The sequence below is a fragment of the Falco rusticolus genome, chromosome W (genome assembly GCF_015220075.1).
Source record: "Falco rusticolus isolate bFalRus1 chromosome W, bFalRus1.pri, whole genome shotgun sequence".
In the NCBI taxonomy this organism is placed as follows: domain Eukaryota; kingdom Metazoa; phylum Chordata; class Aves; order Falconiformes; family Falconidae; genus Falco; species Falco rusticolus.
In genome coordinates, this window is record NC_051209.1 from 21270337 (window position 1) to 21342425 (window position 72089).

At 41.2% G+C, this 72089-nt stretch overlaps 1 protein-coding gene and 2 long non-coding RNA genes across 4 annotated transcripts; 1 reads left to right on the forward strand and 2 right to left on the reverse strand.

The window, feature by feature from the left end:
- Positions 1 to 33736: 33736 nt before the first annotated feature.
- On the forward strand, positions 33737 to 57497 carry LOC119140663 (protein fem-1 homolog C-like). 2 transcript variants are annotated; one of them, XM_037372189.1, is made up of 3 exons: positions 33737 to 34196; positions 35145 to 35868; positions 50775 to 57497. In XM_037372189.1, exons 2-3 carry the CDS (start codon positions 35325 to 35327, stop codon positions 52082 to 52084), a joined length of 1854 nt encoding a protein of 617 aa, XP_037228086.1. In that variant the 5' UTR covers positions 33737 to 34196; positions 35145 to 35324; the 3' UTR covers positions 52085 to 57497. The 2 variants fall into 2 exon arrangements, with proteins under 2 accessions (XP_037228086.1, XP_037228087.1); XM_037372190.1 differs by having other exon boundaries at positions 33737 to 34099.
- Positions 57498 to 60259: 2762 nt separating this feature from the next.
- On the reverse strand, positions 60260 to 63795 carry LOC119140690. The gene is made up of 2 exons (XR_005101689.1): positions 63210 to 63795; positions 60260 to 63178 (listed from the first exon to the last, which is right to left on the reverse strand). It is a non-coding gene; the product is annotated as an uncharacterized LOC119140690 (long non-coding RNA).
- Positions 63796 to 64433: 638 nt separating this feature from the next.
- LOC119140688 lies at positions 64434 to 70078 on the reverse strand. Its single transcript, XR_005101687.1, has 2 exons — positions 67589 to 70078; positions 64434 to 64955 (listed from the first exon to the last, which is right to left on the reverse strand). It is a non-coding gene; the product is annotated as an uncharacterized LOC119140688 (long non-coding RNA).
- Positions 70079 to 72089: the final 2011 nt, after the last annotated feature.

Consider the following 72089-nt stretch of genomic DNA (forward strand, 5'->3'; position numbering starts at 1 on the left):
AGTTGCCTAAATACCAAGCCTGCCCCTAGTTTCTCTTCTGTAGTTATCTGTTCCCACCTGCAACATTCTTTTCCCACCAAAATCTTCCTGTTATTGTGTAACTTTTGCTTTACTTCAGATAAGCTGAGAGCGATGTGCATTTTTGTCCAGCCAGCTGGACTATGTCTATGAGACCTTTTTCAGCTAGCCAGTTATCCACAATTCCCCCGTTTTTATTTTGGGCGACATAGGCCTGGTTGACCATTTTCAATAACAGCGTTTTAACACAGGAAAATACACAGCCAACTTATAAAATCTCAGTTCAGAAGTATAATTCCTGAAATACTTGAAAAATAAAGTTAGCTTGAGGCTTTAATTTAGATGCTCTTTCTGTTCCAGTGATATACAAAGTTTAAAAAATTCAAAGGTAATTTTAAAGTCCTGAACATGGAATAATGCAAGCTCAAAACCCAAAAAGAAACCAAACTGATGTTTGACTAGGACTATTTGCAAATATTTTAGTGGAAAATCCCTGACCATTAACAATTTTCTGTCCAAATAACAACTGCCCTTATGCAACCAACCAGTCCATACATTTTCTGAAGAATACCTCATTGATATCAAAGAATTAACAAAGGGGAAAAATTAGTTCTAAGCTATATACATTCATAAGGGGATTTTTCAATAGTTACATACAGATTTACACACTAAGCCATAATGGCTTGTAGGTGATACACACAAGAAGAGTACGTTGCTTATCTGTCTGAATGTCTATGCTAAATTTGACAACTGTGCCACAAGCCAAGCCTACATGGGTGCTGTATGTTATGCACGTTCCTTAACAAACAGAAGTATATTAGACAAATTCCCAAGATCTAGTCCCCAACCTAATTATATTATTTTGTAGCCAATTAAGGAAAATAACACAAATGTGCATATCTACATGTGCACACACCTTTTAGTTCAGAACCAATCTGTGATAAAAGGCTTATGGCATCATCGAATCTTAACGAGTACAGTAATTAAAAATGCAGTCTTACTGTAAGTGCGATTTATGCGGACATTCCCTCAAATGCTACACGTGAGTATTTCTCACTCAACTGCCTCAAGTTAAAATAGTAGTATTTGTTAATATGTATTAAAAATCATTAATTCTCTACAATAGCAGTTGACTTCCATAACACTATGTAAGCAAAAGAGGCCTAAGATGGGTTTTCTGAATACTAACAATTTATTTTAGACTGTCTAAACTCAGGTCTTGAAAGATTTCACTCTGCCAGACATAGAAACACTGTTGCACTCCAGTTGTGATATCCCTTTTCCCAAGTTGTCACATGCACATCTCGCTCAAGCAACATTATTGTCAAAGTTTCTCTCTGCTACGTAAAAGCATATTGCACTTGTAGATATAAAAGACAGCACCCTTACTTAGATTATTACCTTATTACCTCATAACTCTTAGTATACCTTGTATCTCTGATTTCATCACTTCAAAAATTCACCAGAAGCAGATAAAACCACAGCATCAGACTAAACTACTCCTTAACTGCTGATTCAAATAAAGGCATTCTCTTCAGATATGCCTAATGCTTACAAATAATTTTGGCTGGGTTTGATCAAAAAACTATTATTACAATAACGATCAAAAATAATAATCCCGTTTGCAAAATGCCTTTAAGGCAGCCTCCTGGGCCCAACCAATTTCCACATTCAGAATACAGTATAAATACAGAATACAGAATAACTTATCTCCATCAAGGCAAAAAGGCTTCTCGTTAAACACAGAGATGGTTGCTAGTTCAAGGCAGAAACCCATTTCTTGTAGGGGACATCTGAAGCACTTTTTTTGGTGGGTTTGTAATCAATTCCGTATTTTTCCTTGAGAAGCTTAAGCTGTTCCTCTTGTTTCAGGAGTGTTTCCAACTCTGATTTGTCGACTAGGTCCATATTTCCCAAAAATATCATACATTTCCTCCGCTGTGGTTTAATACGGCAGGTTCCGAATATAAAGGATCCGATTGATCTCTGGGGGCAGCCGGATGTTAGCTCGCTTGGCCGCTTGCATCGCCATGGCGCCGATCGGAAGGGGGGGTGGTGGTGGTGTATGTGCCGCCTTGGAGAGAAACCGCGGCCGGGAAGGGGCCTGCCGGGCCGCGCGCCACTGCTCGCCACTGCCGTGGGGGTCCCGGATGCTATACGCTAATAACCTGGCTAATTCCTTTTTACAATCTATGTCCTGAACGCTCCGCTTTTCTAAAAAGCATATGAGCGAATCGTACGTCGCTTGTCTCTCCATACCTTCGTCAGCGCTGTTGCAGCCTTTGCGAGACTTCGGCGACACGTGGCCGGCGGGACCCTCTGTAGGTGCTCCCGGGCGCGGGGACTGTGCCCTTCCGCCTCCTGCGCTGCTTTCAGGACCGGTACCCGAATCTCCGTCGAACCGTGGCTCGCAGGTTCAGCCCTCTCTAGGGTCCCTGTTCGGGCGCCATTTGTCGCGACGGAGGGAAGACACAGCCACTCAGTATGAGTGATCAGCAGACTTCGTTTATTGTCTCTTACAGTCACCTTTTATGCCTTGTTATAATTAGCTCATACATATTACAAAAGTTAAGCTCATTATTGTTAGTTGCCTAAATACCAAGCCTGCCCCTAGTTTCTCTTCTGTAGTTATCTGTTCCCACCTGCAACATTCTTTTCCCACCGCAATCTTCCTGTTATTGTGTAACTTTTGCTTTACTTCAGATAAGCTGAGAGCGATGTGCATTTTTGTCCAGCCAGCTGGACTATGTCTATGAGACCTTTTTCAGCTAGCCAGTTATCCACAGGTCAGCTTGACCTAAACTTGGTGCACATTCTTGTTTAACTAAATCAGAGTTTGGTAATTGGGGAGTTTAGGCAACACGAATAGGATGAATCCTATTGGATAATTTCTCCCATCATGTTTTATTTGGGCCAAAACCAACACATTATCTACAGCACACACTTGTAGGAGGGAGGACTGTAGGCAGAAAGGAGACACCTGCTAATCGAAACAATGCATGTAATTTATAACTGACAAATCAGTTTCAGCTGTTTTTGAGATAGGGTCAGGAACCTGGAAAGACACACTTTAGCTATTAGTGTGCTGGGTTATTTACAGTAGTTCCTACATACAGGTATGCTAGATGTCAAAGTTTTAAAATGCTTTAGTATAAAGGCAGACAGCATGCCCATACTGAGCCAGTAAATGTGGCATAAGAAGGCACGAACTCTGGTTGGGGTGTAACCAGAGACACTTTATTGCACAGAGAAGCTCATTTTTATATCTCTGAGCCTGGATACAAATTCCAGCTGTATTTACCACCAGGCTCAGGGCAAAACCCATTCATGCAGTTACATAGCTATATATTGAATAATGGGCCATATGTGATTTCTTTAAAGAACGGTGTGCTCATGTTTATCTGAGGAGACCCTTATTGTTGACTTGAAGATGCACTAAATCCTTGAATGGGTGAAACGGGGAGTGTGCTAGCTGTCCAGGCATGAGATATGTTAATGTTGTTAACTTGAAGATATACTAGGTCCTTGAACGGGAATGTGCTAATTGTCCTGGTGTGAGATGTGTTAATGAGTTCCCTGAAAGTTAATGAATAGACATGTATGACTTGTATAAAGAGGGGGCTGAAAGGTTCCCTTGGTGTGCATGACTTTGGTGGAGCGATCCCCCATGCACCCAGCGCTGCTGAATAAAGATAACCTCCGCTCACTCGAATATTGGTGATTGATTCTTTAAATCAATATCACTACAAGCATGCAGACACCTATTTGCTACTAGGTAACCATGTTTATCTTTCTTACTCTCCTTCATAATACTCAGTTGTTCTCTCATCTCCTGCCAGATCAGACATTCTCCATCCTCCTCTCCCACATCTCTCCCCTATTTTCCTTGTTAATTGTGACAAGGCAAAGGTTGTATGTATCTGGGTGACCATGACCTGATTCATGTTACAGTCAACTAAACGCTGAATACAGGAAAAAAGGCATGGGAGATATAAGGCAAACAGCAATAAAGTGGTTAAGGCAATTATAATAAGTCCTGCAATACTTTTGATCCAAGGCCCAAAGGTTCCCAGCCATGAGAAGAGACCAAAGGCATCCCACCCCTGGCTCTGCTGCAGATCTTTGTTTAAGGCTTTTAAGTTTTGTATGCTTTTGTGAATTGATTCAGAGTGGTCACTCAGATTCACATAACACATCCTATAAAAGTCTTCACACGCGTGTCCCTGTGCTAATAATAAAAATCAATAGCAACTTGGTTCTGTAGCAAGATATGACGGACAGAATCAACATCTATTAATAACCCAGAAAAAAATAAAGAGTATTTGTAGTATTACTTTCTTTAGCAAGCTATCAGCCTAATTTACTAAGCAAATTAAGAGCATGTACTATTCTCACAGAAGAGATTAGAAAACCAAAAATGTGTTATGCTGCATTCCAGAACTCAGCCTGAGAGTTATAGTCTGCTGTGAGTTCTGGGTTATAATCATTTGGCACATGTTGGGGTTGCGATTGTGAAAGTTGCTTGTTTGCAATTTTCATTGGCATTATCATAGCTAGTTGTTTTAAAAGCTTCCTCATTCTCAACTTACTGTTGCAAAATATTCTGAAGCCTATCAATAAAGTTAGTATATGACTCTCTAGGACCCTGCAAGACTGTGGCGAGACTCCCGCATCCTGACTGCCTTAATAGCCATCTCCTTCGTTTGCAAATAGTTGTCCCTGGGTCACGACAGAGGGAAGACACAGTCACTCGATGTGAGTGATCAGCTGACTTCGTTTATTGTGCCTTACAGTCACTTTTTATGCCTTGTTATAATTAGCTCATACATATTACAAAAGTTAAGCTCATTATTGGTTAGTTGCCTAAATACCAAGCCTGCCCCTAGTTTCTCTTCTGTAGTTATCTGTTCCCACCTGCAACATTCTTTTCCCACCAAAATCTTCCTGTTATTGTGTAACAAGAACAGCCAAGGATAGTGTATTTTTGCTTTACTTCAGATAAGCTGAGAGCGATGTGCATTTTTGTCCAGCCAGCTGGACTATGTCTATGTGACCTTTTTCAGCTAGCCAGTTATCCACACCTGGGATACCTTGCCTGAGTCACAGAATCGGCACAATTATTTTCTCCAGCCAACTGCTCATAGTTAACGGCAATTCCCCAATTAAGGTTTTCAATCAAGGCTACTACACATAGCTCACAAAAATCATATAACCACATCATATACTGCGTCAGAGTTAGTACCATACAAAGCAATGACTTCCAATCATGAAGTGTGAGTGTATAAGGCTCTGCCATCACTTCAAGAAGGGACATAGCAAATGTACTATGAATCCTCCCTTCCCGCACTGCTTTGCTTAACTCTTTAACAGCCTCATATTGCACAGGCTGCCACTCTGGAGGTTGATTTGTCTGACAAAATACTGAACATGCCATAGCGACTCCCAAATCACCTCGCTTAAGCACTTCCCACTTGCATTCCTGCTACCGATCCCTCAGACCCCCTTTCACCCTCCCCAAAAATACAGTCAATGCATCGGGGCGGGGGAGGAAAAAGGTCTGGGTCCTTTTCCGGATCTATAGGACCTGCAACAAAAGGTTTCTCAGTGTCAATGGAATCATTGTTCGAATTGTCCTGTTCCCGCGCTTGGTCCTGTGTTGTGAGGGTTGCTGCAATCAGTGACAGGAGCTTTGGGGGCCGAGGAGGTACGGATGGAGTCACCAATGTTGATGGTGTGTTGAGAAGAGCTGCACTGTGTAGAGAGCTTTATAGCAAGTGCTGGAGGCCACGATGCCTGTGAAGGACCTTGAAGGCTAAAAGAAGAAAGAGAACAAGATAAGGCTGGCTGAACGCTTGGAAGACAAATAGGATATGAAGTGAGGCTGGAGTGGATGCATGATGCCACGTCGGCAGCTGGCTGAGAACATGAAACTCACAGAGATAAGAAAGAAGAGAGAAAAAAAAATGCAAGAAGTTCAGCGTGTTTGTAACTTAGTAATTAACCAAATATATGTAGTCAAGTAGTGTGTGAACAGTATTAATTAACAAATGATATTTTAGTACGTTACGCATGAACAACAAACGAGGATATATAAGCATGGGTTTTGGACTAATAAAAGGTCTTCTGGTCAGATTCAGGAGTCTGTGTCTTAATCTCCTCAAATGGTGACCCCGATGGTAGAGTTCCGAGACCTTGGAAGGATAAGGATGGGACTGGTCAATAAAAACGACAGCTCGTGGAAGAGGGCTGCGTTCTGGCGGAGATGTCTTGGCTGAACGATCGTCATGCTGGCTGGATCAGGCGGACAACCTAAACCTCAGGGATAACACCTGTACGCATCTAGACAGGTGAACAGCCAAGAAACTTTAGAGAGTTTTAAATATTTGAAGAAATTTTAAGAAGCTTTAGAAACCTGTACAGTTTGAGACAGACGAGCAGCCAAGAAGCTCTAGAGTTTTTAAAAATTTTAAGAAATTTTAAGAAACTTTAGAAACTTTAGAAAATGGGATCCCATATGTCTGCAGAGTAAAAAAGTATATTAAGCATATTTTGCACAAAAGAGGAATTGTATATGAGAAAAGTAATTTGAGACTGTTGCTAGCCTGGTTAAAGAGCCAAGGCACCTCAGCTACCTCAACATAAATAATTGGTGTTAGAATGTGGGAGTCAGCAGGAGAGCAAATTTGGGAAAAAGCATCTCAAGGAGACTTAACTGCTACCAAAGTTATGACAACTTGGAGATTAGTGCTCGAGACTTTGAAAGAGATGCGTGCAGAAAAACAGCTTGTAGGTATTGCTAAGGAGGCTTGGTCGGAGACTGAGGAAGGGCAGGAAGCCAGTGTAATAAAACAAGATGTTGCTCAGCAGATGGAGCAGAGTGAGAGTAAAGCTGAAACTGAGCATATTTCTGATGAACTAGCAGGAGCAGAGTTAGAGGACTCAGATGAGGATGAACAAGATGAAAATTTGTTGAATTTACAGTTGGAGGATTTGCAATTAAAAAAGGAACAGTCAAAAGTAAGGAAGAAGCGAGTGGTGCAGCAGAGTGCTAATAAGGAAAGCAGTAGTGATAATGAAAATGATTAAAGATGGGTGGAGGAGAATGCACTTAGAAAGTATGAAAGAGGGAGCGCACACGTTTCCCATGATATTACAAGATAGACACCCAGGTCAATATCAGTCATTTCATTGGGATATGATTAAAGAACTATGGAAAACTGTAGTGCAAAATGGACTATATTTCCCTTTTACACAAACTTTATTAGAGAATGTGATGATGGGTCCGCAGCTAGTGACTCTGTTAGAATGGATCCGTGACAAAGTGCCAGACTTTCCGCCTGATGGCACTTTGCAAATTCCTGCCTGGCAAGTGGTCAGCAGACGATTGTATGATGCTGCTGCGGAGGGGAACTCCGCGTCGGGAATGCATTTAGGACCTTGGTGGCAAATTCTGACTACTTTCTGCCAAGTGAGGACTAATCCTACTAATAGTGCTAAACCAGGGGAGGCTGTCAATTCCACCAACAGTGCGAGTGCTAAACCAGGGGAAGCTGTAAATTCCACCAACAGTGCAATTCTTCTCAACACACCGTCAACGATTGCAACTCCATCCATACCTCCTCGGCCCCCAAAGCTCCTGTCACTGATTGCAGCAACCCTCACAACACAGGACCAAGCGCGGGAACAGGACAATTCGAACAATGATTCCATTGACACTGAGAAACCTTTTGTTGCAGGTCCTATAGATCCAGAAAAGGACCCAGACCTTTTTCCTCCCCCGCCCCGATGCATTGACTGTATTTTTGGGGAGGGTGAAAGGGGGTCTGAGGGATCGGTAGCAGGAATGCAAGTGGGAAGTGCTTAAGCGAGGTGATTTGGGAGTCGCTATGGCATGTTCAGTATTTTGTCAGACAAATCAACCTCCAGAGTGGCAGCCTGTGCAATATGAGGCTGTTAAAGAGTTAAGCAAAGCAGTGCGGGAAGGGAGGATTCATAGTACATTTGCTATGTCCCTTCTTGAAGTGATGGCAGAGCCTTATACACTCACACTTCATGATTGGAAGTCATTGCTTTGTATGGTACTAACTCTGACGCAGTATATGATGTGGTTATATGATTTTTGTGAGCTATGTGTAGTAGCCTTGATTGAAAACCTTAATTGGGGAATTGCCGTTAACTATGAGCAGTTGGCTGGAGAAAATAATTGTGCCGATTCTGTGACTCAGGCAAGGTATCCCAGGTGTGGATAACTGGCTAGCTGAAAAAGGTCACATAGACATAGTCCAGCTGGCTGGACAAAAATGCACATCGCTCTCAGCTTATCTGAAGTAAAGCAAAAATACACTATCCTTGGCTGTTCTTGTTACACAATAACAGGAAGATTTTGGTGGGAAAAGAATGTTGCAGGTGGGAACAGATAACTACAGAAGAGAAACTAGGGGCAGGCTTGGTATTTAGGCAACTAACCAATAATGAGCTTAACTTTTGTAATATGTATGAGCTAATTATAACAAGGCATAAAAAGTGACTGTAAGGCACAATAAACGAAGTCAGCTGATCACTCACATCGAGTGACTGTGTCTTCCCTCTGTCGTGACCCAGGGACAAACTATTGCAAACGAAGGAGATGGCTATTAAGGCAGTCAGGATGCGGGAGTCTCGCCACAGTCTTGCAGGGTCCTAGAGAGTCATATACTAACTTTATTGATAGGCTTCAGAATATTTTGCAACAGTAAGTTGAGAATGAGGAAGCTTTTAAAACAACTAGCTATGATAATGCCAATGAAATTGCAAACAAGCAACTTTCACAATCGCAACCCCAACATGTGCCAAATGATTATAACCCAGAACTCACAGCAGACTATAACTCTCAGGCTGAGTTCTGGAATGCAGCATAAACACATTTTTGGTTTTCTAATCTCTTCTGTGAGAATAGTACATGCTCTTAATTTGCTTAGTAAATTAGGCTGATAGCTTGCTAAAGAAAGTAATACTACAAATACTCTTTATTTTTTTCTGGGTTATTAATAGATGTTGATTCTGTCCGTCATATCTTGCTACAGAACCAAGTTGCTATTGATTTTTATTATTAGCACAGGGACACGCGTGTGAAGACTTTTATAGGATGTGTTATGTGAATCTGAGTGACCACTCTGAATCAATTCACAAAAGCATACAAAACTTAAAAGCCTTAAACAAAGATCTGCAGCAGAGCCAGGGGTGGGATGCCTTTGGTCTCTTCTCATGGCTGGGAACCTTTGGGCCTTGGATCAAAAGTATTGCAGGACTTATTATAATTGCCTTAACCACTTTATTGCTGTTTGCCTTATATCTCCCATGCCTTTTTTCCTGTATTCAGCGTTTAGTTGACTGTAACATGAATCAGGTCATGGTCACCCAGATACATACAACCTTTGCCTTGTCGCAATTAACAAGCAAAAAAGAGGAGGATAGAGAATGTCTGAAGAGAGATATAGGAGAGGAAGATGGAGAATGTCTGACCTAAGAAGAGATGAGAGAACAGCTAGGTATTGTGAAGGAGAATAGGAAAGATGAACATGGTTATCTAGTGATAAATAGGTGTCTGCATGCTTGTAGTGATATATAGCTGTGTAACTGCATGAATGATTTCTGCCCTGAGCCTGGTGGTGCATGCAGCTGCGATTTGTTTCCGGGCTCAGAGATGTAAATATGGGCTTCTCTGTTACGGTAAAGTGTCTCTGGTTTCATTAAAAAAAAAAAAAAAAAAAAAAAAAAAGGTGACTAAGCTGTAAATACTGTATGCTATTATCTTTTTTTTTTTTTTAAGTCAATTTTTATTTCTCTGTTTGTGTATAGTTGTGGAGTGGCTAGAAGAAAATGGGCATATTATGAGCAATCCAGACCAAGTAACTTTGTTGTAATAGCAGGCCGAGTAGGCCAAAGCTATAACAAGCTGCAGGTGTTATGAAGGACATATGCAAGGCCAAGGGAGACAAAGGTACTGTGTATTCACAGAGAGATAAGAGAGTTGGACAGAAAGATGAGAAAAAACAGGATGCCCGCACAAGGGGGGGGCAGCGTGTGGGCACCACACCGGGACCAATCATAGGGGAGGTGGAAGAGTGTGAACGAGTAGTTTTAATCTATCACCTTTTACATAACAAAGCCTGCATAGCTTGTGTATTTTTAGCTGGGGGTATAAATTGGTGTGGGTCTATTAATGGCACCTGTAGAGTATAAATTGCTGTGTATCCCTTAATAAAGTGGCACTAACTTGATCACGTTGGTCATATAAGTTGTGTCTGAGCCTTCTGCCTCAACATATAGTTATATATATATATATATATATTTAAAAAAAACCAACAACAAACAACCAGCACAAAGCAACTGGAACATTTTTAGAAAGTTTTATAGTTAACTTCTACATTTAATTCTAGCAACAACCTAAAGGTGTCCGTTCAGCTGTTTGTTTAGTTCTAAGTTTTCATTGTATGCTTTCAGGTTCTTTGAAAAGCAGCAATAACAGTTGAACAATTATTTCAAGTAAAACTTTGTTCTACACAATTTCCACTTCCATGCTTTAGAATGGAGGCACAGTGGAACACTCACCGAAGTGCAAGATTTCAAGAGCTTTTAAGTAGGTTTTATCTTTTTTTTAGGATATAAAATGTTTCTTAACAGCTTATATATAGAATTTTCAAGTTAAACACAATTTCTCAAGTTCATTTATTTGATTAGAAGTTTCTGATAAAATCTTTTCATAAAATTTCCATAGCTTATTGCATGTTCTTATAAACAATCATAAACCTATACGTTGAACTCCGTATGAAATGCGCTGATAACAAAAGTTTTACATTTTGTGAAGCTGATTGAAATGTACAAATGTACACATAAAATAAGGCTAAAATTGGTAATTAAGTGATGAGAAAAAAAAAAAGAATGAGCAGTCCATAACATGTTAAAGCAACCTTTTGGAAAAAAAAAAAAAAAACAAAACAAAACCAAAAAGGGGGAATTGTAGAATTGTACGGAATGGAGACAGTGGGTTGTTTTGACATTGATAATGTGCATCTGTGGCCTTGCTTTGACTATGTGCAGCTGAGATCCTGCAGCAAAGAGTTAAATAACTTTGAGGGAGTATGAGAAGACACCAGGATGAGACAGAAAGAAAGGAGGAATGTGATCTCACCTCTAGAAGGTAAGGAAACAGCATGAATAGTAGAGTAGCCTATAGTGAACAGTGCTAAGGAAAGTGCTATATGAATCTTTTGGACCATTTGGAGTCGATTCAGTCATTTACAAACAAATTGAAGGACATGTCAAAGGACTTACAGCATGAACTATCGGGAGATTGGTTGCGGAATCTTTTTAAGTTATGGGGAATCACCAGATGGTTGCAGGAGCTTACAATACACGGAGGAATGTTGTTATTGATAATTGTAGTTGTATTGATGATTATTCCCTGTATGTTGAATTGTATAAGAGCTGTGATTCAAAGCAGTTTAACCTGTATGTTGTTTCTGTTAAAAATAAAGAAGGGGGAATTGTAGAGAGCTTTATGGCAAGTGCTGGAGGCCACGATGCCTGTGAAGGACTTTGAAAGCTAAAAGAAGAAAGAAAATAAGATAAGGTTGGCTGAACGCCCAGAAGACAAATGGGATATGAAGCGAGGCTGGAGTGGATACACGATGCCATGTCAGCAGCTGGCTGAGAACATGAAACTTACAGAGATAAGAAAGAAGAGAGAAAAAAAAATGCAACAAGTTCAATGTGTTTGTAACTTAGTAATTAATCAATTATATGTAGTCAAGTAGTGTGTGAACAGTATTAATTAACCAATGATATTTTAGTACGTTGCGCGTGAACAGCAAACAAGGATATATAAGCATGGTTTTTGGACTAATAAAGTGTCTTCTGGTCAAATTCAGGAGTCCATGCCTCAATCTCCTCAGCGCTGTCAGTGGAATTTACAGCCTCCCCTGGTTCAGTGCTCGCGCTGTTGGTGCAATTTACAGCCTCCCCTGGATTAGCACTGTTAGTACTCTGTTAGACACTTGGCGAAGAGTAGCCAGAATTTGCCACCAATTTGCTAGATGCATTCCCGCCACGGTGTCCCCTCCATGGCAGCATCATACAATTGCCTGATGACTGCTTGCCAGGCAGGAATTTGCAAAGCGCCATGAGGTGGAAAGTCCGGCACTTTGTCATGGGTCCATTTTAACAGAGTCACTGTCTGCAGACCCGTCACAGCTCATTGCTGAGCTGCAAGGAGCCGTCGCAATACGTCCAGGCTGCGCTGTTGATCTTGGGATAACTTTCCTCCCATTGTTCCCGACTGCTCACCTTATTTGTAGGTGATGGGTGCACAGAATTTCCACGAATCCTGGTTCAGTCGGGCTACGCCACCGGTTCAGGCTCTGTGAGCCTCCTACTCAAGCCCCAATGTGGGGTGCCATTTCTGGTGTACAAAGGCACGGACTCAGGTAGTGGTGCAACCAGAGACACTTTATTGTACAGAGAAGCTCATATTTATATCTCTGACCCCAGATACAAATTCCAGCTGTATGTACCACCAGGCTCAGGGCAGAAGCCATTCATGCAGTTACATAGCTATATATCACTACAAGCATGCAGACACCTTTTTGCTACTAACCCCAGCCGGCAACCAAGTACCACGCAGTCGCTTGCTCATTCCCCCTCACCCAGAGGGATGGGGGAGAGAATTGGAAAGAAATGTAGAAGTCAAGGGTTGAGATAAGAACAATTTAATAATTTAAACAGAATAAAGAGGTAAGAACAGCAATAATAGCAATAACAATAATAATAATAACAATTAGGATGGAAAGGTGGGGAAAAGAAAAGTGTAAAGCAAAAGCCGTGCACGCAAGCAAAGCAAAACAAGGAATTCATTCACTACTTTCCATCGGCAGGCAGGTGTTCAGCCATCCCCAGGAAAGCAGGGCTCCATCACGTGTATAGGTTCCTCAGGAAGACAAATGCCATCATGCCGGATTTCCCCACCTTCCTTCTTCTTCCCCCAGTTTATATACTCAGCATGATGTCATGTGGTATGGAATACCTCTTTGGCTAGCTTGGGTCACCTGTCCTGGCTTTGTCCCCTCCCAATTTCCCATACCCCTCCAGCCCTCTCGCTGGCAGGGCCCAAGGAACTGAAAAGTCCTTGGTTTAGTATAAACATTACCCAGCAACAACTAAAAGCATCAGTGTGCTATCAACATTGTTCTCACATCATAGCCAAAACACAGCACTGTACTATCTACTAAGAAGAAAATTAACTCTATCCCAGCTGAAACCAGGACACCATGTTTATCTTTCTTACTCTCCTTCACAGTACCCAGCTGTTCTCTCATCTCCTGCCTGATCAGACATTCTCCATCCTCCTCTCCCACAAGTAAAGTTCAAACACTTTGCAAAACTTTACTATATCCTGGCTCAGGGGGCACTTCAGCTGGCACAAGCATACCCTGGAGGCCTTGGGAAAAGCCTTCTCCCAGGCCCAACACTGATTCCTGCAGGGATTGCCTAACATTGCCTCTCAGGGATGTTCAGTCACGAGCCCCAGACTGAGCTGGTGGGGCACCAATCCTGTTCTAAATGAAAAGTCATCATAAAGCTGTTTTTTGCTAGATGTGCTTGTGGATCCTGGAATTCTGCTGCATATACGTGAATAAGCATAAGGAGACATGAGAAATGCAGCCAGGAGAAGAGCAGAAAACAAAATACTAGGTAGCTTTATAAACCTCATGATGTGGTTGGTTGACTTCGGCTAGCCACCAGGTGCCCACCAAGCTGCTGTATCACTCCCCCTCCTCAACTGGATTGGAGAAAAAACAGAACAAAAGGCTCACGGGTCAAGATAACGACAGGGAGAGCACTCAGTATTTACCATCAGAAGCAAAACAGACTCAGCTCAGGGAAATTAATTTAATTTGTTACCAATCAAACTAGAGTGGGATAATGAGAAATAAGAAAAAATCTAAAAAACACCTTCCTAACACCCCTCCTTTCCTCCCAGGCTCAGCTTCACTCCTGATTTCTCTACCCCCTCCCCATGAGAGGCAAAGGGGGAATGGGGGTTGCAGTCAGTTCATCACACTTTGTCTCTACCACTCCTTCCTCCTCACACTCTTCCCCTGCTCCAGTGTGGGGTCTCTCCCACGGGAGACAATCCTTCACAAATTTCTCCATTGTGAGTCCTTCCTACGGGCTGCAATTCTTCACAAACTGCTTTAGCATGGGTCCTTTCCATGGGGTACAGACCTTCAGGAACAGACTGCTTCAGCGTGGGCCCCCTGCGGGGCCACAGTCCTGCCAGAAAACCTGATCCTCTGTGGGCTCCTCTCCATGGGGCCACAGGTCCTGCCAAGAGCCTGCTTCAGCATGGTTTCTCCACAAGCTGCAGGGTGGATATCTGCTCCACTATGGACCTCCATGGGCTGCAGGAAGGCAACCCGAGTCACCATTGTCTTCACCACAGGCTGCAGGTGAATCTGCTCTGGCACTAGGAGAACCTCCTCCCTCTCCTTCTTCACTGACCTTGGTATCTACGTAGCTTTTTCTCTCACTCTTCTCTCCCAGATGCTGTTGTGCAACATTTTTTTACCCTTTCTTAAATGTGTTATCAGGAGGTGCTACCACCATCGCTGATTGGCTCAGCCTTGGCCAGTAGAGGGTTTGTCTTGGAGCAATCTGGCACCGACTTTTATCTCACAAGACACCCCCGCAGACTCCTGCTACCAAAAGCTTCCCATGTGTCCTGGTTTCAGCTGGGATAGAGTTAATTTTCTTCTTAGTAGATAGTACAGTGCTGTGTTTTGGCTATGATGTGAGAACAATGTTGATAGCACACTGATGCTTTTAGTTGTTGCTGGGTAATGTTTATACTAAACCAAGGACTTTTCAGTTCCTTGGGCCCTGCCAGCGAGAGGGCTGGAGGGGTATGGGAAATTGGGAGGGGACAAAGCCAGGACAGGTGACCCAAGCTAGCCAAAGAGGTATTCCATACCATATGACATCATGCTGAGTATATAAACTGGGGGAAGAAGAAGGAAGGTGGGGACATCAGTCATTATGGCGTTTGTCTTCCCGAGTAACCACTACACGTGATGGAGCCCTGCTTTCTGGGGATGGCCGAATACCTGCCTGCCCATGGGAAGTGGTGAATGAATTCTTTCCTTTGCTTTGCTTGCATGCGCGTCTTTTGCTTTACCTATTAAATTCTTCTTATCTCAACCCTTGAGTTTTACATTCCTTTTGGGATCCTCCTTCCCATCCCTCTGGGTGGGGGGGAGTAAGCAAGCAGCTGCATGGTACTTGGTTGGCAGCTGGGGTTAAACCATGACACCATGTAAACCAATATACCTGAAAAGACTAATTTTGAGGTAAGGTTTAGCTTAGACTTCGTTTTAGGCAGACCTGTCCATCAGTACTGTGTTTAAGAGTATTTTAATAGCCTAGGGCACTGATTTGAATTATCGATTGATATTAAATCTGCAGCCATTCTGCACAAATGGCTTCCTTCAATAAATGTTCTGTCTTTCTTAGGGACACAAGATTTGCTGTATGTCCTCTTTCCCCCAACAAGCCTGGGAACATATCTGCTCTCACAGTTGCAACAAGATGTGATAAAGTCCCCAGCACTATCCCCAGCCCTCCTGGTGGGGGCATACTAACATAGAGGTGAAGAGCCTCTGCCACATCCTTTTGGTCGGTGGGCTTTTTGCTTCTCAGCTGGTACCTTTACTATAGTTTGCTATAGTAGGGACTGCAGTCTGTGGATAAGTCCAAGTCGGAGCAGAGGCAAGGGGAGGAGTTCATTGCAATGTTAAAACCTACGGGCTGGTCTAAAGGGACCAGGTGTGGAGATTTTAATGGATATACCTTTAAATTGTTGTAACCCATGATTTGAGTTTCACGTTATAGGAATGACTATAGCAGCAACCACCTGAACCATTGGAGGACAAGCCTTACAAGAAGCAGTGCAAGTGCAGCAGTGACATGACCTGAGCTGGCTTTGGTGCCTGATAACCCCATATAACACACAACCTCTCTTCTCCTGAGTGACCACCATAAGAGATCGTGTTTATGGACTAAATGAATTCAATGGACATTTTGTGGACATTTTATAGACAGTTTTAGAGGGGTGGTGCATAGACTAGGGGAATGATGTCTGTGTATTATATCAAAGGACAGGAAGGGTGATGATGGTTAATGAGGTTGTATTGCCAAGCGTGGCATGATGTAAATGGTATGGCATAAGGAGTGGATACTGTCCTGGTTTCAGCTGGGATAGAGTTAATTTTCTTAGTAGCTGGCGCAGTGCTGTGTTTTGGCTATGATGTGAGAACAATGTTGATAGCACACTGATGTTTTTAGTTGTTGCTAGATAATGTTTATAGTAAATCAAAGACTTTTAGGTTTCTAGGGCCCTTCCAGCGAGAGGGCTGGAGGGGCACTGGAAATTGGGAGGGGACACAGCCAGGACAGCTGACCCAAACTAGCCAAAGGGATATTCCATAACATATGACATCATGGTCAGTATATAAGCTACAGGAAGTAGAAAGCAAGGTGGACATTTGGAGTGATGGCATTTGTCTTCCCAAGTAACTGTTATGTTGATGGAGCCCTACTTTCCAGGAGATGGCTGAACATCTGCCTGCTGATGGGAAATGGGGAATGATTTCCTTGTTTTGCTTTGCTTGCATGTGTAGCTTTTGCTTTACCTGTTAAAATGTATTTATCTCAACCCATGAGTTTTCTCACTTTTACTCTTCCGATTCTCTCCCCCATCCCACTTTGGGGGAATGAGCAAGTGTCTGCGTGGTGCTTTGTTGCTGGCCAGGGTTAAACCACGACAACGCTTAAAATTTACTCACATACAGCCTTGGACATTAGAATCCATCTTACTAAAGTAGTCCTAAGGTCATCCCCTATGCTTATATATATATATTTCGAAGGTTTAAAACAGACAAACAAAACCCAAACAACTTTCCAGCTGGATAGGCACCAGCAGCTTCCATTTCACACATCATCTCAATGAAAGAACCACCATCCATGCAGTCATTCCCTCTTACTCATCTGAAGAAGTGGCCGCAGCACTCCCAGGACAGCATTATTAGCTGCTTAGATGTGAATCCATCATTGGTCCGTAGCAAGAGGGCTTGCCATAAGATGGCTGCATGCCAATCACAGGATCTTCCAAGATGGCCCAAAGATGAGGCCTTGGGTTGACTCAGTGCGTCCATACAGAGACTTGGGCTCAGATGATCATGGAGGCAGCAGGAGTTTTCCTGGCAAGTGCCCTGGCCCTTGCCCCTGCCCTCTCTCAGCCACACTTCCCAAGTCAGCTGAAGTTTGAATCTCTCTGTCTTTACTCATCAGCCAGGATAACTCTCCCTGCAGCCCCTTCACATTTCAGGTATGTCACCAAGCCTTTCATGTGTGCCTTGTGATCCCATCGCATAGGGGATCCTTTTCTTTAAACTCTGGTGATCCTCAATTTAAAAGTGCTGACAAAGAGGACAGCTATCACACATGCATGAGTCCTGGGATTTAACCTTTGGGGCCTCAGATACTCAGAAGACTCACACTCTTAGGAAAAAGGACACCATTCCCTTTGATGACAGCCCAAAGAAGAAGAAACTATCAGCAGCAATTTTTTGGTTTGTATCTTGGGATGGAAAGAAATGCAGTTTTGGCCACAGCAGTCCCCAGCACAGCCACTGACATACTTGGTGAGATGGCAGCTATCACAGTGCTGATTATAAACCTACTTGCATGATGGGATTCAGCCCTGCTGAAATGTAGATACTAAAGCTTATTAGCTTTAGTAAATAAGCTTATTAGCTTAGACTAAAGATTATCTCAGTTAATGATTTGCAGAAAAAAGGGTGGCATTGATCTCCCTCAGGAACACAGCAGGAATCATTCAGTTGGAAATAGCAGCGTAGATGCAGTAAACAAGCACATTAGGTGCTCTTCCTTTTATTGCCAGTGCTACCTACACAGCAGAAGGGGGGGGTGTGTTTCAGGCACTTGACATCCACACAAGCTCTACATACTCAGTTTCCCCTCTTGCAGCATCATACCACCACCTGTGCTCACAAGGCCAGCACAGACTCTGTATAAACCCAGTTTCACAGATTCTGACCAGGAGGGAGAAGAGCAAGCGAGTGAACAAATGGGCAAGTTTGTTATTGTAAACATGAATGCTATGCACTGCTATTATGTCCTTGCAGCATGCTTTCTCTATTTCTATGCAGAAAATATCCTATGCTATTGTAGTCACATCAGTTTCTAAAAAAAGCTTTGTATCAGCACATGCTGTATACTGGCAGCTAGCAATTTCGGAAAGTTGAAATTGTCTGCAGCAATCAGCCACTGTTTCAGGGAAGAGAACAGGTTGTCCTGGCTTTGACCAGAACTTTTATTGGACTCTTAATTGTTACAGATCTGCTAATAAGTTAGAATTAATTGACTTTATTTGATTTTACAAAATCATTTGGAATAAGAAATATATTTTAATGAAACTTGTAGTTGCACAGCAAAAGCTGCTATGAAATCCTTTGTACAGCCCTGTACCAAGGCCAGAAGAATGGGCTAGAATCATTGTTTAAAACTTAGGTAACAAATTTGGGATTTTACAGATTTCTTTGTATTTGACTAGTCTTCTGTATGTAGAAAGTGTATTGAAATGTCAGAATATAGAATTAATGGGAGCTGGGGAGAGTCGATTGGAACAACTTGTAGTTACCTGCCAAGAAACCGTGAACTTTAGTAAAAGGTAATTCCGGCAGAGGGAGATCGCGACAACCGACTCATATACCACCTACCCAAATCGTACCCCAGACCCATTTCTGGACCTTTCTAACCGTTACTGCGCAGAATCGGATATGGGAGGAGGGTATGTTAATGATTTTCGGGAAGTATTATGATTATGCATGAATACTTAATGAATATGTATGAATAAGTTCTATATATGGTGTATGATTTTGAAACTTGGTGTGCGTTGATCGTGAGAGTACTCACACACCCAGCCGTCAATAAAGAAGTGTCTGCTTATCTGCATCACATTGGTGTTGATAAGTTCTTCATTCTGAGATTTCGGTAACATAATGATCAGCACTCTCTCTGAGATGCTTTCATTACTTACTGAAATAACCAGTTATAACCTGCCCTTGCTGCTTTAATTTAGCAATGAATGACCTCAGAAAGCTGGGTGCTTTTTTCTGGGTTTTGTAAAGTAGATTTGCCTACTTTAAGTTACATTAAAGAGCACTAAAGGAACTAGAGTCTCATCAGCTTGAGTAGAGGTTCACTGCTGGCTGGGCTTTTGTGCAGGCTGTGTCAGATCAGACTTCTCCAGACTGTTCTGTCAATGTGCTTTGCTCACAACAAATCAGCGTAGTTCAGTTGCTGGCCATGGACAATCAGTGTTAACCTAAAGCAAACCCAGCGCTATCTGCTAGGGTGGCTTGTGTGATCTGAATGGGGGACCCTTGCAGTGTCCAAATCAGAGGATTACATAAATCAGCAGAAAGAAATTTCTGCACTAGGCACTAAGGTAACAAACAAATCAAGCCATGCAACTCAAAACCATACATTTTGCAGAGCCCAGAAGATACAAGTGTCAGGGCAGACTCCTTCCTAAATGGAGATTTAATGTTATTATGGATGTGAATACAGAATTTAGGTATCCCTGCAGGTGAAGGCTTGATTTGGCAGTGCTCTGCCATCCCTCCCATCACCCTGTCCCAGACAGAGGCTAGCCTACTCTTGACTTAGGCTGCTTACATACCCTTGGCTGAAGCTGAGCCTCTCACATGGCCACAAAGATTACATTTGGGTTTGTACTGACAAGATTTTAAACATTGACAAATGAGCCAGTCCTCAGAGCTGGGCCAGTTCTACAAGCTTCTGAATCCCCCACTGACCAGCTGGCTCCACAACACAAATTAGAAAGAACTGAATGTATTATGCCCTCTCTTTCTTCACACACTTGTTAACATTCAGCTGTTGGTGACAACTCTGTACAGAGCATGGTCAGGCTCCCAAGAAGGGAACAGAGAGCAAGCATTGTCTCCCCTCGCCCATGTTAGGGAATTTTTATGGTACCCCTTGAGGTGAATTAAACACACGTTTGTGCTTAAATATAAAAAAAAATAATTAATGAGCAATGCATTGGGTAGAGTCCTACCATCATAGGCTGATTCCTTATATACACTCTCACCAGCACCAATCCCATGAGTAGTTGCAAGGGGTGTCTCAGCCCGGCCTTGGGTCCATCCCCCAGCTCAGCTTTGCTGCCCAAAGGTAGCCCCCTAGCACTCCCATTCCAGGACAGTGTTGCCTAAACTCCCCAGTTACCAAACTCTGATTTAATTGAACAAGAACACAAAATTTAGGTCAAGTACACACCATCTCAAGTTGTCGAAACTGATGACTGCAAGGACTTCTAATCAAGGTAGTCAATCTCGGGAAACAAAGAACAGATAATGATAAGAGAGGGTCTGCAGCAGAAAAAACAAGCTGAGCTGGTTCTGGAGTTTGTGAAGGAGTGCTAAGTAGGGGGGGAATATGTACAAGAACCTAGGTGGAGTCATGGGGCAAAAAACGGGGTGAAGAGGAGATGACCATCGGGAAGACCACCTGGAGGCATAACTGACCAGATGTGAAGACTCATACATATGCAAATAATTCCGATAAATGTAATGAATATGTATAGCTGTGTAACATAAAATGAGACCCGTGAAACAGTTCAGCATGTGCATTAGGTGAAACACTCCCCCCCCCCGCATCCGGTGCCACGGTGCCACAATAAATTATGCCTGCTTCTTAATGCTATGTTGGTGTTAAGGAGTTTTATTCCCGATTTTGGTGGCAGCAGCTACAAGACAATGCTGAGACTGTTTCTTATCTCATCACCCAGGGAAACTTCACTCTCTTACAGGGATCCTTCTATCTCTGGCATACATGCTTTCAGCCAGTTTAACCACTTCTGCAGTTGAGCCTTCTTGCCCTCCATGCCAGATCATTCCTTGGTCAGGAATTACCACTGCTGCACAGTTACAATTTGAATTTCCCTGTGACCCATCACTGACGGGCTTTGGTGGCTGCCAGCTTTGCTGGACTGGTCGTTGCTTCCCTGCCACTTCTGTACCTGGAGGAGCTAGCCTCTTTGGCCAGCCACTGTGGGAGAAGTGAACACTCAGAAATGGCTCCTAAAAACTGCCTAAAGTGTAAAGCTTACCAGATGAAACTTTGAAACTTCCAGACAAAACTTCCTACAGCTTTCAAGAAGAGACAAATGACAACAATAATGCAATATAGTCAACTCCATCTTCCTAGATCTGTGCTGATAGAGAAGGGTTTAAAGTATTGTTCCGCCTTCTTTACTCAGCATGCAACCTATTTTGCTGAAGTGAGAAGGCAGAATGCCAGTTATAGCAGCTTATGACATGAAATGGCAAGTACTCTACTGGAGCTTAAATTGACCCATCATTAAATCATCTCTCTCATTAGCAACTGAGTAATTTCACAGAAATCTCTAACTGTCCTTTGAAAGAGATAAAGCATTCATTAATATTAATCATAGCAGGATTAAGTTAGTGACATAGAGCTGATATGTAAGGGACGAAAATAAGTTGACCTTGTAGAGAAACAAGGCTGACTTGGCAGAACTGTTAGTGTATAGATAAGATGTCGTCCTCCCTTTATTCCCAAATTGCGCGTCTTTTATGCCACTTAGCTGTCATCCACGCGGCATCACACTCCATTTGATTGGTCCCAGTGTGGTGCCCACACACTGCTCCCCCCTTGTGCAGGCATCCTGTTTTTTCTCATCTTTCTGTCCAACTCTCTTATCTCTCTGTGAATACAGTTTCTTTGTCTCCCTTGGCCTTGCATATGTCCTTCACAACACCTGCAGCTTGCTAGGGCTGCGGCCTGTTATTACAACCAAGTTATTCGGTCTGGATTGCTCATAATATGCCCGTTTTCTTCCAGCCACTCCACAGTTTAAAAAATCCTTACACGAAACCCATTATGAGACATCACATTGTAGATTTGTTCTGGGATGGAGTTTATCAGGCTCTGAAAACTCCAAAACAATGTGCATATTTACAGATAGATTAACTTGGTATTCTGTAGGAAGCCATAATCAAACTAAAGATAATTGTAAAATTTTGGTTTCCACTATGGGCCTATGAGATCCTAATTGCTTTGAGTCATTTAATCTGGGTCTGAGCCTTACTGGTTTACCTAGACAATCAGAACCAGCACATGCTAACCCTTTTGCACAAAATAGTTTACATTTAAGATTTATTTGAGGATTATATTACCCTATTTACACAACAATCAGAGAAATATTGGATATGTGGAGAAAGGGCATTTCCCTCATCCTAGTGGATGAGGAAAAGGCTGTGGATGTTGTCTACCTGGACTGTTCCGGCCTGGCACAGCCCGAGCCAGAGGGATTTGATGTTACACCCGGAGAGGGATGAAGATGCAAACAAGGTCAAATGCCACCAATCAGGAAAGTTTATTGAAACAGTGTTGATAAGAAAAGAGGATAGGAAAAGGAAGAAAGGATAGAAAAGAAGGAAATCTAGCAAGCAGTCGGGATAAAGTTGGAAGAGATAGTCACCACCATGGATCCAGTGGTGTCCCGTTGATCCATAGTTTGCTTGTCCATTGGTGGTGGGAGTGTCCAAATCATGCCCTTACTGTTTGATGGTGCAGTCTTTTATAGGGTATTTGGGGAGACCATTTCCCTGACAAAGGCATGTACCGCATGTCCACACATACTCACCATCTTGTCACGCTGTTTCCGAGGGGCATATGCGATGGCTGGATGGTCCTTTGTCATGGACTGTGCATGCCTTGGCAGGTTGAGGTGGTTGTTCATGTCTGGACATGTCCCCCAAAACAACATGGCCACTCCTTGACCCCGGCTGCTGTCTGGTTCCAGGTGGCTATTTGGTCCTTGTCTGGTCCACAACTGCTGAATTCCCGCCAGATAGCCTTGCACAAAGCTCAGCAGTGATGTAAACAAGCTTTGAGACAGTCAGCTCACAATATGGTCTCCCATGCTGGACCTTCGTAAAGCCTTTGACACCATCTCCCACAGCATTCTCCTGGAGAAACTGGCTGCTCATGGCTTGGAGTGGTGTACTGTTTCCTGGGTTAAAAAATGGCTGGACAGCCAAGCCCAAATTGGGGTGGTGAATGGAGTTACATCCAGCTGGTGGTCAGTCACAAGTGGTGTTCTCCAGGGCTCAGTATTGGGGCCAGTTTTGTTTAATCTTTATTGTTTATCTGTATGAGGGCATTGAGTGCACCCTCAGGAAATTTGCAGATGACACCAAGTTGAGGGGGGAGTGTTGATCTGCTTGAAAGCAGGAAGGCTCTACAGAAGGATCTGGACAGACTGGATTGATAGGCCAAGGCCAATCGTTTGAGGTTCAACAGGGAAAAGTGCCAGGTCCTGCATTTGGGTCACAACAACCCCATGCAATGCTACAGTCTTGGGGAAGAGTGTCTGGAAAGCTGTCTGGTAGTAAAGGACCTGGGGGTGCTGCTTGACAGCCAGCTGAACATGAGCCAGCAGTGTGGCCAAGAAGGCCAATAGCATCCTGGCTTGTATCTGAAACAGTGTGGCCAGCAGGACAAGGGAAGTGTTTGTCCCCCTGTACTTGTCACTGGTAAGGCCACACCTTGAATACTGTGTTCCATTTTGGGTCCCTCAATTCAAGAGTGATGTAGAGGTGCTGGAGCATGTCCAGCGAAGGACAATGAAGCTGGTGAAGGGTCTAGAGCAGGGGTCCTCAAACTACGGCCCACGGGCCGGATACGGCCCCCCAGGGTCCTCAATCCAGTGCCCGGTATTTACAGAACCCCCCCGCCCCCCCGCCCCCCCCGCCGGGGTTTGGGGGGGGAAACCAAGCAGCCGCAGATGACCTCCTGCCACTTCATCCACGTGCTGGCCCCCTGTTTAAAAAGTTTGAGGACCCCTGGACTCTAGAGAACAAGTCTTATGAGGAGCAGCTGAGGGAACTGGGGTTGTTTAATCTGGAGAGTAGGAGGTTCAGACGAGACCTTATTGCTCTCTACAACTACCTGAAAGGAGGTTGTAGGCAGTTGGGGGTAGGTCTCTTCTCCCAGATAACAAGCAACAGGACAAGAGGAAATGGCCTCAAGTTATGCCAGGAGAGGTTTAGATTGGATATTGGAACAGGCTGCCTAGAAAAGTGGTAGAATCACCATCCCTGGAGGTGTTAAAAAGACACATAGATGCATTGCTTAGGGACATGGTTTAGCGATGGACATGGCAGTCCTGGGTTAACAGTTGGACTTGATGATCTCAAAGGTCTTTTCCAACCTAAGTTATTCTATGTTTCTAAATATTTACCCTCAGCCTTGGATGAGAAGTGTATTCTAGGCGCATTAATGAAACTGAAGATAATATTGGGGCCCTATAGAAAAAAATCAAATTCTTATAAAAAATGGTAATACAGAATTGATTAGCCTTAGACTACCTGTTAGCAGCAGAGGACAGGATATGTGCATTATTGAATAATAGCTGCTGGTTTTATGCAAATCAAGACAAGAAAATTGAAACTAATATAAACAAGATAGGACACATTTAAAAGTCTTACACGAAGTAATACAGTAATTTCCCCTAAAGCTGTTCATGTGGTTAACCTCTTGGCTCCCAGACTTAAGTATAGGACTGTGAATTAAAATAAATTTGGCTGTTGTATTCATTATCTTTTTTTCCTTTGTAATTATATATGTGTATTTGCAGTGTTGTATTATCTTATGCACTCAATTGCTACTAAAATAATTGTCGCGACGGAGGGAAGACACAGTCACTCAATATGAGTGATCAGCAGACTTCGTTTATTGTCCCTTACAGTCACCTTTTATGCCTTGTTATAATTAGCTCATACATATTACAAAAGTTAAGCTCATTATTGGTTAGTTACCTAAATATCAAGTCTGCCCCTAGTTTCTCTTCTGTAGTTATCTGTTCCCACCTGCAACATTCTTTTCCCACCGCAGTCTTCCTGTTATTTTGTAACTTTTGCTTTACTTCAGATAAGCTGAGAGCGATGTGCATTTTTGTCCAGCCAGCTGGACTATGTCTATGAGACCTTTTTCAGCTAGCCAGTTATCCACAAATAATATAATGTGATCCTGATGGTCAAAAGAAGAGGGACTGTTATGAAAATTCCCTTCCCTAACTATTCAGTCAACCAGTATTTCTAGTATGAAAATGTATTAAATTTGTTAATATACATATTGTTTCACATTATACACTATAATGTAATGAGGTAGTGGAATTTTACTGGAGACTTTGGTATTGTTCATGCCTTAGCAAAACAAACTAAAGGACAGCCTCGCCCTGGAAATAAGGATTTTCCTTTATGGAAGCTTAGAGCTGTCTACAAAGGATAAAGGATACCCCTAGACAACCAAGATAACACCAGCATCCTAGCCCTTCTAAAATGTCTTTGACACCCTACTGGTGCTGTCTGGTGTCATAGCTAAGTAAGTATAGCAAGTCTGACTCCAGGGATGTAAGGGACGAAAATAAGTTGACCTTGTAGAGAAACAAGGCTGACTTGGCAGAACTGTTAGTGTACAGATAAGCGGCCAAATTTGGCAGTGAAACCACAAGCGTGTGAACAGCTCGCAATGAGCAGCTGATTTTCTACACATTGATAAATTTCCCGGTGCTTTGCTACACGTAGGCACGTTCCAGGGCAGAACTTGGGTAGATAAGCGATTGTATATAACCAGCACTTATGTATGCAATAAACGATCTCACTTCTTCACTGACTTGGGGTCCGTGCCTTCATATGCCACAAATGGCACCAAAACAGGGACTTGAGGGATAAAAACTACAATTCTGATGGCATAGCCCAGCTGAACCAGGGAAAAGGGAAAAAGGGAAGACGGATACACAAGAGCTCTCATCACCACAGCCAGACAGCAAGTGAGCAGCTGGGAACCATGGGGCAATCATTAACACGGGAACAGAAAAATCATATGGAAGTTTTGCAGAAAATTTTAAAAACTTATGGGGACAATGTGTCTCAGCTATCCCTTGTAAACCTCTTGGCATGGGCTTGGGACAATTGTTCTTGGTTCCCTAAAGAGGGCACGCTGAATATCACTGTATGGAAACATATCGGGGATGAATTGGGACAGCAAAATGATAAGAAATCAAAGAGTGTGCTGAAAAAGTGGCAGCAAGTGTTTTCGGCTCTTAGCCACTTAAAGACTGTTAATGAAGCAAAACTCCCGCATTATAGCATGACAGCCTCATCAAAAGCAAGCAGAGATAAAGAACAGTATCTTCTGTCTTTGCATAACGATCCTGAGCCTGATGATCCTTTCCACCCAGGCTTAGCAGATCCAGAAAAGGGAGCCAGATCTCTACCCACCAGATGATAACGATGCAGGTGTAATCCCTGTGCCTCCAACCAAGCCCACAGTTCCATTTAACCCTCTGACCGAGAAGCCTGGACCAAAACAGCCAAAATCACCCCCACCCACAGATCCTGCACTTTGGGCAAACCCAGCTGAGTCGTCACATTCCGGTGAGTCGTCCAAAGTATACTATGGTGCTTTAGATCAGTGCAGAAAGGAGGCTATGTGAAAGGGAGATATGGAATTACTCAGTGTATTCCCCATCCGGTACCAGGCAGGGCGACCAACTGTGTGGGAGCAACTCCCGTAAGAAGCTGTAAAAGAACTCAGATGCTCAGTTAAGATTTTGGACTCAGATCGGCATTTACCATGAACTTGTACACTGCTATTGCAGAAGGGTATGTTATGACCCCATATGATTGGAAAGCATTGTGTCGCATGATGCTTACCTCTATGCAGTATACAGTTTGGATAATAGAGTACCGAGACCAAGCTACTACGCAGACAATGGACAATTTAATGAACATGAAAAATATAGGTATGGATGAACTGATGGGGGAGGGCAGATATTCTGCTGCGGTAGCGCAGGTACAATTGCCTAGAGAGGCACTTGAACAAGCCACCTGGATAGCTCTTGCCTCCTTAAGAAAGGTCCCTGGGGGAAAGCCTGAACAGTTGTTTGCGTCTGTCCGTCAAGGGTCCCCAAGAGCCTTATGCAGACTTTTTAGATCGCCTAAAAAATGTGATAGATCAACAAGTAGAGTCAGAGGAAGCCAAACAATTACTTCTCACGCAGCTCGCAGTGGAGAATGCAAATGCGGATTGTCAAAGAGTTTTGCATCTGCTTCGGAACTGTAACTCTGTATTAGCAGATATGATAAGGGCTTGCCAGAATGTTGGCACCGAGACCCATCGTGCAGATATATTTGCTGCTGCCTTGCCACAGCAAATGGTAGTGGCAACTGCACAACGAGGCTCTTGTTTTCATTGTGGTCAGGCAGATCACTTCAAAAAGGAATGTAGGGCAGGAGATAGGAAAAAATCAAATGGGCCCAAGACTCCTTAAAACCTTGTCCACGCTGCCAAAAAGGGCATCACTGGGCCAATGAGTGCCGTTCTAAATTCCATCAGGACGGCCATGCCCTTTGCCCAAACCAGGGAAACTGCCGCGTGCCCAGACAAAAAGTCCGGCAGCAATGACGGTCCAACAACAGCCGACTCTCGACAGTTGGCCTCAGACCTCCGGCCAGCCACCCATGGCAGTGCTGGACTGGACTTGGCCGTCTCCCAGTCAATCTTAATCACTGATACCGCTGTACATTCGCTCCCAACCAGAGTCTGGGGTCCCTTAGGGAATGACTGTAATGCGCTTTTGTTGGGACACTCTTCAGTCATTCACTCAGGACTGTTTATACTTCCTGGAGTGATTGACACCAATTACATTGGTGAAATAAAGATTATGGCTTGGACCCCATCCCCTCCTGTGTCATATTCAAAAGGGAGAAAAAATAGCTCAGCTTTTCAAATTATTTCAAAATGTGGGTCCAAAAGGGAGAAGGCAAGGTGGGTTTTGACAGCACCAACCTTCCACAGATTATGTGGGCACACCAAATTACTCACGACCAACCGTTATTAACCTGTTATATTGAGGGGAAGACCCTTTTTGGGCCTAGTGGACATTGGCGCTGATGTTTCAGTAGTTTTGCAATTGGACTGGCTGAAAGAGTGGCCTTTGAAAGACCCCACATCAGCAATAGTAGGTGTTGGGGGAATACAGCTAACCTAAACAAAGCACCTGACCAGTTTTATTACTCGGCCCCGAAGAACAACGAGGACCTATTACTCCATACGTCATGCAAGTCCCCTGCACCCTGTGGGGACGTGATTTGTTGAGCCAATGGGGGGTTACCTTGAAGACAAATTTGTCCTAAGGGCCGCTGAGGTGCAGCCAACGATTAAACTCGCCTGGAAAACAGATACACCGGTGTGGGTGGAACAGTGGACCTTGCGCACAGAAAGGCTGCACAAATTGCGTGAACTGGTGCAGGAGCAAATCAAAGCAGGCCATATTGTGCCCTCCACTAGCCCTTGGAATACTCCTGTCTTTGTAATACCAAAAAAAGAGTGGCAAGTGGCAACTTTTACATGACTTGTGAGCTATCAGTGCAGTGAATGAGCCTACGAGACTTTACAACCCGGCATCCCCTCTCCTGCTATGCTGCCTGTTGTGGTTTAACCCCAGCCGGCAACCCAGCACCACGCAGCTGCTCGCTCACTCCCCCTCACCCAGAGGGATGAGGAAGAGAATTGGAAAGGAATGTAAAACTCAAGGGCTGAGATAAGAACAATTTAATAGGTAAAGCAAAAGCCGCGCACGCAAGCAAAGCAAATCAAGGAATTCATTCACTACTTTCCATCGGCAGGCAGGTGTTCAGCCATCCCCAGGAAAGCAGGGCTTCATCACGCGTAATGTTTGCTCGGGAAGACAAACACCATCATGCCGGATGTCCCCCCCTTCCTTCTTCTTCCCCCAGTTTATATACTCAGCATGATGTCATATGGTATGGAATACCTCTTTGGCTAGTTTGTGTCACCTGTCCTGGCTGTGTCCCCTCCCAATTTCCCATGCCCCTCCAGCCCTCTTGCTGGCAGGGCCCAGGAAACCAAGTCGTCCTTGACTTAGTATAAACATTACCCAGCAACAACTGAAAACATCAGTGTCCTATCAACATTGTTCTCACATCATAGCCAAAACACAGCATTGTACTAACTGCTAAGATGAAAATTAACTCTATCCCAGCTGAAACCAGGACACTGCCAGACTCCTGGTCACTTATAGTGATTGATCTTAAAGACTATTTCTTCACCATACCGTTACATCCTGACAATGCACCTCGGTTTGCAGTTATGGTGCCAGCAATTAATTATCAGGAACCCACCATGCGTTTTCATTGGACTGTGTTGCCACAAGGCATGTTAAACAGCCCCACCATGTGTCGAATATTTGTAGCACTGGCTATCAGTCCTGTTCGCAAAAGGTTACCACAGGTTTTGATCTACCACTATATGGATGACATTTTAGTATCGGCATCATCATCATCCTCATTGGTCACTGAAGCCGTGATGGACTTAAGATGATCATTAAGCAACGCCAGCCTCTGTATAGCAGAGGAAAAGATCCAAACTCGAGCACCATGGAAATATCTCGGATGGAAAATTGTTGAGACAGCTATTCATCCTCAGCCTTTACGCCTTGCTACAAATGTTAGGACCCGCAATGACCTGCAAAAGTTACTGGGTACCAAAAACTGGGTGCGACCATATCTTGGAATAACTACACAAGACCTGGCACCTTTGTTTACCCTGTTAAAAGGAGACTCTAATTTGTTGTCGCCGCGTACACTCAGCTTCGAGGCCAAAAGGGCTTTGCAGACCATAACTAATAACATACAGGAGCGTCAGAGTCATCGCATATACTAACTTTGTCTGTTTTGTTGTTTTTGATTTATAATGAATTTCAGCCTTACGCTCTCTTGTTTCAATGGGCAGCTGAACACCAGGATCCATTGATAATTTTGGAGTGGATTTTTTTGCCTCACTCTTTTTCCAAAACAGTGACAACTCTTATTGACATGGTGGTGATCCTCATTCAAAAGGCTCGACATCGTCTGCAGGAACTTATGGCCCGTAACCCAGCCACCATTTTTATGCCTTTGGCCAAACAGGACTTTGATTTTTGGTTTAAGCAAAGCCTCTCACTACAGTCTGCTTTGGCCGACTTTAGTGGAACCATTGCCTTTTCTATTCCTCGACATAAATTGCTTCACTCTTTAACTGATTTACCCTTACAATTGAAACTGCATATTTCTCATGTACCTATCCCAAATGCCCTGACTGTTTTTATTGATGGCTCAGGGCCTTTGGGAAAAGCTGTTGTGTCATGGAAAAATGAGCAAGGGCATTGGGACTCAGACGTTACCTTTGTTACTGGCTCTACACAAATAGTGGAGTTAGCTGCAGCTGTTCGTGCCTTCACATTGTTCAAACAACCACCTTTAAACCTAGTTGCAGATTCTTTATATGTTGTAGGGATAGTGCGTAGATTGGAACATTCATTTTTAAAAACGGTTTCTAACCAACAGTTATTTGTTTTGTTGAAGCATCTTTTGTTCCTATTGGAGCATTGCTCTCATGACTATTTTGTTTTACATGTGCAGTCACACACCTCGTTGCCTGGTCCCATTGTTGAAGGCAATAAGGTGGCGGACATTTTTACCGTGGCTGTTGTTACCACCAGAGCTTATCAACAGGCTAAGCTTTCACACAACTTTTTTCACCAAAATGCTAAGGCGCTGCAACATTTGTATCACCTGACACAAGAACAGGCCCAGGAGATTGTAAGGGGCTGTCCCAACTGTCAAAACTTCAGCCCTTTACCCGTTTATCCCAGTGTTAATCCTCATGGCCTCCAAGCCTGAGAAATTTGGCAAACTGATATCACACATATTCCCTCGTTTGAGAATCCTAAATATGTTCATGTTTCAGTTGACACCTTTTCACACTATGTTTTTGCCACCGCTCACACTGGGGAGAAAAAGCCGTGATGTTTGCCGTCATTGGCTTGCTTGTTTTGCTACCATGGGACTTCCTGATCAAATTAAAACCGACAACAGCTCAGCATATATAGCACAACACACGCACCTGTTTTTGCAGAATTGGGGCATTACCCATGTGATGGGCATTCCCCACTTGCCCACTGGACAGGCTATTGTTGAATGAACTCATCGGTCTCTTAAAGACATGCTGCAAAAACAAAAAAGGGGGAATAGCCCAGGTACCTCGCCACAGGAACAACTGTGGAAAGCTCTGTACGTGATCAATTTTTTAAACCACTCTTCCGACCATAGTGCTGTACATAAACATTTCTCTTGTCCTGCTTGGTGGGAACTGCCCTGGGTCCACTACAAAGATACAGAAACTAACCAATGGAGCATTCCGGTTGAATTAATAACGTGTGTCTCTACAGATCGAGGGCCTCTGTGGATCCCCGCTCAGCTCGTTCGACCAGCTGATCACAATGAGCCAGAGAACAAGCCAGAATAGTGCAAACAGACTAATGCGACTAGTTTGGCCCTTGAAAAATTATTGATTGATGGATGTACAATCAGTGTGACATGCCACTTTGCAAAATAGAGCTGCGATTAGTTTATTGTTATTAGCTCATGGGCATGGATGTGAGGAGTTTGATGGAATGTGCTGTATGAATTTCAGTGTCAGTTCATCAAAGTTTGAAACAGCTACATGATTTGACGTATAAGTTGAAGGAAGATCCCGGATGGAATCCTTTTGAAGGTTGGGATTGGACCCTAGGATTAGGTCCTTGGATATGAAAAATATTGATGTGTGGGTTTGCTATATGGCTAGGGGTTTTGGCCATTGTTATATGTCTACCGTGTTTGATGTACCTGATGCGAGCCATGATACAAAGGGCTGTCCATCAATCTATGACGGTTTAAATTCACAGAGCCTTAACCTTATCCAATTTAACAAACAAAAAAGGGGGAATTGTAAGGGACGAAGATAAGTTGACCTTGTAGAGAAACAAGGCTGACTTGGCAGAGCTGTTAGTGTACAGATAAGCGGCCAAATTTGGCAGTGAAACCACAAGCGTGTGAACAGCTCGCAATGAGCAACTGCTTTGCTACACGTAGACAAATTCCCAGGTGCTCTGCCGCACGTAGGCACATTCCAGGGCAGAACTTGGGTAGATAAGCAATTGTATATAACCAGCACTTATGTATGCAATAAACGATCTCACTTCTTCACTGACTTGGGGTCCGTGCCTTCATATGCCACACAGGGACATCTGGATCAATAGACAAGCAGCAAGAATGCTGCAAACACATAGTTGCTTTGCAGAATTTTACTATTATTAGTAACGGATAGTGTGTGTGTGTAGAGGAATGAAGGCAGTGGGTTGATTAGCATTGATAATATGCAGCTGTGGCCTTGCCTGGATGGCAGGGGGTTGATTGACATGGATGATGTGCAGCTGTAGCTCATTCCTGCTAAGTAGTTAATGGCTCATGATGGCAAGCTGTGGCTCCTTTCCAAGTTACTTGCAAGCAAAACTAGAGAAGAGGTGGCCTTACTAATCTCAGAAAAAACCAATGGTGCCACACCACTTTTGATGGCAGCCCGTTATGGGCACGTTGACATGGTGGAATACTTGTTGGACTATTGCTCTGCTTCTATAGAAATTGGTGGTTCAGTTAATTTTGATGGTGAGACCATTGAGGGAGCTCCGCCATTATGGGCAGCATCAGCTGCTGGCCACTTGAAGGTGGTTCAGTGTCTGTTAGATCATGGTGCATCTGTCAATAACACAACTGGCCTGGCCTGGCCCGGCCTCTGGAGGAAGGAGAAACAGCATGGACAGTAGAATCTGACTGACAGTAAAAGCCTTGTTGCAGCCTGCTAGTTTGTGCTGCAACAATTGGTGCCCCATGTGAGGCTGAGTTGGACTGACTACAACTGGTGCCCAATGTAGCTGAGACAAGCGGGAAAACCTGCGACCTATAACAGACATTGTGAGAGGTGAGCTGTTGAAAACTAATCAGTATTGCTGTATTTCAATACTTGTCCATCTTAAATTGCAACTTGTGTGTTAGTGATTAGTCAAATCATGTTGTACGTGAACATTTGAAGGGTATAAAAGCCCTGTGTAAAACCACATTTGTGGTGCCCCAATCTGGCTGAGACACCTCATGTGTGTGAGTAAATATTTACCCTTGTAATTCTTTATTTTGCATCCTGGCCCCTCTCCTCAGTCAGCACAGGCCAGTTGTGAATTTTCATGACAAGGGCATTGGGGCTCCCATCCCTCCCCACAGGCACAGGAAGGCACTGGAGCCCCCACACCAGATCCTCACTCTGGCCTACATCACAGGTGAACAGGTCTGCCTCTGAGCTGCTGGCACTGCAAGCCTTCATGGCTGCCTTTCCCACTAAATGAAGGAGCATCTAATTACCCTGTTCAATTTAGCAGTAAACTGATCTATTTCTGAGGAGAAAACGCCCACTTTTTTTTTTTCTCCAGACTGGGCTGGTTTTGCATCCCTCTGCAAGGGATGGGTTTATTGCCCGGATCTGCTAAGCAGATCCACACGTGGCCAGCCGTGAGGGTTTTCCTCCTGCAGTCCTGCGGGGTTTTACTGCTCTCCATGGAAGCGCCCCTCCCCCGGTACCGTGCGCCCCCCGCTGTCCCCTCACCCCTGCGACATCTCTCCCCACCTGTGCATGCTCCGCTGTAGCGCTGTTCCGCCCTTTGTTTTACTTTAGAGAAAGGAAAATAAGGCACGGTCTGGGGAAAAGGACACCCCCTATCTTGTCCCCATACCACAGCTAACCTAACCAAACCATACCTCCTCCCCGCTACGTTCTGTCAGTCCACTCACGCTATAGCGGAGGGCGGTGCCAGGAAACTCGCTCACCCCCCTAGCGGACAGCTACCACATCGCCAGCACCGCCCCGCTCTCGGTGTAGCTTGAGCGGCTGCGTAGTCCCACCTCCTGTCCTGCTCCGAGTGGCTGGCGGCGCTTAGGCGTGTTTCTCATTGGGCCTGGTGGTGGCCGGGCTGTGTTTGGTAGGTTCCGCTGTGCCCAGATGTTGGGCTAGTGGTGGAGGCTAGTTGCTGTGGGGATAGGTTTGTCGTGAAAGAGCTGGACGGAGTGCGGGAGGCGGTGGGTATTTCCTTGTGAGGGTGACTTCGGCGGGAGAGAGCCGGTGGTGTTCTGGGGAGGTAGCCCGCACCCTTGGGTCCTTCCTCACAGATATGTTTTCCGTGGGCGATGGCGCTGTTGCTGCCTCTCCGGTTCTGGGCAGGCGGTGGAGGCCGTCCTGTCGCGGCCGTTGTGTGTGGAGCGGCTCTGAGGAAGCTGGGAAGGGTTTTTTGGGGACCCTGAGGTGGTATGGGGAGGGTTGCCCAGGTTAGGGAGTGAGCTTGGGGGGCGAGTGGTTATTGGACTTGGAGTGGAAAAGAGGGGGACGATTTGAAGAGAGGCATCGGGGGTAATCCTGGGGGGGGAGAGGGGCGTGTAGGTGGCTTTGGGGTGGGAGGCAAATACGGTGTCGTCTTGAAGGAGGAGATTTGGTGGGGGGGGGGGGGGGCTTTGGGCAGGCTGAGGGTGGTTGTGGTGGAAGGGAAAGTTCAGGTTTTTGGTGTCTGATACTAAATCAAACTACTCTGGCAAGGGCGTCTTTCCGGTCAGGTTCTGAACTTGTTCCCTTGCCAGTAGGGTGGAGATAACACGGGGTCGCGTGTGTCTGTGAGCATGGGCCTCCGCAGAGAACCTGAGGGGGGATGGGGGGAGTGGGGGTGGGTGGGCGCTAATGGTTCTTTGTTTAGGCTGTGCTTAAAAGCAGAAGTTGATACAAGTGTAGGGTTTGTTATGTCGTGAGGGGAAAGTGTTTTCGTGCCAATGGTATGGATACTGCACTGCTAGGATCTGGCTTTCTGCTCAACATCTTTCCTTAAGGGGCACTGTGCAGTCTAGAGAAGTCCCATGGAAGTCAGCTGGACATTGGTGCACCACCACCAGTGGTTTGAGTATAACTGTAGAAAAAATGTAATTGTATGTACTTATTTGAGAAGTAGAAAGTAAAACATTCAGAATTCTTTTCTTTTGCAGAGTTACCAAGTGCAGCCTGTGCTTTGTCAGGACCTCGTTTAGAGTCTCCATGTTGTCCCATCTGCCTGATCTGAGAAAAAGTTGGGGATACTCTGTTTGGGCTGTGTGTTTCTAATAAGCTTTTGTTTGTGACTCTGAAAAAAGCAGGTCTGTATCCTTCAAGAAAGAGGTACAGACTAAATGGATTTAAAGACAGCAGTGTTCAATGCAGCTTGTGATGGCAAGCTGCGGCTCCTTTCCAAGTTACTTGCAAGCAAAACTAGAGAAGAGGTGGCCTTACTAATCTCAGAAAAAACCAATGGTGCCACACCACTTTTGATGGCAGCCCGTTATGGGCACGTTGACATGGTGGAATACTTGTTGGACTGTTGCTCTGCTTCTATAGAAATTGGTGGTTCAGTTAATTTTGATGGTGAGACCATTGAGGGAGCTCCACCATTATGGGCAGCATCAGCTGCTGGCCACTTGAAGGTGGTTCAGTGTCTGTTAGATCATGGTGCATCTGTCAATAACACAACTCTAACAAGTTCAACTCCGCTTAGAGCTGCCTGTTTTGATGGTCACCTGGAAATAGTAAAATATCTTGTGGAGCACAAAGCAGACTTGGAAGTATCAAACCGTCATGGGCATACGTGCTTGATGATCTCATGTTACAAAGGCCACAAAGAAATTGCTCAGTATTTACTTGAAAAAGGAGCTGATGTTAACAGAAAAAGTGTTAAAGGTAAGTTCATTGTTTCAGTGTTCCTTGTGGTAAATAGGGGTGAAATTACTCATGTGTTCTTTAGGAGACTGACACCCAAAAATATTCTTCTAGTCTCATAATGTGAATGTTTTTTCCAGTAAGAGATTAAGTGTGTCTAGCTATCTTTTTACAAGTTTTTTCATCATACTTATTTAATAATGGCTATAAAACGTAGTTCTAAATTGATACATTTTCACAGAATGGTCAGGGTTGGAAGGGACCTCTGGGGGTCGTCTAGTCCAACTTGCTGCTAAAGCAGGTTAACCTAGAACAGGTTGCACAGGACTGCATCCAGGTGGGTTTTGAATGTCTCCAGAGAATAAGACTCCACAACCTCTCTGGGCAGCCTGTTCCAGTGCTCTGTCACCCTCAAAGTAAAGAAGTTCTTCCTCGTATTCAGATGGAACTTTTGGTGTTGTAGCTTGTGCCTTTTGCTCCTTGTCCTGTTGCTGGGCGCTACTGAAAAGAGCCTGGCCCCATCCTCTTGACGTTCACCCTTAAGATATTTGTAGACGTTGATAAGATCCCCTCTCGGTCTTCCCTTCCCCAGGCTAAACAGGCCCATCTCAGCCTTTCCTCATAAGGGAGAGGTGCCAGTCCCCTAATAATCTTTGCAGCCCTCCACTGGACCCTTTCCAGTAGTTCCCTGTCTCTCTTGAAGTGGGGAGCTCAGAACTGGACACAGCACTTCAGGTGTGGTCCCACAAGAGCAGAGTAGAGGGGGAGGATAACCTCCCTCGACCTGCTGGCCATGTTCCTCCTAAAGCACCCCAGGATCCCACTGGCTGCCTTGGCCTCAAGGGCACACTGCTGGCTTGTGGTCAACTTGCTGCCCACCAGAATTCCCAGGTCCTTCTCCGCAGAGCTGCCCCCCAGCAGGTCAACCCCTAGCCTGTACTGGTGCATGGGGTTGTTCCTCGGTGCAGGACCTTATGCTTGCCTTTGTTGAACTTCATTAGGTTCCTCTCCACCCAATTCTCCAGCTTGTCCAGGTATCACTGAATGGTGGCACAGCCTTCTGGTGAATCAGCCACTCCTCCCAGTTTTGTATCATCTGCACTAAGACTAGAATAGGGAAAGATGCATAAAGGAAAATATTTTCTATGTTGGAAATGAATAATCACTTAGTTTTCTACTCTTCCTCTCCCTTGAATTCTTGAATGCTTTTGGATCTTTCTTTTCAATGTTAGTAAACAAAAATGTGTTTTAGAATTAAGGAAATGAAGCTTCATGTGACTGTGATCACAACAGAAAGTCTTCCAGTGGTTTGTAGATCATGAAGAACATCTGTTTGTCTCTGTTTTACAATTATCTTGACATTGTTCAAAGTGAAGACTTATGTCCTTTTTTTGCTGTTATCATGTTCATGTGGACTTCTTATTCAAATTGCTGGGATTTGTTGCATCTTAAACTTGTATGTGAATATGATGTTGGCCTAAAAAGCATATTGATTATTGCAGGTTATGGTTAACTTTTTAGCTCATTGAGTCAGGGTTGTGTCTCAGCAGCTTTTTTTTAATATGCTTAATACATTTGCTAATAAATCTTTCTGTAGCATAAGACTTCACTTGCCCTTTTCCGGCTCATTACGGTTTTAACGGTCTAATATACTTCAAGTATATGTTGACAGAAAAACCTGTAGTGCCTAGCTTATTGCACAGTATTGTTAAATGCCAAATAAGAAAGTAATCTCTTTGACAAAGCTGTTCAGTTAAATATGCCTTTTTTTCTGCAAGTCAGGGAGATACGTGGATTTAATATAAAGAAAGCTAAACTAAAAATTTGTCACAGAGGTGAGCAGAGCAAAATAAATCTATCTTTGTAAAGATTTAGGGTTGCCTATGAATCATGGACTTGGGATGTTTAAAAATGTCATGTTTCAAGACTGAGTTCTTGGAATAACAAGCTAAATATATATTTTTTTTTTTTAGTTTAAAACATACTTTTATATGGTAGGTATGAACAGAGCAGAGCTGCTAAATACCTGATTTAACAGGAAAAAAATAAATCTGTGGATCTCTTATTCCTTCCTTTTGTGTCAGCGGAGTAGATTTTAATTTACTCATCCTTACTATTCACTTTACTAGTGCATTAATTTTTTTTATTTGCTTAAATGACTGAATGGCAGCTGTGCACTCCTGAGGATTTTCTCGCTGCTCTCAGGGTTGGGGGTTTTTTTATGATCTTAATTCTTTCCTCTCTGCTTCCTTCAGTTTGTGACTTACAACTTAGGCACATGAGCAAAACTTCCTAAGGTATTAACAGATTTTTTTAATAATAATAGAAGTGTTGGATTGGATATGTTTTAGCTCATAAAAATTAACTTTATCTTTTGAACTACAGTATGTACAAATGCATGTGTTTACATATATCAGTCAAGTATGGACTGCCTTTTTATGTTTGGAAACAAATACTTCTCTGATATGACATGAGCATATTTTTTTGGCATCATGAAGCAGTCTGGTCTCTGAATTTATTAAATAAGCAATGGCAAGTTAAAGGAAGAGAGAAAGTGCTGTAAACTGTGAAAGTCAGCGGTGGAAAAGCGAAAGAACTGAGCAAAACTGGTAGCCTTAAATATTACAACAATATGGATGTTGCAATGGCTGAGGCTCAACAACTAACCTGAACTTTGTTTTGCAAGAATGCTCACTAGCTATTAATTTCAAAAATGAATGTTTCCAATAGGATTCATTCAACATTGTCATATTCTACCTCAGTTTCTGTCTATTGCTTTCAGTTTCTGCTCTTCCCTGTTGTCTAACAGCTCCCTTGACAGAGTAGGGGTGCTTGTGGTAGGGAGATAATTTGGAGAGCTCTAGTCAAGTAAAGTTTTTGCTATCCTTGTATCTAAACTAGACCCCTTTCTGGGACGTTCATGGAGAAGCCCACTGCTCTGTGAAAGATGCGAAAGCTTTAGCTACTGTCAATTTCGCTGCATCATAAATTACAAAGCTGCTTAAAGAACAAAATTAACGTAATTTTACTATGTTTAGAAAAATGCTGATATGGGAGATTACTAGAGATTTTCTTCCAGGTATTCTTGAAACCAGGGAAAGAGTGAGAAGGTAAAATTACTCTAACTATCCCTTAGGCTTTTTCAGTAGATTTTGTTATTGTAAGGTAGGAATTTATTCACATTTAAAAAATGAGAATTCTAGAGCTGGGGAAAATGTGAAAATATGTTTTCAAGTGTTGATAGTTCCAGGGACAAACAGGGTAAAAAAACCTCTTCTCTTTCTTTTAGAATTGTGGAAAATATCAGATACCTGTAGAATTAAAGACTTTTTTGGGGGGAGGGAAGCAGAAAGTAGTTAAAGCAGTGTTCCAGTGTGAGTTTACTTGGTGTTGTCTTCCCGATTCAGAGGTTTTTCCAGTACACTACTGGTTTGAGAAGCTGCAGGTTAAAACTAACAGGGCTTGATATGTTTCACTGGTATGAAACAGAGGTCTCAAACAGCAAATTAATTTGGGGTTTTTGTTGTGGTTTTTTTTTTAATTAAAAAAAAATTGATCTTAAATAAGGAATAGTATGGATAATGCTGTAGTAGCAGAAACATGATTTTTTTTCATGAGGAGGAAGAACCCTAGAACTAAACTCCAAATGAGGTACAGACCACCTACCCATGTGCTTGGATCAGGAGGAACATTCTGCATTTTGGCTGCATGCAGTTTTCTGTTCTGCTGCATTGTGATGGCTGCCAATGATCTGTAGTTAAAGGATAGTGCTCCCTTTACAGTGTTAATAGACTTCTGGAGCTTTGGGTCAGTGTTTTGTTGAAGTGTTTCCTTGCAGTCCTCTTTTGGCTAGTTGGTGTTTGTGTGGGGTGAGGGAGATGCTTGCTCTTGTAGTTCAAGTGATAGCAGTCTTTGTTGGGCCTCAAAATTGCGGATTTGGGATTTGTTGGTGATCTACCTGGGACTGTGTGTGTTGGAATTGGATTTTCTATTTAAAATTAATTTCCACAACAGATATTTTGCATGCAAACCATTTTAAAGGGTTGTTACACCTCTAGTCTAACTCAAGACAGAATACTTGGATATTTATTTTTTTTTACAGATTTGGCAGACTCAGAAGTAGGAGGATTATATGGATGCACACTCTACTATATGACTAGTGCAGTTAAGTATACATGAAAAATAATTAATCTTCCCTTGAAGTAAACATCAAGGAATCTTGACAGATTTGTTCTCTTCTGAGTTGTTTTGTCTGCTTGCCAAGATTAATTTTGGAAAAAAAACAAGAAAACAAAAATTCCAAATATTTTTTCCACCTTATGAATTTTCCTTGTTCTAAAAAGCGTTTTGTATCTGTTTTGTTTGGGTTTTTTTTTCCCTTTTTTGGATGATACTACATAATGCTCTGCACTGCAATTTGTAGATATTTTGTGTGATGCTGTATGAAACAACTTCAGTACATGCATCCATAAATAAAATAACAAAAGATACATTTTAAAGGAATAAATTATTGAATTTCATATGCAAAAAATAGTTCTTGTTGAAATTAAAAACATTTTCCCTTATAGACAGATATTTTTTCTTATGATTGTGCTTCTGCAGACTTGGAATACTCCTCCAGTCTGTCTGCTTTTCCAGGAATCTGGGAAGGGAGGAATGTAAGAAATGGTAAAAGTTCTTGTAGTTTTTTGTGGAAGTAGTGGCTTATTCTCTCTTAGAAGTGTTGTGGATTTGTTTATCCAGGCTATTGAGAATCAAGTATTTTCTATATGTTGGTCTTTGGTCTGTGTAAAATGAAGTTAATATTTTAATACAGTTTAGGTATAGCTCCCTTGTCATCTGATAAGAGGTCACAGAGCAGGGTCTACAGGGAGTTCATTTCTAGCCATCCAGGTGGCTTGAAGTGTAAGTTGGAATATTCTCTTGGAAATGTTTAAACAGCTTTTTCAGTTGGGGTGTTTTAAACCTCTTGGGAAATGGGCACTGAAAGACCCATTCTGCAGTGCTCCACTACCTTTTGTGGAGCTCAGGTTGAAGATCTTTCTAGCTGAGGGGTTTATGATGATACATAAACTTATTTTTTTCAGTGTCTATACTGTAAAAAACCCATTATTTTCTTTCTTAAACTGTCAGCAAAGATGACAAGATCTAACAAGACATGAAAGCTGAACTAAGTTTTAGATGATACAGTGGTATCAAATTTAGGTTTTTTCCTTACTATTTTTTAAAGCCAAGTTAATTGAACATATGTACTCAGTTTGTGTCTGTGGGGAAGTTATGCTGGTTAAAACCACTCAGATTCTAAACCAGTTTTCTACCATTGCAAAATAGGCCTTCTCTAGATAGCTGTTTTACTTGACTTTGTCCAGAACGTGAGTGAAGCACACTAACAGGACTGTATACAAAAATCTAACTTTGATGTTTCTTTGTAGGCCCAACTTTGTAGAAATTGGGGAGTTGTAGGTTAAATTGGATTAATACAGCCTAGTGTAAACCAAAGATTTGAATGAGCTTCTTAAGTCACTGTAATTGTATTAGAATCACAGAATTATTTAGGTTGGAAAAGGCCTTTAAGATCAGAGTCCAACTGTAAACACTGCCAAGTCCACCACCACATCCTAAAGTGTCACATCTACATGTCTTCTAAACATTGTTGAAATAAATGTTAAGTATTGTTGGGGAAAAACCAACAAAGGTGGAAACACTTTAGGATAAAGTTGTTTTATTCTGTGAATCAGTTGAAGCTTAAACAGAATGAGTCACTTCTTCAATTGAAATTAATGTTTATACTGGGATTTGTATAGAGTTAGCTAAAACACAGTGAAATCAGACCTTGTGACTAAATGAGCCTTTTAAGACTGAGATGGAAATGCAGACTTTTTTGTACACTGTAACAAATGCATTCCAGAATTCTTTGCAAGCATCTGTATTTCTGAATTAATAGTGAATACTTTAAACACAAGTGATATGTTCTGTTCTTTTCTTTAGGTTTTTTTTGTTGTTTTTGACAAGTTCAGGGAAATGATGGAAGAAGTTGAAAATGCAGTCTGTCCTTTTAAAGAGGAACAGGCTGGGCTGGGGGATGGACCCAGGCTGAGGTACCCCATGCAACCACTCGTTTGATTTGTGCTGTTGTGAGTGTATATAAGGAATCTGCTTGTGACGAGTCTTTGCAGACTCCTTGTAGAACTGCTTATGGTGGTAGGACTCTGCCCAATGCATTGTTCTTTTTTTTTTTTTCTATTTAAGCGCAAATGTGTTTAATTTGCCTCAAGGGGTACCATAAAATTTCCCCAACAGTGTTCATTGTAGTAAGGGCAAACAGTTTCCTTTTAGAAGGACACTGAAACTTTGAAACAGCCTTTGAAACAGCCTCTTCCCCCCCCCGCTCCATTAGGAGGGCGGCTGTGCACTTTTACAAGCCTTATTAGAAATTTTTTCTTTGGAATAAGAGACATTTCTTAGTGTTAGTGAAATTAGTAAAGGATTGACAGAAGACCCTGTTTCAACTCCTTGTTCTTCAGATTCTTGTCGTGTTATGACTTTACTGTTTTCATTCTCATAAAGCAGCTCCTAGACAGAATTTCAAATTTATAAATTTATTATAAATATCTTGAAGTGCAACTCTTGGCAATGTGAGAAAGAGGCATCCCAGTTGTTCCTTGCAGGTCACAAGGAATAAATTATTGAATTTCAGATGCAAAAAATGGTTCCTGTTGAAATTATTCACAATATTTTATATGTTATTGCCACTTTGTACTATTAATCTTGATAATATGAGTTATCATTAAGTACTCTTGTGACCAATGGAACAATTGTTCCATTACAGAACATGGAACAACTTGTTGAGGTTAACAGTTCTTTACAATTTTTATTTAATTTATTTTTAAAAGGAAGGCATACCTTTAATTTTCCTTTGTCATTGTTGTGGTTTAACCCTGGCCAGCAACAAAGCACCATGCAGCCACTCGCTCACTTCCACCAACAGGATGAGGGAGACAATCAGAAGAGTAAAAGTGAGAAAACTCGTGGGTTGAAATAAAGACAGTTTAATAGGTAAAGCAAAATAAGGAATTCATTCACTACTTCCCATCAGCAGGCAGGTGTTCAGCCATCTCCAGGAAAGCAGGGCTCCATCATGCCTAACGGTTACTTGGGAAGACAAAACACCATCACTCCCAAACAAACTCCCCTTTCTCCTTCTCCCCCCAGCTTTATATGCTGAGCATGACATCATATGGTATGGAATATCCCTTTGGTCAGTTGGGCTCAGCGGTTCCAGCTGTGTCCCCTCCCAACTTCTTGTGCACCTCGGCCTACTTGCTGGTGGGGTGGGGTGTGAAGCAGAAAAGGCCTTGACTCTCTGTAAGCACTGCTCAGCATACTAAAAGATCCCTGTGTTATCAGCAGTTTTCAGCACAAATCCAAAACATAGCTCCATGCTAGCTACTATGAAGAAAATTAACTCCATTCTAGCCAGAACTAGCACAGTCATGTATACAAAGTATAGATATGTAAAACAGTTTTCTTTTGCACTGTGTATCTATGCGTTTTTTGATTTTTGAAAGTGTCTTCTAGCAGCTTTAATAAATTATTTCCCTCAAGTGCTCTGCATAAAATGAAAAATTAAAAAATTCATTGTTTTATGAACAACTTCACTTTACAAAGTTGATTGATTTCATCTGTGAGACTGCAAAAATATATACATGTGGTTTATTTTGAACATATGAAGAAAAAAATTAATTGAAGGATTGACCATTGTGTCAAATTCAGCAGCTGAGTGTATTTTCAGGAAGAGATCTTTGGTATGATATCATACTGCTATCATATTTTTTAAATCAAATTTTAAACTTACAAAGAAATTTGGTGAATCATTTTGAAAATTCTGGGTAGTGAATGTAGTTAATATTTGTGGCAAATTAAGGGAAATCACTTTGTGTCACTACTTCAATTTCTTTCTTCCCGATGTCACAAGCTACCAGCTTATTTTGAGAATAATTTCTTTCTGATATAGACACAACTTCATTAGATGCACTTCCCTAAATGAGCTACTTTTTAAATTATTATTTAAAGACTGGATAGTTCGGGAATTAGTTCTGTGATACGTTGATATGTGAAGCATTTGTGTAATGTTCATACTACCTTTGTAAAAGTAGGAATATAATGAAAGAATGAAACATGAAACTATGACATCAGTTTGTATGATGGTTTTTTTCCCCCTAATGTGTCTTTGTGATATTTGGATTATTCCTTTTTGCTCTTGTTTTTAGAGAACACTATTAGGTGGTATGAACAGTAGAGTTTTTTTATAGATAGAAAACAGTATTAGCAATACAGTATACTGCAATATAACAGCACTTTCTCTAGCAGAGAAGTGCTATGACTAGCATCATATTTCCGGTACAATTTTATTCTTGTGAAAGAATTAGAAGTTTCTCATGTTGTAATACTAGCTAGCTTCTACATGTGATCAAATTCCAGCAGATCACATAAAAATTAGAACTGGATTAAGAAAACTTAATGAAGTCTGCTTTGAAATAATCATCCTTAAATTGAAGAATGCTTAAAAAATTTGACCAACATCTCTGTATGTGTTTCTATTAGCTGCTTATCAAAGAGAATGACTTTCAAAGGACACTTGCTTCTTTTCAGCCTATTTCCTCTTTAATACAGCAGTAGATCTGTTGTTTTAAATTTTTTACTAATAAAATAATTTGTTACAAAAATTGGATTGACTTAACCACAGAATTGCATAGATAGTTGTCGTCATTTAACCCTGGCTGGCAACCAAGCACCACACAGCCACTTGCTCACTCCCCCTCACCCAGAGGGATGGGGAAGAGAATTGGAAAGGAATCTTAAAACTTAAGGGTTGAGATAAGAACAATTTAATAGGTAAAGCAAAAGCCATGCATGCAAGCATAGCAAAGGAAATAATTCATTCACCACTTCCCATGGTCAGGCAGGTGTTTGGCCATCCCCAGGAAAGCAGAGCTCCATCATGTGTAATGGTTACTTGGGAAGACAGATGGCATAATGCTAAATGTGTGTGTATCCCCCTTTCCTTCATCTTCTCCCAGCTTATATACTCAGCATGATGTCCTATGGTATGGAATACCTCTTTGGCTAGTTCATGTCAGCTGTCCTGGCTGTGTCCCCTCCCAATTTCCCATGCCCTTCCAGCCCTCTGACTGGCAGGGCCCAATGAACTGAAAAGTCCTTGACTTAGTATAAACATCACCCAGCAACAACTAAAAGCATCAGTGTGCTATCAACATTGTTCTCACATCATAGCCAAAACACAGCACTGTACTATCTACTAAGAAGAAAATTAACTCTATCCTAGCTGAAACCAGCGCAGTAGTGTTCAGGCGCTTTATTTCCGTCACTGTAGACAATATAGTATTTTTGAAGTGGATAATAGTTGATTTGCCATCCTTATATTTGAACAGTTGCATTTATGGGTAACGTGTGGAACATAGTTTTAATATCTAACTCAAGGTCTATCTGCTGTGTCCTCTTAAATTCTTCCTCAAATTTAATACTTGATAATTGTTGGGTAGATGGCTGGAATTCTTATTATTTAAGGTTGGGGTTTGTGTGTTTTGTTGGGTGGTGGGTTTTTTTGTTTGTTTTAAGTTGGGAGCTCTACATCTGTCTGCTCATGTCCACTTTTAGTTTATGGAAACTTGTGTTCCTATAATATTTTTTTCCTGCTGCTGTTACATTCAAAGTGAAGTGAGGTGCAGCCACTAAACTTTAGTGGTAATTGCTATCCTTTAGTAGTTTGTGCATTGCTTGAAATAACTGTGGTCTCCAAGGCCTATATAATAGAAGTAGCTAAAAAATTACCCTATTTCTAATATGCTGTTAGTAACTGCTGTTTTAGTAAATTATAATACTAATAAAAAGCAAATTTCTTAACGAAGGTGTCCTGGTTTCAGTTGGGACAGAGTTAATTTTTTTCTTAGTAGCTGGTGCGGTGTTGTGTTTTGGATTTAGTATGAGAATTATGTTGATAACATGCTGATGTTTTAGTTGCTAAGTAGTGCTTACTCTAAATCAAGGACTTCTCAAGTTTCCCATGCTCTGCCAGTGAACAGATAGCAGATGCACAAGAAGCTGGGAGGGAGCAGAGCCAGGACAGCTGACCTGAACTAGCCAAAGGGAAATTCCATACCATAGAACATCATGCTCAGTATATAAACTGGGGGGAGTTGCCTGTGAGCTGCTGATTGCTGCTGGGAGATTGGCTGGGCATCGGTCAACAGGCGGTGAGCAATTGTTTTGTGCATCACTTGTTTCTCTTGGGTTTTATTCCCCTCTCTCTTTTTTCCCTTTACATTACTGTTATTATTATTACTACTTTAATTATTAAACTGTTCTTATCTCAACCCATGGGGTTTACTTTTTTCTGATTCTCCTCCACATCCTGCTGGGGGTAGGGGGGAGTGAGCAAGCGGCTGTGTGGTACTTAGTTGCCAGCTGGGGTTAAACCATGACAGAAGGAGATCCAGGTGGAGAGAGTACTGAAAATCCTTGGTGTTTTAGGAATATTTCCACATGTTCTGCATAGCTGTGTTGTAAACTAATGACTTATTAACTGTTGGTTTGTACCTGAATTTATGTAGGCAATGGCTATACCTAATTTGTGTGAATTTTTGCACTATCAGTGTCATAGCATACATCTCTGGCAACTGATGAAAGAGTGTAAAGGGCAGCATTATATGGTGATGGATTTACAGTGTGTAATATGAATAGCTTGCTGTTGATCCTATTATCAAAGCTAGCAAGATGTATATCAATAGCTGTCAAGCAATTATAAAAACTTTGGTTACTAGTGCATTTTGATTTTTCTTTAATATGCTTTTTTTATGACTAACTATCTGAAAAATATTGACTTGAAGGTAGAAAGTAAAGGATTGTAAACATGTGATAACATATAAAGATTAAATATTTGTGACCTAAGGATTACGTCAGTATTTCAACAAGCACGCTATGGTCTGTAATAAAACATTTTTGAGAGGGTTTTTTATTTTTTAAATCGACTAACACCTCAAATATAACTTAAACTACATGCACTAACATTTTGCATTTTAAATGTTAGTTAAATTTGCCCAGCTAACACAAGGTTCTGACATACATTGATGCAAACACTTGTAGTTATGAATCTTTTTAATCCCAAGCCATGTCTAGATTGGCATTAAGAATTGGCACCCTCCAAAAGACCTTTCTAGTGTTTTAGAGCTCTGCTGTGAGTGAGGTAGTATGAATATACCCTAAACTGGCTACGTTAACTGTTGGCTCAGCCTATACTCAGGTGGATCTGTTTTTGGCTTCATCACTGAGTGTTCCAGAAGTGTAAATGTCCAGAGGAGTCAGTCAGTATTGACTTCTGGTTTGACAGCTATAATTAAGTTTTAACTGGACTTTCTTCAACACAGCAAGATTACTTTTATAATGTGCCTGTGCATTGGCAAGCTGGTTTTGAGTATTTGTCTGCTTTTGATCTCTCTCCATCTTAATATTTTAAAGGTCTCATGCTTGTCAATCTGGAGGTACGAACAGTTTTCCATAATAAAGAAGGAATTATAGTTAATAAACTACAGTTGGCAAACCAAACTTTTAATCCACCTAAACTTGGAAAAAATCTGTTCCTATGATTGGAAATTTTGTTGGTCTCTGTATGAACTGTAGTGTGACCAGACCAGTTTATAGGTGAAGCTTCAGTCACTGACTTAATGCTCCATTAGTGACAAAAGATTGCCTAGGGTATTTGAGACTGAAGATCACTTCCTATTAAGACCTGGGTTTAGTTTCATGAGTCTTAATCTAACAGATAATTTTGGGTGCCACTTTGTGTGTGGTGTCTTCCTCTGCTTTTTCTAAGTGATAGTAAAATAGTTGGCCACTATTCAGAAATGTATTGGAAAAAGAACATTTAGCAAGTTAAGCTCGCTGTATGTTGATAAACAGTCTAATGTTTTGTGGGTTGGATTTGGTGTTTTTGTTGTTTTGGGGGGTTTTAATATTTAGAACTTGCACTTAAATTGTTTGAGGAGACAAAATGTGATCACAGCTCCTGTTCTACTATAATTATAAAAACCTGTTAACCTTTAGTCCTAATCTGAAAATAGCTTTTTGCGTGCCTTTGGTATGAAGTTGATTAATGTGGTAGCTAAATCCTTATCCAGTGTGCTTGGATTGAGACTCTGCTTGTCTTGAATAACTACTGTTCTTCCTTATTACTCTTTCTGGTTACTGGAATTCACAGTGTTAAGCAAGTCTTGAAATGTGCTGTCAGTTCTTCCTCTAATGGCCCACAAGCAAGTTTGAGGAAGCAGCAACAGATTAATTTTACATGTAAAGTTTCAGGAAGTGAAAGATTAGAAGAGAAAGTGAGGAGAGGATGGTTGGAATGCTAGCAGGGGAACAGAGGCAAAATGTTCTGTGCCCGTTAACACTTTCATCTAAATAGACATCTAAATTGAGTTTCTACATCCTTCTGCTGTATACTAAAACTCCCAAAACTCTTGGATATGCTTGTTCTTATACTAGTGGTTTATCTACAGAAGATAAAAGCAAGCTACTACTTGATAATCTAACTCAAAATATAGGATAGAGGTTTGTATTGTGGATCTAAAGCGTCTGGTTCTGCTTGTGACAAGCAGGTATTGAATTTAGAGGATGGTCATCATGGTTTCACCTGATATTTCTGAATTTTGATTTTTTTTCATCCAACTTTGACTTCATACCCCCTTACCAAGTTTCTCATTAAAAAGGAAATAAGAATGCTGTGAAGTAAAAAGCTAGAAGATACCAAGATTATTTACATAAACTTAACTCAAATTCTTATAAGTGGAATGAGAACAAGGAACAAAATTTCTGTTTCTGAAGTGTATTTAACAAATATGAATCTTTTTGCCCTCTTTTTTGCCTTTTTTCTTGTAGATAGATATATACATGTACCAATGTCAAATATTTTTGCATTTGAATTTAACCTATTTAAGACAGCATGAACAATACATTCTGGGCAGAATTAATTTGTTAATGGAAAGCCTTTATGTCCATCTTATTTTCAGTTTATTTCAATGCAATGTTCAGCTTTTAAGACAAATCTCAGGCATGCTTTAGGGACTGATTTGAGTTTTACTGGCTAAACACTCTTCATATAAACAGTGAACTGCACGTTCTAGAGGTTGGAGCCTGGGGGAGGGGGGAAGTACTTTAAGAAAATGTATAAAGGTAAATCTAAGCTGTTGAGATCAGGAGGCTGTATACCTACAAAAATGCACTTTTCCCAAACATCAACTGAAGATTTCAAGGCTACTGCTTTGTTTCCCTATTTCAGTTCTGTCAAAGTCCACTGGAAATCAGTGTCTTGTTGGCATAGAAAAAACTCTGCCAAAAATACAAATGAGGAAGTTTTAGGAAACTTTCTCTCTGAACTTTTTAAAAGCCAAATCAGTGACTAAGAATGTACAGAATCCTTGGAAAAGGAGTTCTCGCTTGAGAATGTGGAAACTTGCCGATGGTGTAACAGATACTGATGATCTGAAGGTCCGGTAAACCAGAATTTGCAAGGCTAGTGGTATAAGACATTTTAATTGGGGAGTGGGGGTGGGTGGGATTCTTACATGGGTATGCTGTTAATTATTTTCATGTTAATAAAGTGGGAAGCTGAAAAGTTGGTATGCCTTTCCAATTTTCCTCCCCATTCCTCTGCGTAAGTGAACAGCTGCATGGTACTTAATTACCAGCTAGGGTTAAACCATGATAGGCTGAACTGTAGTATATGAAAAAGAAGCTAGATTTAAATTTTGTGGGTTTAAAAGCAATCAACCATGCAAGAGGCTTTATTATGTTAGGGAGGGAGTTATTGGTCATCCATCTTCCTGTTTCCCCCAGTGAAATACTCCATATATGATCTTAAGCAAAACTTTCTTCTACTTGAAGCATAGTAGTTAAATATTTAACTGTAGTGGTTTTAATTTGCTGCAAATGTTTTTCAGTCAGGTGGCACTAGTGCTTGCTGGAAATTTCACCACATAGTGTGAGTGCCACCTGAATGCCTTTAGCATGACATTGCACATTCTCATAATGAGAAATAATCTTAAGTGATAAGATTTATAGGATAAATGACTGTATGTTGTGTGTTGAAGGCATTGTTTGAGATTTTGGGGTTGGTTTTGTTGGGGTTTTTTGGCTTTTGGGAATCCTGAGCAGAGGGGTTAATGTGGGACTTCAGGATAAAGACCTAATAAAGTACTAAGAATAGTTTGCGTGTATACATAGGCTTGACAAAATAAGCAGGTCCCTCAGAATATTCTGGCATTCTCTGAAGCCCCAGGGCGTGTTGTGATGAGTTGTATTTGCCTTTGTGTACAATTATTACCTTGGAACACTTTATTCAAAGGCTTTGGATGAAATAGAAAGGAAGAGGTACAGTGTAGAGGTGAGCAAGGCCAATGCTGAGTTAGCACAGCTTTAATTTTTATACAGATCTTATCTTTTTTTTAATTGTGGATGGAGATGGGGAGGAAGGAAGGAAATTTGACAAGGGAAGAAGGGAAAATATAACCACTTCAGATGGCAAGCTTAGGTTTCTGTTTTATACTTGAAAGCAGATACAAAATTGCTCATGTAATAGAGAATTCTGGTTTCAGTTTTGAATAATGAGACATAAGTGTCCTTAAAAATCTGATTAATTCTTTTGGGTAATAACGTCAAGTATTTTGATTTTTATAACTGCCTGGGGTAGCCTTGATGTTTTAATCAGGTCTTGAATGTTTTAACTTGTCATTTAAGCCTTTCATAGTCTGTAGATGTCAAAGCAGATTTTATTTCTTTTTTTTTAATTATTAGTGTGGTGATATTTGGACTATAAATTGATTATGATTTATGTAATTGTTTTTTTCTTTTGCTAGGAAACACTGCGTTACATGACTGTGCAGAATCTGGAAGTTTAGAGATCATGAAGATGCTTCTCAAGTATTGTGCTAAGATGGAAAAGGATGGCTATGGAATGACTCCTCTTCTGTCAGCCAGTGTGACGGGCCACACAAATATTGTGGACTTCCTGACCCAACATGAACAGACCAGTAAGATAGAATGTATAAATGCTCTGGAACTTCTAGGAGCAACATTTGTGGACAAAAAGAGAGATCTGCTTGGCGCTTTGAAATACTGGAAGCGAGCTATGGAAATGAGATACAGTGATAGGACTAGTATCCTGAACAAACCTGTGCCACAAACACTAATTATGGCCTATGATTATGCTAAAGAGGTAAACAGCTCAGAAGAGCTAGAAAATCTTATTGCAGACCCTGATGAGATGAGAATGCAAGCACTATTAATTAGGGAACGTATTCTTGGTCCTTCTCACCCAGATACATCCTACTATATTAGATATAGAGGTGCTGTCTATGCAGACTCTGGAAACTTTAAGCAATGCATCAACTTATGGAAATATGCTTTGGACATGCAGCAGAGCAATCTAGATCCACTGAGCCCTATGACAGCGAGCAGTTTACTATCGTTTGTTGAACTCTTCTCCTTCATGCTGCAGGACAGGGCAAAAGGCCTGCTAGGAAGTACTGTTACATTTGATGATCTCATGGGTATACTGTGCAAAAGTGTTCTGGAAATAGAGCGGGCTGTGAAGCAAATCCAGTGCCCTCCTGATCCAATACAACTGAACAAAGCCCTTTCTATCATTTTGCATTTAATTTGCTTGTTGGAAAAAGTACCTTGCAGCTCAGAACAGGAGCATTTTAAGAAACAGACTATTTACAAGTTTCTTAAGCTTCAGCCTAGAGGGAAGAATAACTTCAGTCCACTTCACCTTGCTGTTGACAAGAATACTACATGTGTGGGCCGCTACCCAGTTTGTAAATTCCCCTCTCTACAAGTTACTGCTGTCCTGGTGGAATGTGGTGCTAATATAAATGTCAGAGACTCAGATAACAACAGTCCTTTACATATTGCTGCGCTGAACAATCATCCAGGCATCATGAATTTTCTTATCAAGTCAGGTTCGCACTTTGATGCCACAAACTCACATAAACAAACTGCTAGTGATTTGCTGGATGAGAAGAAAATGGCAAAAAACTTAATCCAGCCTATAAATCATACTACGTTGCAGTGTCTTGCTGCTCGTGTTATAGTGAATCATAACATATGCTATGCAGGACACATTCCTGAAAAACTAGAGAAATTTGTTTTGCTCCATGGATAGTGTGCAGTCCCAGAGTGCTGTTGTTGAAGCATGACTTGGTGGCAATGTTGTGATAGACCAGTATTCCCTTACTTTGCCTCATCTTGCTCTCACTAGCTAAAGCATTGTTAGCATCGCATCTGTAGAGTTGGTTAACCAATATTTGAATATGCCATATATTATATTTTGTGGATTATTTAGAAATAATGTGCCATATTTAGACTCTTAAATTGTTGGCCAGAGGCTTGTCTATTCTGATCTTATGTGCCTGTTGGATGTTTAGAACCGAGTTGAATATTTCCCACTGATGTCTTTTTGCTACAACTGTTGTGTGGATTTTATACAGTTGAAGGGCCATCTTTTTTGGTTTTGCTTGAGTATTTCTACTCTTACTCTATTCTTTTTCTATGGACTTGTTAAACCGTGCAAGTTGTATAGACTTGTTAACATTGGCAACTACCATAAGTGCTTTTTATCTTCTCTATGCACTGATTTAAATGTGACTTGTGTGTGTGTGAACATATTTTTGTGCAGCAGTTGGCCAATTTCAGTTTAAATGCCCATTTTGATTTGCAGTTCTGTTTGGAGCTCTTTTTGAGAATGCTGCCTTCGTAACATGACAAATTTTGGGGCTACATATCACCTTTCTGAACTGGGGTTTAACTGTTTTATTCTAGCTGTAACTGATGTTGCTTTCCTCTTGAACCTCTGGAAATCTGTGCTAAATTTGGGAGAAGGAAAAATCTCTCTTGTTCTCGTGGTAATCCACTTGAATTTTTAATCTGATAATTGTTCTCTCACATCATGCAGTTAGGGGAAGAGTCCTCTTCATGTACAACTGACAGCTTTCCTTTTGCAGTAATGTCTTGCTTGTGTTGATTATGTGACTAGATGTAAAGTTTGTTCAATGTTGAACCTCAAACTTAATGATACAGTCTAATGAGGAAATAGATTAAATGTATGTCATAGTTTAAATTTACAAATCAACTTCTTAAGCTACAAAAGAAACTAAAGCACATTGGTGATGTGATGCTTATCAGTCCAGTAATATAGGCATCATTATGACATAGTAAATGAATGTATGCCAGAGTAACAGAAATTCTATAGCAGTGTCCTCTTCTTGATTTTAAATCTCTTTATAAATGCATGGTTTTTCCATCTCTTTTATCTGTCAGCTGTACTGAAAGAAAAAGCAGTTCTGTTGTGTATATATAGCTCCTAATCAAACTTACCTATTTTTATACTTGCATAATAGCTTAACTTTTACAATGGAAAGGGCTCTTTTGACTTGTTAAGAATTCTATAAAATAATTTCATAAATGAGAGTGAAATTCAGGTATTTAATATAAACAAGCACTTTACTGTTCATTAACAGTAGAATTTATTATGGTACATTAGCCCTGCAAATGTCTAAGTGAAAATACTTGTGTTGAGTAGAATACAGTTTACCTGCAAATTTAGTATTCTAGCATATTGGATATTGTTGACTTGATGATTCATTTAATTTCATTTTATTTCAGTGATGGGCAGTAAATGGGTTTCTTGTTCCAGAAACTCAACAAGTTGATTTAGGCTTTTGTTGTTGGTAGAGATATTTAAAAGCCAAATTAAGTAGATAAAGGGGGGAAAAATTTAGGAGGGTTTTTTTATATTTGATGTTGAAGCATTTTTCTTTTTTTGGTTAAGTTGATGATGAATGTCTTGACTATAAATAAGTATATATATTAAAAAAAGTTCATCCTTGCTGCTTGGCTGTTTCAGGGTTTCTCTTGGTGTACAGTAACAAGCTTAGCCATTCTTGGGGAAAATATTGGGATACTTTTAAACAAAGATATGTTGAAAGTAGTGCTGTTAGTATAGTGCCACTTTCAAACTCATTTTGAAACAACTTTCACCTGTTTGTCCCATGGCATACCCGTATCGTATGAAATTCTGAGTATAAGAAAATCCTATTTGTTTCTCTTGCAAATGTGCAGCAGTAAACTTCTATTAAATTGGCTGACTTTTTTCTGATTTGTAATTATTAAACTACATGCCACCCAAGTTGTTATTTGTGAGAACAAGTAGTTTGATTTTGTATTTCTTATTTTTTATATGCTTCTCTACTAAGCTGGTGTAATCAACAAATCATACCATGCTAGAAATGTTCCTCATTATATTTCAAGTAATAAAAATAGTCTTCTTTCTATAGGTCACAGAGAAAGGGATTTTTTGATCACTGTTTTATACTCTGGAATCTGTACAGCTCTTTAGTGCTTGCAATTTGAATTTGTCTTTATAACTGTGTAATAGTCTGTTTAAAATTATTTAGAGATTATTAGTACAGAAATAGAACTAAAAAAATATGGGGTTATGTCCTGCTATTATTAGCAAAGTTCAGAAAACACCCCAGAAACGAAAGCATATTGCTATCTAATACATATCTAGTAAATTAGTGAAAATTGCCAGGCCTTACAGGGCTTATTGTTAGCTACTTGGGTTTGGGGGTTTTCTGTTTGTTTTTAACTTACAAAGTAATGATTTACTGTTGTAATTCTGTCTAAATATCTACCGATACACATCAATCCTAAATATTATCACCTATGTTCAGCATTTAATTTTGCAAAATAATGAGGCTATCTGCTGAATTCTTAACTGATTATGTCAGATATTCAAGTTTAGGTGACTAGATGGATAAATAATGCATTTAATTCCACTTTCTATTTAACCCTGAACGTGTACATTACCTCATTTAATTTTTGCTTCATTTTAAAATAAACCTGTACAGAGCCTATGTTGGGTTATGTGTTAAGGATTAGTTAAAGATTTACTGATTGGGGAAGAGGGTAAGGACAGTAGGCCCTGTCTGAGATGTCTGTGCCACTATGGTCATTGCTAATGGGTACTAGCCCCTCAGTCACTAATTCAAACCATGAATGTCTCCACCTAAGTATAGATATCAACTTTCTGGAATAGAAGTTTTGTATGGGTTTGGTTTTGGTTTTTTTTTTTGTTCTGTTTTGTTTTTCTTATTATTTCTTATTCTTATTTCCCATTCAGAGATGGGAATAAGACTATTTTAGTGAAACATGTTGATGCTAAATGCAATAGTGTTGCTAGCTAAACACAAACTGCAGTAAGGACAAGAAACTAAAGAGCATTCATAAAACACAAAACTGTTATCCTTTTTTTGTCATATTAACTCATTATTTTTCCTTTCTTTTTTTTAATTAAAAGTACTTTTTCAGAGCTCCCAGCCCATAAAGATATTGAGAACATTGAGGAAAAAATTGTATGCCCTGTGGGGGTGAAATAGATATAAAAATTGATTAAATAATTTGCAGGTATGTATTTTTAAAGACAAGGATACTGATACCCCCTTGCTTGTTGAGACCTCTGAAGTTGGATTTATTTTTTAATAAATACTCAAAGCATTCTTCCTTCTAATTTTCTTGGGCTTCCACTGAAGTACTTCAGCCAGGAAGATGAAAAGTATTGTAGTTTAAAAAAGTTGTCCTTGCCAAATCCTAAAACTAGATTTCCATTTTTATATCACTTATGTCAGTAACAAGATTCCAGCTGTCTGTGGTGTCTCTGAGGTTCTGATTGTTAAGCACATGGTATAAAGGCACTTTTTAAAATGCAAGGCAACAGTGTGGTTATTTTTTCCATGTATACTCTGCAGCAGTCCTTGGATAGGAGGTATTTTTATATATTACCTAAATACCAAAAGTTCTCTTAACAGTTGTTTTGAAAATGGTTGAAATTAAGACAGCATTTTAAAAAGTGGAGTTTATAGAAGAAATGGAATGCTGTAGCAAAATTCTTACAAAAGGATAAAAACCTTAATAGGAAAGACATGTGCCTCTTCTCAGTTTCACATCAACTGTAAGTTAATAGTGGCAGGATATGGCTACTCTGGAAATAGCTTTCTTGTGCTTTGAATTATAGAGTGGGATACCTGCTATGCTCTAAAATATTGAAAAATGTGAGTACAAAGACTTAACACTAATTTGTGTTCTGTGACTACAATGAAGTGGTATTTAATGCTTCAAAGTAACTTTGAGGAATGTGATGGAGACATACTAGATTAAATATAGTTTGTTTTATATTGTTCAAATCTCTTTGCTTTGGGTGTGCAAGTAATTGTTGAACCCTCAGTGAGCAGAATGAGAAGTTAATTGTTTGTTTGGTTTTAACTCTGTGTTCCATTCTACCACAAAGACTTCCTGTGCAGGGAAATTCCATGTAATTGAAATATTTCAATTATAAATTCAAATATATCAATTCCGTGTATTGAAATACTGCATTTTCTACTTAATTTAGCTTCAATATTTTTTTTTAAAAAGGAGTAACAAATATATCTCTCTGCTCTTACTCTTTATGCTCCAAATGCAGATTACATTAAAAATGTTTTGGATAACACCTGTCTGAGTCTATATATCTGTTTTCTTTAGGGTTACTGTAATACTGATTGCTAAACCTCTTTTTCAGTTGAGTATGAATAGTTAAATGTGAATGCTGTAGCTTTAGACTTTGATTATCTTGTTAATTATTATACCCTAAACAGACTATCATGTTTCATTCTCTTACTATGAAATGATGGTCCAGCTAAACCTTTCAAATCTGGTGATGGGCAGTAGTAAGGAAAAGGTTTAAACTAGAGGATTACAGGAGACACTTTCACAGTTTTTCTAGAAAATGCAGTTGGTCATGCTATTAACTCTGTTAAAACCTAGTAGTGTTTGTTTATAGCATAAACAAAAGTAACTAGTAAGATCTTGTAATAAATAAGCAACAGATGCTTTTCCAAGAAAGTTGCACAAATTATTTTTTATAGCTTTTGAAGTCTCTTACCATTGCTTCCATAATTTAAAAAGAGAAAAAGAAATACTCTAAGGATTAAAGAATTATGGCAAGATCCTTATTAAAGACTTCTTCAAAAGTCTTATGTTCTATAGAACATTACCATCAGAATTTTGAGATCTTTATAGTTAGAGCAGTAGTCATAATATACTTAAAAGGCAGTGTAGACTTCAGAGTTTATCTAGATTTATTCTTCACTGGTAACAAACAGCATCAAGAAGATGAGGCACTGGATGAGGAAAATTGGTCCAGAGCTTTCACAGTAAGATAATTGTTGCATAGATGACTTACTGAATCAAGTATAGATTCTCTTAATTAGGAAAAAAAAAAGAACTTCAAAGAATCACGTAATTATTCATCTCTCTGCAGTTGCAGGTGATGATAGATGTTTAGATATGCAGCAGAAACTTCTGGACTATGCCTATGCAAAATCTGTCATCTCTCCATGCCTGGGATTAATTTTCCAACTCCCTGATTTTTCTTTGTGCGGAAGTGTTTCTCCAGCTGTGATGACTTAGAATCATAGAATGATAAAGATCTTTTCCAACCTAAACAATTTTAAGATTAAGTCCAACTGTTAACCTAACACTGTGAAGTCCACCACTGTGGATAACTGGCTAGCTGAAAAAGTTCACATAGACATAGTCCAGCTGGCTGGACAAAAATGCACATCGCTCTCAGCTTATCTGAAGTAAAGCAAAAGTTACACAATAACAGGAAGATTGCAGTGGGAAAAGAATGTTGCAGGTGGGAACAGATAACTACAGAAGAGAAACTAGGGGCGGACTTGGTATTTAGGTAACTAACCAATAATGAGCTTAACTTTTGTAATATGTATGAGCTAATTATAACAAGGCATAAAAGGTGACTGTAAGAGACAATAAACGAAGTCTGCTGATCACTCATACTGAGTGGCTGTGTCTTCCCTCCGTCGCGACACACCACTAAATCATGTTCTTAAGTGCCACATCCACACATCCTTTAAATACCTCCAGGGACAGTGACTCAACCACTTCCCTGGGCAGCCTCTTCCAGTGCTTGACCCACCCTTTCAGTGATGACGTTTTTCCTAATATCCAGTCTAAACCTCCCCTAGCACAACTTGAGGCTGTTTCCTCTTGTCCTGTTGTCTGTTTCTTGGGAGAAGAGACTGACACCCACCTGTCTACAACCTTCTTTCAGGTAGCTATAGAGGGCAATAAGGTCTCCCCTGAGCCTCCTTTTCTCCAGACTAAACAACCCCAGTTCCCTCAGCTGCTCCTCATAAGACTTGTGCTCCAGACCCTTCACCAGCTTCATTGCCGCCCTTTGGACACACTCTAGCACCTCAATATCCCTGTTGTAGTGAGGGGCCCAAAGCCACAGTATTCAAGGTGTGGCCTCACCAGTGCCAAGTACAGGGGGATGATCACTCCCCTTGTCCTGCTGGCCACACTGTTTCAGATACAAGCCAGGATTCTATTGGCCTTGGCCACCTGGGCACTCTGCTGGCTCATGTTCAGCCTGCTGTCAACCAACACCCCCAGGTCCTGTTCTGCCAGGCAGTCTTCCAGCCACTCTTCCCCAAGACTGTAGCATTGAGTAGAGTTGTTGTGACTCAAGTGCAGGACCTGGCACTTCTCCTTGTTGAATCTCATAGAGTTGGTCTCTGCCCATTGATCCAGCCTGTACAGATCCCTCTGTAGAGCCTTCTAAAAACATTTTTTTCCCTCCCTGTTGGGGAAGAGATTGCCTTCACTTGCCTTTATCCTCACTGAACTTAGCTGTCCACTCTGCCTTTTCCATCTGCCCTTGTGTTGCAATCATAGTTGGAATCAGCTGCCAAACAAGTCAGCCCCTTTCTGCCAGTGATGTGTAGTTCTTCGTGAAAGTCTGGTACAGAGGATGAGGAATGGTAGCTATTCAAACATCAAAACCTATGAGTTCAAATTTCCCTCCACCTCTGATGACCTTTTTTTAGCCATTCCATTGTTGTTTCTCATTGTGTTCTCTGTGCCTTTACTGTTCCCAATTGCTCCCAGGTGTTTCCCATTTCCCAATCTTCCTCTGCCACATCTGGACTGACTCCAGGCCCATGTTGAAATGGGAAGCACTTGCCATGCCTTAAGCAGTTTGTGCTATTTCTAAATGGTATTAGGAAGAGAGAATTGGAAGAAATGTAGGGTTCAGCTTGCTTGTCTATTATTCATTTGCCTGGTTCTTCAAAGTAAAGATGCTTATGTTGTTGCTTAGTCTCCTCATTAATGTGAAATGTAGTCTTTCCTATTCACTCTATGCAACATATTATGTCTTAGGTGAGGTTGTGGATGAGTACTATGCAGTTGTTGTTGATGTAAGCTGTTATAAGTCTAAGCAAATCTCATCATAGAATCAGTAACACTAATATTTTTTTTCCCATGCAGAAGTTACTTAAAAGCTTTGCACTTGTTTAAGCACCTTTTTCATATGCTTTGGTTCTTTGAAACATGCTGTCTTTATGATTTGTGGCTTCTGAAAAATTTTCCTTTAATGTGTCACTTCTCCAGTGTCTTCCTAAGTTACACTAGTTTATCCACCAGGTTGCTGTTTCATGCTGCTGCTAAAAGGCCCCTTCCTTCCCCTGTACACAGCAGCCATCGCCTTCATGCCCGCCTTGATCCTTCTGTCAACAATATCAATAAGGGCAGGGGGCAGTGAATGTGGAGAGCAAGCTATATAGAAGGCAACAGGTGTGGGTATTTCTTGAGCTAGCTCTACGGTGTCAGTGAGCAAAAACCGATCTTGGGAGAGAGACACAGTTATGCTTGTTGGAAGGAAGCCATGGGAGCAAGAAGAGAAACTTTTAAGATACGGAGTAGTCTGCAGAGCTTGTGGCCTTGTAGATAAAGGGAGTTGCTAAGTTGCTGTGTCTGCAATAGAAAAAAGAGCTAAGAGTGGAAAATTACTGAGCATAGTTACAAGCTGACACATCAGCCCCTTGTAAAGGTATAAAAAGCTTGCTTGATTTTAATAAAGTGTCTTTGAGTGTCTTCGATCTGCTCTCAGAGTCTGTGCATCATATGCCACAAATAGGTGCTCCTGTTCTCCAGAGGCAAGAAGCAGTGTGTTGATCTAGGCAGCTGCCTACTTTGAGTTGAGTTATGATCAGGAGCTAGGATGAGCATCAGTCTAGGTGCCTGAATGTATTGTTCTAATCATAAATGGTACAGAGACAAGCTGGTGGGGTGCCACTCTTTCTTGATAATTCCTTGAAAACCGTGCTCCATTTAGTCTTCAACAGTGTAATGTTTTTCTACGCTGGCAGAAAATATCCAGGAAAAAAAGTTCTCGGTGATGAAAGAAGGGCATGCTGCTGCTGCAAAACCAGACTAATTTACAAGGTAATGGTAAATTTTATTTGGGGGTGATGGTGGTGGTGAGAAGATGTTAGAACAGTCAGTAGGAAAACAAAGTATCCTTACTATATTGGTGGCAAAAAGCAATGCAAGGCAACTACTATAAATAAAGTATCAGTGGCTGTACTCACATTTCATAAACTCCCAGGTTAGAAAAGAAATCTGAAATAACACTTCAGTAATGTTAGCAAACTTCAACCTCAGGAAAAGAAACAAGTAGAGATGGTAGGTTTTTTTCTTTCTAGTAGTTAAGAATTTACGCATAGTCATTGAAGTATTCCCTGACATGGTGCTGAAAATTTCTGTGATCTCCTTCTGTGCTTGATGTGAAGTCACTGAAGTGTCTTCTATAAAAGGCTTCTCAGTACAAACTTTGTATCTTCTAGGCAGAGTTAATCAGCACTGTCCAGTCTTCAGCAATCTACTTGGATAAAAGAGAACTCTTGAAGTGAGGAAATACTCCAACATGGACAGAAACAAACAAAAAAATGTTCTAGGGATTGTGCAACAATATCAGAAAACTAAAGAGCAACTTGATGCTGAATAAATTCTTGTTCAAGAAAGTAACTTCACAAACTGGGAAGGAATGCACATCCTTTTCTCAACTCAAGAATTCTTTCTTGACAACTGAAATAACCCATTTCCTTTATCTGTAAAAAATAAAGACCTCAAGAAGAAAATGTTAAGTGATATTGTCTATATCTTTTATTATTATTATATGTTTTTTGAAAGATGGCTGATGCTTCTCCTTCCAATAAAGGATTTCTTAGCTTACAGTGAGAGGCAATTCAGTAATTGTTCAGATGGTTGAGTTCTGGGAATATTGATGTTACTATTCAAACTGAAGAAGTTAGCTGCTTTTGGATAGAGGTGGGTATTTTATTAATCAAGAATGTATATGTGTGTGTATATATATATTAAAAAAAACCCAACTTTAAACCCAATAACCTTCCTAGAATTTGTAGTCTTTGTCTCCTGCCCAAGCACTTAAACAGTGGAGACTACGGAAAGGTATCCTCTTGGACTTAGCAGCTGAAGTTGAATGCATGTTGGGTACCAAACAACAACTTACAAAGCTTAAGACATTCCATCGCAGTTAACAAGGCAAGGCCCAGCAAGTGTGCCTGTATTAAATCAAAATATGTGCATATATAGCCCATTGCATAAATATATATGTGTATATATACATATTTACAGGGAAATAACACCATTTGCTGCAAGAACTGTGAACCATCCTTAGTAATTGACTGTGCTCTCATAGTCTGCTCTTTTTTCATTTGCCTCAAGTAGCAGAGGCAAAGCAGAGTGACTGAAAGTCACAAAAAAGCAACTTCAGAGATATCAAGGTGCAGGAGCAAAATCATGGACTCAACGACATATCGATATGATCCTAGTTGAAGCCACTTAAGTTTCTGCAAGCTTATATACAATTTTCATATTCATACACACGTCACACCTTAATTCTATTGGTTACATAAACTGTTCACACACTGCTATACAGATACTAATTGGTTAAAAGCATACAAGCATTAGTTAGTCCCATCATTAAAATTGTTGACATTCCTGCGCTCATCAGTTCCCAGCTCAGCTCCTGTTTTTCTGCCTGCTTAACTGCCAAAGATCCTGTTTTCTTTGTTCCAGGTGTCTTTCTCACACAACCTTTCGGCCTTGCTGAACAGATAAAGCTTTTAATCATATCTAGCTGCTAAAGCAAGAGTGACTTTTGATAGGCCGCATGTCCCTTTTCTTCCAAATACATTGTTACATCAAGGCACTAAGAGAAGCAGAAGTATTAAACATTATTGGTTTATTATTTGTCTGACTATTAGATACTGGCTGCAGGGGAAAAATATCTGTGCACTTGGACAAAGATACTTGCTAAGCAGAAAACTTCATAAAGATTATTGATTTTTGTATATTCAATGGCATATGGTGCAACTGCATATCTGGGTAAATCAATATTTTTTTTTTTGGTCTGGCACAATTATATAAATGTGTGACATCCTAATATAGCAGGGAAAAGAAACCTAAACCTACCTTTATTTCCTTTCCTGCTATGAATGTTTTACAATCTGATTGCAAGTTGTCTCATGTACTTTGGCCCTGGAGTTATCTCTTGGATGGAATCTGATAGGTATGTACAGGGCACTGACATTGAGGCTGCTCATTAAGTGGAAAGAGAAAGAAGAGTGTGTTCCAATATTAATAAAAACAGGACCTTTTGAAGAGGAACACCTAAAGATTTAAGTTCTGTAGACTGTGGGGTTTTTTAATTAATTTTTAAAAATTTTTATAAACTCATTTGGTTTTGGAATAGCTGCATGTAAAAGAGAACTGCAACAAAATTATTTTATCTTTTATCTGAAAATGATCATTCTACCTGCAAAGTAGGACTGTGGTTTGATTAAATAGCTCGCTAGCACATTTCTGTGAAAAAATAGGTCTCTCTCTGGTTTATCTCTATTGTCTGAGAAAGTTTATAGTAATTCTCCATCATGCCCAGGGAAAAGTAGTTAAGTTAGAGGACACCTCGGTATGTGATTACTATTACTAAAATATGTCATTAGGTATGGTTTAAGCTGGAGAACATGTACTGGTAAGAGATACCTCTGAAGTGGGGTGTGAGTACATATACAGGTGTGAATATTAACAATAGGAAGTGAATGATGAATGATGTACCACTTATCTATAGGATAATATACTTATGTTTATCTAAAAGTTGGGAAACGTCCAAGGACCCTTATTGCTAACATGACGGATGTACTAATTGCTAAGTCCTTGGATTTGTCATCTTTAAAAAGGCTATCTGGTCCTAAGTTCCTGTTGTTTATACAACGTGGCAAGGACAAGGACTTAAATCATGGTCACTAGTTTAGTGAGATATGTAAATGAGTTCCTGGAATTGTAATGAATATGCAAATGATTACCTGGAAAATTAATGAATAGGTATGAGTTGCTTGTATAAAGAGGGGACTGAAAAATCCCCTCGGTGTGCATGACTTTGGTGGAGCGATCCCCTATGCACCCAGTGCTTTCGAATAAAGATAACCTCTGCTTGCTCGTATATTGGTGAAGTGATTCTTTAAATCAGAAGGAACAGAGACAGAAGCTTGCAGAACATCTTTCCGTTTGACTGTTTCCTAGTTTTAGACTTCTGTTTTATAAAAGGAAATTAAGATTTTTATGGCTGTAATGTTAACATTCAGAAGTGAACCAGTGGTAAACTAGAGATCTCATGTTTGCTGACAGCCTGAAGCTTTGGCATTCACAAGTGAGTTGTTTTCCAGTCATTCATTCATTCAAGATAATGAAGGTGAAAGCTCACAATGATATGACAACATTATTAACTATTTAAATGCCACCTAAAGCTTTTAGGAAGGGCAAAGAAATGTTAGGATTACTAATATTGTTATATTGGCTTCCAGGATTTAGTGACATTTAGGAGTGCAACCATGTGCATTTGTTTTTCCTGATTCCCAGCCATGGTTAATCCAGAATGTTGTCTCACATTTATGCTGTGCATGTATCCAAATGTGGTTCCACTAAGAATCTACGTTTGGCTCCTGTATTCCCTCTATAGCATTCCTGTGGGCTTCTTTTAGCTTGTACCACTAAAGATTAACTGTGTGCGGAAATCCTCCTTTGGCAAAGTATCTGTGCTGCTTTCTTCTTCCCTCTTACAGAAATCACTGATTCACTGGTGGAAATGTGCTTTGCCAACCAAAATAGCAATTTAACTGTCCTCTGAGGTCATGACTTTTCTCTGGAAGTCTGTGTTATGGTAAAGGACTTGCCAACACAGGAAAGTTCAGTGGCAGGCTACTTGGGATTTCTCCTGTCCTCAAGGAATTAAAGATATTTCTTAATGTTTCAGAGTACTTTGGAGTCAAATTCACTAGATTTTTTTCCCAGCTACAGTATGAATAACATACAAAACTGTAAGAACTTATTCAAATTGGTGAAGGACACAAGGAGGAAAGAGATGCAGTGATTGGCTCAGCTGTAGGTTATGCTTCTGTCTTCCATCAGTGGAATTAAGGCTTCATAAAATGGGGAGGTAACATTACACCAGTGTTCTGGTCCAGGAAGACCCAAGCCAGGGAGGTTCTTTGCTATACCCAGAGTGAGATTAATACACAAACGAGATCAAATGCCACTAATCAAGGAAATTTATTGTGCGCTTATATAAACAAAGCATTCACGTGTTGCGGTAAGAAAATAGCGATAGGAAAGGGAAAGATAGGAAAGAAGGAAATCTAGCAAGCAGTTGGGACAGAATTGCAAGAGATAGTCGCCAGCATGAATCCAGTGGTGTCCCGGTGGTCCATAACCTCTTTTCACATTGGTGGTGGGGGTCTCTGGATCGTCACTTATTGTTTGGTGGCACAGTCTTTTATAGGGTGTTCAGGGGGGTTTTCTCCCACACAACGGCATGTACTGCATTCCTCCATGGGGCACATGCAATTACTTTGTAGGTAGGGGTGATTGTCCATGTCTAGGCACATCCCTCACAGTGGCATGGCCTTTCCTTGACCCTGGCCAAAAACTGATGTCAGACAGCTGTTGTCTCCTTATTTATTCACAACTGTTAAGTCTTGCAGGAGCTCAGCAAACAAGCTTTGAGACAGACATTTTGAGATATGGTCTCTCACAACCAGCAGTTTGGAGCTCCCCTGGAATGACGAAAAATATCTGAAGTTAAGAGAGCTGGAAGCAGATGAATTATTACTTTTTTAATTTATGTCGTTCCCCCTCCCCCCAGTATAGCTTTGGCAACTCATGTATGAGGAAAGTGCATGGCAAAAGGGGAGAACCTGTAATAGCATCACCATGGATGTGGAAAATCAAGAAAATGTTTCTGAGGAGGGTTACTTCCTGTAGTGGCTCACATTCCCCAGTCCTGGATGTTCTTGTGAAACATGCAGGGCTGAGGCTGTGGGATTTTGGGTATACTGGTAGATGAAAAACAGGACATGAGCTGGCCATGTGCGCTTGCAGCCCAGAAGGCCATTCATATCCTGGGCAACATCAAAAGAAGCGTTGCCAGTAGATCAAAGGAAGTGATTTTTCCCCTCTACTTTGCTCTTGTGAGACCCCACCTGGAGTACTGCACCCAGCTTTGGGGTCCCCAGCACAAGACAACCATGGACCTGTTAGAGTGGGTCCAGAGGAGGGCCGCAAAAATGGTCAGAGGACTGGAACACCTTTCCTATGAAGAAAGGCTGAGAGAGCTGGAGTTGTTCAGCCTGGAGAAGAGAAGGGTCTGGGGAGACCTTATAGCAGCCTTTTGATGTATAAAGGGGGCTTATAAGAAATACACTTTTTACCAGGGCCTGTAGTGACAGGATAAGGAGTAATGGTTTTAAACTGAGACAGGGTAGGTTTAGATAGGACATAAGGAAGAAATTTTTTACAATAAGGGTGGTGAGACACTGGAACAGGTTGCCTAGAGCAGTTGTGGATGACCCCTCCCTGGAAGTGTTCAAGACCAGGTTGGACAGGACTTTGAACAACCTGATCTAGTGAAAGATGTCCCTGCTCACAGCAGGAGGGTTGGACTAGATGATCTTTACAGGTCTTATCAAGCCACAGTATGTTATAATAGAAATAAATCATTCACACGGAGATAAGAATGCACTGTATGCAGTGACGTGTCAAGTGGAATTTTGTCAGGCATGGACATTAAGCCATTTAATAGTATAAGATCTAGGCTGTCAAAGATTACAGGGAACTTGTGATTAAACTAGCTGTAGTTGTGTTTTCAAAAGCCTTTCAAAATGTATTTGCAATATGACTGTTCTGAATTTGCCTTGTCAGATTCCTGGTTTTGATAGTCTCAAGCTTTTCAGATTGCTTTAATGCCTGCTGTTAAGGGAGACTGGAAATGTATGTTGTATGCAAGTGTTGCAGGATCTGACTATCAGCCAATTGAAAACACACAGCGTCTCACTTTTTTAGCTGTTGGTTCCATTAGTCAGACCTTAATAGCATAATTCAGATTGGAAAGGACCTCAAGAGGTCTCTAGTCCAACCTCCAGCTCTGAACTTGGATGGGGTTGCCTCAAGGCTTTGTCCAGTTAGGTCTTCAAAATCTTGGTGGTACATGTTTCTTAGAGAATCATCTAAATTCTTTTTTGAATAATTGGAAAGAAAGATTTCTCATTTCTGCTCTTCAAGTGTAGAATTATTTGTGTGTTTTACCAGAGTCAGACTGTGGTTATGTGACGTTTGGTTTTTGTTTTGGCTTGCTCAATACATCAACTTGGAGGAAAAAATATGCTGTATCCAACAGCCTGAGAGGTGAGGCTACTGCTGTTCCATGTCCCCAGATCCACCCAGTAGTAAGACTGAAGGTATATTCTCAGCAAGTATGCACACACGTATATGCTGCATGTGTACATGGCCGGCCATACAGATCACAGAATGATTGAGGTTGGAAGGGACCTCTAGAGGTCTTGTCCAGCTCCCCTGCTCAAGCAGGGCCACCTAGAGCTGGTTTCCCAGGACCATGTCCAGATGGCTCTTCAATATCTCCAGGGAGGGAGACTTTACAACCTTTCTGGGCAACCTCTTCTAGTGCTCAGTCACCCTCACAGGAAAAAAGTGTTTCCTGATGTTCAGATGGAACTTCCTGTGTTTCAGTTTGTGTCCATTGCCTACTGTCTTGTCACTGGACACCACCAAAGAGAGCCTAGCTCTATATTCTTTACAGCCTCCCTTCAGGTATTTATACACATTAAGATGCCATCTGAGCCTTCTCTTCTCTAGGCTAAACAGTCCTAGCTCTCTGCCATTCCTCATAGGAGAGATGCTCTAGTCCGTTAATCATCTTTGTGGCCCTTTGTTGGGCCTCTCCAGTATGTCCATATCTCTCTTGTACTGAGGAGCCCAGAACTGGACATAGGACTCCAGGTGGGGCCTCACCAGTGCTGAGGGGAAGGCTCACATCCCCTGTGATCTGTCTGATCACAGACACTCAGAGCACTCACACAAACACAGACAGCACTCTGGCTGAGCAGGATGGAGGTCTGCAAGTGAGAATATACATATACACACACTTATATGTTCAAGGTAGATTCCTCCAGCAGCAGGGCTCAGGCACTCAGTCTGCCCAGTAGCTGGCCCTGGATCTGTCTCCTGTTACTGGCACCTGGCTGTACAAGCTCCTGAGGCCCCAGCCTCACTCCACACAGCTGGCCAGGACTTCTCTGGTCCCATGTGTTGTTGTTCCCCCCCCCCGCTCTCACCCTTAGACACACAGGTGCTCTCACACCCAGAGCTGCTGGTCCTTAAGATACCCACTTACCCCCTTGCTCCCAGGCTGCTTCACTTATCGGCTAGTCTGTCTTGATCTTTATTGGTGGTCACGCTTGCTCACACAGGAGGAAGTTAAATCAATTAATTTCTCAAATTAGCACTGAGAGTGCCTGCAAAAATCTGGATGTATGTTATTCTGCACAGAAAGAGCAAATATGTTTCAAGTACAAATCTGTTGTCTGAAGATTTGGCTGGGAAATCAAAATCTATGTTAGACAATTACACTGACAGCTGAGTGGTAAAAGTATTACAAGGTTAGAGCAGTTCTGCTGTCCTTTCTGTGCTCTGCCATGGACTTGGGATAAATGCATCATCTTTTAGTGCCTCATTTTCCTATTTGTAAAATGAGGATCACCTTTCACTTGCTGTTTATTTAGATTTTAAGGCCTTTATGACAGTGTCTGTAGCTTACTATGAGATCTGTACAAAGCCCCAGTATAAGGGCTGCGATCTCAAGTTTGGATCCTACTCTGGTCCTCCCTTGGTGAGTGCAACTCAGAATAGCTACAGACATATAAAGAGGTTGGGTTTATACAAAAGGAGGGCAGTAACTAAATTCAGGATGACCTACTTAGACCAAGCCTACTGGGTTACTAGATACTAATGAAATTCAGTGTAAGGAGCTATGAAGCAGTAAGGAAAGGAAATTACAACAACCTGAGGAGGGGTCACCTTCGGTTATATATTATAGAGCAAGCATGTTAATGGAGAACAATTTGAAAATTAAAGTAATTGAAATAGTAAATAAGCATTCTGCATGATATTTCAAAGCAGTGCATCAGAAGATTATGCCTGCCTTTAAAAATCTCTCAGTAAAAGTGCTGAATAAAAGGCAGGGGAAAATCATCTTTGCCTAGTTCAATAGAAAGCTCTTCCCCCTGCCCCCCATTTCAAGGTGCCTATCTGCAGTATTCAAGTACCACTCAGAATTGTGAAGGAGTCCAAGACAAAACAGAGGGGTTTTTTAATGTTTTTCCCTATTAATAATGTGTATGTATCTCTGCAGGGGATTTTACTGAGTATCATTTAGCTTTATTGAAAGGGCATGTGTTTCACTTTGATGTGATGACAACCATACTGGGACAGAAATGGGTCTTCCTTGGAAGAAAATCCAAAGTTTGGATTCTGTTCCTGGGAGAACTTCTTGTTCGGCCCTTTGAAAGCTTAAATGTGGGTGTTTGGTGTCTAGTCCCTGGCAAGAGCTGCTACAAAGAGATGAGTTTGACATCAAGTGATATCTTAAGGCACTGAGAACTTTGCAGATGAGGACCTTGATTCATTTTATGAAGAGAATAGGTAGGTGATGGGAGCCTGCAGTGCAGAGGTGATTTATAGTGCTAAGGAGGGTCTGCTAGTGTGGAACCTGGAATATGCAGGATCCTGAAGCTATTGGTTGCTATAAAAATGTTCTTGCTACAAAATGGAAGTGTAGAAACTGGGCAGCAACAGGGTAACATGGATTTTGAAGGAGTAGCAGATTTGATCAACTCACTTTTTATTCAAGTTAATTTAAAGGGGAGGGGCAGAGAGAAAATAAATTGCTATTAATATCTTCATTTCCAAGTTTGAGATCAACAGCTCCTGGGGTAGATAGAGCCTAACTCTCAGTAGAGGAGGCTCTTGGCCTTGAACAGGTTCTTGTATCCTAGGAGCAGTAGTACACACCTCACAGGGCACTGCTAAGTCTTTGGCTGGCTGTAAATATATAAGATTTACAAATCAACCAAAAAAACCCCAAACCCCAAACTAAGAGCCTCATCAAAGTAAAACAATCATTAACAGACAGGGAATGACATATACTCAAAGTTTTGTGTGTGCCCTAGCAGTCTATTTCTAGTCTCTTGGTTGCCATCTATAAAATTTAGGTTAACCAGAAATAACTCAAACTGAAACATAGCTGTCTCCTGGCTATGTGCCTTTGCTTCTCTTCAAAGACATTTTTTTCTGAGAAAATAAACAACTGTTCTTTTTATGTAAGCCAGTACTTGGTAGGACTGTCTTTGGTAGTCAATACAGGGAATTTTGTTCATTCTTTCCTAATCTCAAACATCATCAACTTTAAATGGAAGACACATCAAGAACAGCATTCAGTTATGCATATGACAGTTATTCATAGTGCTGCAAGTTGTGTAACCTGTTTGTTGGTACTGGGGGCACAACTTTTGATCTCAACTTTTTGTTTATTTTTCAGCTATAGATCTACGCTTGCAATAGTGAACCTGATAAATGTCAGATGAGTCATTGTACCCATGTATTTACTGTGGGCCAAAAGCAGCTTTGGGCCTCCTTACCTCCACATTAGTACCAGCCAGTGTGGCATGTGTATTTTACATGTGGGTGTAGAGGAATTTTTAAAGAACCAAGGACATATGTTAGCATTGTCCGGGTTGGACAACCCAGGCCTGTTAGTTGAAGCTGCAGAGCAACTTTAAATTGTCTTTGGAACAAGCAGTGTGAGAAAGAAAACAAGCTATGCACAAACAAGAAGCCAGGTGCAGAGCAAGTCCTGGGAACCGCAAAATCAACACACTCTCATCGGAAAACTCTGATCAGGCGCCTGCAGCATGCTCACCAATCAGCAACACAGACCCCACGTGACCAGAAACTTTTATCCAATCACCTGTGTGTAGAGTCATGTGAGCGGTCGGTTTAAGTTATAAATATGACCTGTTTGTTTAATAAAGTGAGCACGGCATGTAGCCATATTGGTGTGATTGTCGTGACTTGGCCGACTCTCCACGGGGGACCCTCTTCGTGTGGGGGCACTGCTTTGCTCTGCACTAAGACCAGAACTGTGCTACCAAGGTTTATCAAATAACAATTCTATGGCAACTCATACAAAACAGCACATTTAGAAGAATATATATGACGCTGTATACAGAGCTATTAATTATGTTTATTTAAATGTTTCCAACTTCAATGCAATAAATTCTCCCTCCTGTCCCTGTGACATGCACTTTTCTCCATGACTTAATCACACTTTAGGGGAGAGGGTGTAAATTCTTCCTTCTGTGTGATTTGTGCTGAATAAAATGCTAATGGCGAAGTCTATCCCAGTGTAAACAATGGTGGATATTTTCTTTCTGTCAATAACTATATTGTATAAGGCCATGTGTCTGTAAAAAATTATTCACACAGCTCGTAAGATAAATACTGCTGGTCTGGTTTTCCTTCCAAAAGGGTATGCATGAAGAGGAAAACTTCCTAGCAGCACAAAATCATGCTAAGTCATGGATGGGGAAATTTCAAAAGGAGTGCAAAGAACATCTGGCAAGGTCACTGCACAGTTCCTTCTGCTCTGTTTAATGGTAAATTGCAGTTATAACCTATGTTAGCAAATGTTAGTATTATGTTAGTACTTATTAACCAACGATGTATGAGTTGCTGTGTTACTTGTCACTTAAGCTGTGATATTTAGGAGTCCCTGCTCTCTGGACCATGTTAACCTTGGTCTTTAATCTCAAGACCATAACCAGAGCATCTAGGTTCTATTGTGTATGGGATGAATTATTGGACAGCTTGGCAAGGTAGATATCTAGTCGTCCAACTTGGCAACAAAACTTATTTTTAAGGTGTCCTGAAGTGAACTACCTGCATTATAATACTAAAGAACGCACTCACAGGTCAAGAAGACCCTCACCCAGGTGAAGACCCTTCCTCTGCGCAAGCATAGTAACCGAAGAGGATGACACAGCAGATATTATAATTATATGCAAATTAATAGCCAATCATTGTAACTGGGAGTATACTACCTTATCATTTTTGTGTATAAATATAACAGTGAGATCAATATAGTTGTGCTTGATTTGTGGAGATGCCACGAAGCACCCAGTGCTGCAATAAAGAAATGCCTGCTTATCTACTTCATGTAGATGGGGTTTTCGTTCCCTGGCTAACATAGTGACAAAGGACACAGAGAAGGTAGTTACTGAATGCCGCTTTTGCTTCAGTCTTCACTGCCAAGGCCAGCACTCCGGTTTCCCAGACCCTGGAGGCAAGAGAGGAAGTCTGGAGAAAGGAAGACTTTCCCTTGGTCGAGGAGGATCACGTTAGAGATCATTTAGGCAATCTTGTCACCCACAGATCGATGAGTCCCAATGGGGTGCACCCCCAAGTGCTGAGGGAGTTGGCAGATGTTATTGCCAAGCCGCTCTCCATCATCTTTGAAAGGTCATGGAGGACAGGAGAGGTGCCTGAAGACTGGAGGAAATCCAATGTCACTCCAGTCTTCAAACAGGGCAAGAAGCAGGACCCAGGAAACTACAGGCTGGTCAACCTCACCTCCATCCCTGGAAAGGTGATGGAACAGCTCATCCTGGAGGTCATCTCGAAGCATGTGGAAGAAATAGTTATCAGGAGTAGTCAACGTGGATTCACCAAGGGGAAATCATGCCTGACCAACCTAATAGCCTTCTATGATGGAATGACTGGCTGGGTAGATGAGGGGAGAACAGTGGATGTTGTCAACCTTGACCTCAGCAAAGCTTTTG

Bases quoted from the DNA above. Each gene is read 5' to 3' on its own strand.
- LOC119140663 (XM_037372189.1), top strand. From the start codon at position 35,325: ATGGATTTAAAGACAGCAGTGTTCAATGCAGCTTGTGATGGCAAGCTG. The intron at 35,869-50,774 runs GTAAGTTCATTG...TTCTTTTGCTAG, and splicing joins TAACAGAAAAAGTGTTAAAG to GAAACACTGCGTTACATGAC.